General features: G+C 42.3%; 5 protein-coding genes and 9 non-coding genes across 19 annotated transcripts in view; 3 read left to right on the top strand and 11 right to left on the bottom strand.

Annotated features, from left to right (window-relative positions):
- Positions 1–435: 435 nt before the first annotated feature.
- On the bottom strand, positions 436–4778 carry LOC131130091 (dynein axonemal light chain 4). 2 transcript variants are annotated; one of them, XM_058074223.2, is made up of 5 exons: positions 4669–4778; positions 4185–4264; positions 3827–3910; positions 1565–1663; positions 436–1450 (listed from the first exon to the last, which is right to left on the bottom strand). In XM_058074223.2, the coding sequence occupies exons 2-5, from the start codon at positions 4254–4256 to the stop codon at positions 1355–1357; spliced, it is 351 nt and encodes a 116-aa protein (XP_057930206.2). In that variant the 5' UTR covers positions 4257–4264; positions 4669–4778; the 3' UTR covers positions 436–1354. The 2 variants fall into 2 exon arrangements, with proteins under 2 accessions (XP_057930206.2, XP_057930216.1); XM_058074233.2 differs by having other exon boundaries at positions 445–1663.
- Positions 4779–7869: 3091 nt separating this feature from the next.
- On the bottom strand, positions 7870–23194 carry cbx6a (chromobox homolog 6a). Its single transcript, XM_078793222.1, has 12 exons — positions 22958–23194; positions 21868–21911; positions 21670–21735; positions 21482–21548; positions 20065–21149; positions 16792–16842; positions 15479–15561; positions 14628–15412; positions 12641–13010; positions 12011–12252; positions 10734–10913; positions 7870–9623 (listed from the first exon to the last, which is right to left on the bottom strand). The coding sequence occupies exons 1-12, from the start codon at positions 23024–23026 to the stop codon at positions 9378–9380; spliced, it is 3288 nt and encodes a 1095-aa protein (XP_078649348.1). The 5' UTR covers positions 23027–23194; the 3' UTR covers positions 7870–9377.
- A 640-nt stretch (positions 23195–23834) lies between these two features.
- Positions 23835–33140, top strand: pla2g6 (phospholipase A2, group VI (cytosolic, calcium-independent)). Of its 5 annotated transcripts, none has more exons than XM_078793506.1 (18): positions 23835–23932; positions 24444–24664; positions 24894–25106; positions 25180–25360; positions 25895–26082; positions 26315–26411; positions 26493–26675; positions 27184–27292; positions 28617–28733; positions 28964–29048; positions 29212–29378; positions 29458–29608; positions 29862–29998; positions 30243–30397; positions 30469–30520; positions 30788–30903; positions 30989–31062; positions 31726–33139. In XM_078793506.1, the coding sequence occupies exons 2-18, from the start codon at positions 24450–24452 to the stop codon at positions 31871–31873; spliced, it is 2388 nt and encodes a 795-aa protein (XP_078649632.1). In that variant the 5' UTR covers positions 23835–23932; positions 24444–24449; the 3' UTR covers positions 31874–33139. The 5 variants fall into 5 exon arrangements, with proteins under 5 accessions (XP_078649632.1, XP_057901984.2, XP_078649634.1 ...); XM_058046001.2 differs by having other exon boundaries at positions 29215–29378; positions 31726–33138; XM_078793507.1 differs by lacking the exon at positions 23835–23932 and adding an exon at positions 23963–24317.
- Positions 33141–33377: 237 nt separating this feature from the next.
- On the bottom strand, positions 33378–33449 carry trnac-gca (transfer RNA cysteine (anticodon GCA)). The gene has a single exon. It is a non-coding gene; the product is annotated as a tRNA-Cys (tRNA).
- A 214-nt stretch (positions 33450–33663) lies between these two features.
- Positions 33664–33735, bottom strand: trnac-gca (transfer RNA cysteine (anticodon GCA)). The gene has a single exon. It is a non-coding gene; the product is annotated as a tRNA-Cys (tRNA).
- A 210-nt stretch (positions 33736–33945) lies between these two features.
- On the bottom strand, positions 33946–34017 carry trnac-gca (transfer RNA cysteine (anticodon GCA)). Its single transcript has one exon. It is a non-coding gene; the product is annotated as a tRNA-Cys (tRNA).
- A 120-nt stretch (positions 34018–34137) lies between these two features.
- Positions 34138–34209, bottom strand: trnac-gca (transfer RNA cysteine (anticodon GCA)). The gene has a single exon. It is a non-coding gene; the product is annotated as a tRNA-Cys (tRNA).
- Positions 34210–34440: 231 nt separating this feature from the next.
- On the bottom strand, positions 34441–34512 carry trnac-gca (transfer RNA cysteine (anticodon GCA)). The gene has a single exon. It is a non-coding gene; the product is annotated as a tRNA-Cys (tRNA).
- A 120-nt stretch (positions 34513–34632) lies between these two features.
- Positions 34633–34704, bottom strand: trnac-gca (transfer RNA cysteine (anticodon GCA)). The gene has a single exon. It is a non-coding gene; the product is annotated as a tRNA-Cys (tRNA).
- Positions 34705–35176: 472 nt separating this feature from the next.
- On the bottom strand, positions 35177–35248 carry trnac-gca (transfer RNA cysteine (anticodon GCA)). The gene has a single exon. It is a non-coding gene; the product is annotated as a tRNA-Cys (tRNA).
- Positions 35249–35425: 177 nt separating this feature from the next.
- Positions 35426–35497, bottom strand: trnac-gca (transfer RNA cysteine (anticodon GCA)). Its single transcript has one exon. It is a non-coding gene; the product is annotated as a tRNA-Cys (tRNA).
- Positions 35498–35709: 212 nt separating this feature from the next.
- Positions 35710–35781, bottom strand: trnac-gca (transfer RNA cysteine (anticodon GCA)). The gene has a single exon. It is a non-coding gene; the product is annotated as a tRNA-Cys (tRNA).
- A 6018-nt stretch (positions 35782–41799) lies between these two features.
- Positions 41800–49400, top strand: LOC131099071 (platelet-derived growth factor subunit A-like). The gene is made up of 6 exons (XM_058046012.2): positions 41800–42223; positions 42748–42844; positions 45534–45644; positions 48484–48677; positions 48740–48866; positions 48992–49400. Exons 1-6 carry the CDS (start codon positions 42161–42163, stop codon positions 49000–49002), a joined length of 603 nt encoding a protein of 200 aa, XP_057901995.2. The 5' UTR covers positions 41800–42160; the 3' UTR covers positions 49003–49400.
- Positions 49401–58463: 9063 nt separating this feature from the next.
- The window catches only part of LOC131099039 (dnaJ homolog subfamily A member 3, mitochondrial-like), a 7248-nt gene continuing 4763 nt past the window's right edge, over positions 58464–60948 (top strand). The window contains exons 1-6 of the mRNA XM_058046010.2: positions 58464–58685; positions 58980–59116; positions 59192–59275; positions 59353–59550; positions 60571–60723; positions 60807–60948. The exon at positions 60807–60948 is cut by the window's right edge and continues 6 nt beyond it. Of these exons, the coding sequence (XP_057901993.2) occupies positions 58484–58685; positions 58980–59116; positions 59192–59275; positions 59353–59550; positions 60571–60723; positions 60807–60948 (916 nt within the window). The 5' untranslated portion in view covers positions 58464–58483. The remainder of the gene's footprint in view (positions 58686–58979; positions 59117–59191; positions 59276–59352; positions 59551–60570; positions 60724–60806) is intronic.

Genomic DNA, 60948 nt, shown 5'->3' with positions numbered 1-60948 from the left:
TCCCTGAACGCAGAGGGTTCAATTATCCATGGGGGGGTCCCATTTTGTGCAAGGCGATGCATTTTCTATAAATGCGCAAAGGCGTGAGGCATAGAACACAAAGTCAATCCGAGGCAGGGGAGGAGGGAAAAAAAAAAAAAGAGTAATCCATCTCCGCTCATTGAAGCTATGACTGAAATATTACAGCTGATTCATGTTATGTCAGAAGTTTTGCAGGTAAAATTTTTGTTATTTTTCACTGAAAAGAATCATATTACTCCAAAACTTGCATCTAATTAAACTAGGATACCTGTTATAATAGTATAAAATAGGCTTTAATGGGTCAGTTAGGTAATAGAGAGGTGGTGACCCCACTTGGCAAGGCAGATCTGCGTATAATTGACTTGAATGGACACTGGACTCAACTAAAAATGTGTTTGGTGGTAAAATAATAATAATAATAATAATAATTGAATTAGTGGCAATATTGGGTTGTGAACTGAATGTGAACTTAAGCTGACAGCAAAGCCACTAATTATCACACAGTTACTGAACATTTCACAACTGTCAGGTACTTTGATCATTGTTGGGTTTCATCTCCTTGTTTGGTGTGCATAAGCCTTTGCTGGTTATTTCTGGCTGGTAAAGTATACATGCGCTTGTTAAATTTTCAAAATGCAGACACTAGATAACAAACATGCTCGATGCAATAACTAACGACCGTCATGGTTGTGTAACTTCTTTTTCATTTTCCCTCCCATGCACTTTCTCTATCATGATTCCCCTGCAGTGCTAGAGAAACTATTCATTTTTAATAGGAAAGTAAATAGAAGGATGTAAAAAATGCTGTTTTTAAGAGTTTATTATCCATCCTTGTGTTATTATATCAGTTATCTCTTTCTCTTATATACTTGCATTGCACTGACTCACATTGCAAGTGTCCTCCAGTGCAAGCACACATACATACAGCTTATAACAAACACCTTTATACAGCAAGAAAAAAAAAGGTAGATCAGGTCGTTTGTAAGAAGATGACACTTGTTAAAAGTTGCATCAAACTATGTACACCTTTAAAAAATATCAAAAAGTTGTATTAAAGGACAAGTGTACCAAAAGACATGACGTGGAGATTTTACTGTTGCACAAAAGGTGATGACGTTTGGTAAGATAAAAAGAAAAACAACAATGGTGTGCGTTTGTGTGTGTGTGACCAGCACACACACACAAAAGCCCAAAAACATGCACACCAGACGCTCCCTGCAGAGGAAAGAGGAGAAAGGAGTTTGGAGACCCTGGCCGGCTGGAAAAGTTGAAACCAAGGAAATAGCTGAAAGGAAGATAAGGCAGGAAGCTATTAAGATGTAACACTTCTTCTCTACGATTCCAACAGGGTGAGATGCTGTGTCATCCACCTCAGCAGCGTTGTCACCCACGACAGCCAGAGTCTAACTAGAAGCTGGTGTTCTTTCTCCTAAATTGGCGCCCAGAGACGTGTCAGTGAGTGTGTGTGTGTGTTGTGCTAGGAGCATTTCCAAACGCACACGGCCAAGCTACCGCCGAAGAACATGTAGAGCAGGTTCTTCACCTCGTGCGTCACCTCAAACCCGAAGCCTTCGCCGATCACCACGTGCCATGAGCTGCCAAATTTCTTGTCCATGGACTCCTTGATCATTTTGGCGGCGCTCTGGAGGTCGCCGGGCAAGAAGTAAAAAAAAAAAAAAAAACCCCAACAAAACATCAAAATTAATTTAGATTATATTGCAATTCTCCCATGCTGTTTACATCTGCACATAAGATTCATGCATAAGTGACTAATACAATAAAGAATCTAGAATTGAATTAAGTTTTCCTAAATTATACTCATGCAACTGCTGGGTTATCATCCTGTGTTCAGTTTCTTCCTTTAAGGGAGTTTTTCCTTCACTCCGCCGCCAAAAGTGCCTGCTATTATGGTGCTACTCCTGCTACTCTATCAGTAACGTTGTAGGGATAACGTCTACTAGAGATGCTATATGATGCTGGGACTGTGAAACAGATTTGCTTCCCTGCAAGTGTCCAAACAGCCTGTTGCATTGTATGAACTGGTAGAACCTCTACCAGTAGAACCTCTAGTGCTGTGATTCTCATGGGTCTTAATCTTGTGCTTTTATTCTGAAGGAGATTTTTTTGTCATCTCAATAACTCATTCACTCCCAAAGACGTATTTGGGTTGGTTTTTTTTCAAGCAGACTGCTTGAATGACGTTTTTTTTTTTTTTTTTTGCAAAAGAGGCACAAAGAGATGATTATGATGATGCAACTCTACGGTAGAAGCTGAAAAAACGACCACAAGGTGTCAGGAAGTGCATTTTATAAGAACTCTGCCTGCATCTGTCCCATTGAAATACACATGCGGAACAGCAACCAGGAAGTGGAAAGGCATCTGTGCAGCTGTGTTGCGTGAAGGGGATTATGCATTGAAGGTTGCAAATGTAAAAATTAAAAATAGTTAATTCGTTAAAAAAAAAAATTATTATTTCATGTACAACAACCATTTTTGTGTTTAGACATTTGGCTAAAAAAAAGGCTAAATTTCTGTCAAAGTGAAAGTTATGCTTGGATCTTTTCCCTGTTATTTGTTGTGGATTGATATTTTGTTGGAACTTAGCTATGTTCTACTACTCATAACTAAAGAATGGAAAAAAAACACATTTTTCTGATGGAAAATGAGAGTAACCTTTTTATGGGCATGGTATATACCATGTCTATATAGCCCAATGGCACAATAGTCAGTCAAAATGACCAAAAATAGCCAGTACCAAGAGGGGACGCTTTTGGGAAATGGCTGGGATTTAATTAAATATTCCTATAGGTGGAGCCAATGCCAAAATGTTAAGTGTGCGAGTCCTGTCTCTTGTTGAGCATGCAAAGTACATCCAAGTTGTCTATTTCATTATCATATTTGGAGGTATTCGAAATGTAATCATGCATGGCATGTAAAATCGCTAATGCAAATCACTAGTGTCGCTGAGATTTCCAATTTAAATCAGCATTGACCTTGTGGATTTATTCAAATCCATTTTAATTATGTTCTATCTTCTGAAATTCATAAATAACTTGCTTTACTTCGATATGTTCAGTTTTACAGGGCTTCAAAGTAAAGGCTCTGAAATGGAACTCAGCAGGTTATTTGAGAACCTAGTTATACATTTGCTAAGCTACCAAGTACAGAGCAAAGAAAGAAACAAAACAAAAGAACAGAAAACCTTTCGACCCTTTTTGTCAGAATAATTTAGTTTATGGATAAAACTGTATTGTTCAACTGTTCAATTGTGTTAGTTTCAAGGGTATTTGAGAATTTAAGAGTTTTTGAGAGTTGTTCGCAATGTGGGTTGCCGATTAGGATGGCATCGCACATGTCACTCGAGATATAAACGGGCACCAAAAGAGCTCAGTTTAACACATTTTGCTTGTTCTTTGGCTTTTGGTGGAATATCCCAAAAGCAGAACCCTCAAGAGGACTTAATACTTAAGTATTAAGTCACAGCATCACAATCAAAGTCAGCTGTGTAAAAACTTATTTTCAAACTTGGATGACAAGTACGCATATAAGTGAAGCTGTGAGTAATCTGTTAATGATCAGAATCAACTCATCATCATCAATCATTTTGAACATGGCCTGTCCATTATGCACATAACTGACCAGTATCCTGCAATGGGATGCCCTTAAACATAACATAATGCAGTAATATGCATCATGTTGCACCACACACACAGACGCACATTTAGACAGTTGAGTGTATTTTATTGTCTCTTGTATAACATAAAAAACAGGCTACTCTGTATAAAATACAGAAGAATACACATACCTCATTGTTGGTGGCAAACTTTTCGCAGGCTGTCACACACAGCTCCATAGTCTCCACTCTCATTTCCTCAGGCATGTCCGTGTGCTAAGGACAAATCAATATATTCTTATAATATTCTTATACTGGGGCCATTACAGACAGATCAACCTTGAGAGCAATTTTGATGACAATGTTTCTTTCCTGTGTAGTGAAGCCATAGAACTAAGCTACAGTACTTGACATGTACAATATATAGTGTAGCAAAAGATGCTATGTAGAAGGTCAAGCTGCATCACTAGCAGCGGTGTCTTTAGCTCACTTACTTTATTTAAAGAGACAGTGCAACATCCGTCCATTGACTATAAATTGTGTTTCCTACCCTGATGAGGGGGAAACTGTGAAGTCTCTTGTAGTCGGCTTCTTCTTTCTTTCCCTCGCCGGTTCCTGCCATCCCGTCTCCTGCAAATAAATGAAATAAACCTTCACAATATGCATTTGTTAGAAAAGCAGACGAAGCATCCAGATTCACGTAGTAACACTTAACAACACACGGAGCGAGTAAACTAACCTAGCTAGCTAGCTACAATAATAAGTCTACACTATCTGGAAAATAAATGACATTAATTACCACAAGAATAGCAAGTTTGTTTTACAAATATAACACATCTATCTTATAATCAGTTTGTAAACAAGAGGCGGTAACTAGCTAGACAAGACCAGTCTACAGGCTACTGAACTAGCCTAGCTTAGCCATAGCAAAATGATTGACGCTTTCTTTCGCTGTCACAAACGCTTGGTAGCAGCTCACGGTTTGATAATGTCGGGTAAAAACTGCTATGATGGGTGACACCGGCTCGACTTACTTAGGATCCGTTTGGACCGCTCAGGTTCCAGTTCCAGGTCGGTTGTTAGGGTGACATTTTAAACAGAGCAACACGTTCGGAGGAAGTCCCGCCCGCTAAGGCACGCCGCGTTGCTATTGGGTATTTTGTCTTGTCAATCAGCATCTCGGCATCTTTTTGTTGTATATTTTGTAGAAGTATATTAAGTGTAAATTTTAACACATGCAGCTTTGGAAAAAGCTATAAAAACACTTAAATCAAGATGCACGAAAGCTGTGATTACAAATTAAACATTAAAACATTAGTATTGGGTGTTTTTTTAATGAAAATGTAAAGGAAAAAGTTCATAATTATTTTTGTTGTGTTTGTTTTCTGCTAACAAATGCTATAAATTACCATTCTATTTGGAATTTATTTATTAGTTTATGAAAGTAATGCTGTCATTTTTCTTGTATAATTTGACGGTACGGTGTCAAATGTGTAACGTTGTAGCATTTACACAATGAGAATTTTGCTTCTTCCCAATGCTGTGCTAATGACCAATATTCTGTAGAAATGTTTTATTTTTGTTATTATATAATTCATAAAAAATAATGACATATTTTTATAAATTATGTATTGCATATTATATATGTCTATGTACATTTTATAAATGAGTTATTGTTTTTTTTATTTTTACATATTATCCATTGTACTTTAAAAAATAAATATTACTACAGTATAGCATCATTTCTGTGTCATAAAAATGCCATCAGTACAACACGTGTGTCTACCCTATTTCGACATCCCTGGTACTTACTAAATGTGACTGATCTGGATGGGATCCCCAGGTGGGTCTATTCTGACCCAGAATTCCAGTCTTACTAGTGCAGTCATTCAGCCTCACACACTCGTTGTGTATTCATTTTAATCTGAAACAAGTCCTCCCCTGCGTGGATTAGAGTGGATTATCAATCCCTGGACAGGCAGTCAAAGAGATCACATAATGATAATATTTCTTCATTTCATGACTGGGTTGCTTGTCTGTCAACAGGTCAAATAAAGTATACATAGTATGCAGTACGGCGTGATAATTGCACAGCATCAGCAGATGTCATAATGGGAGTTCAGTGAGGTAAATCCAAATGACCCAGTTTGGCTGCAGCACAAGAGAAAGAGAGCAAATTCTACACTATTTGCCATTGATTTAAAATGGGTCACAAAGGTCCCACAGTAGCTTATTGGAAGTGTGTTTAAAATGTAGCCTGAGTGCCTTATTTATTGTCTGTATAGTAGCTTTTATGGTAATGTTAGAAAGCTTTGTGAAGACTAGGCTAGTTTGGCAAGGGGCGATATCATGTTTTCCTTCCGGACTACTGCCAAGCCCCACTTTCTAATTTTGTCTGTATAGGAATTGATAATAAATGAACTACAGTAAAGTCTCGTTATATCGATATTGTCGGGAGTCGGAAAAAATATTGATATAACCGGACTGTTGATATATCCGATCCTGTGCCGAACTGCATTAAAAGTGGGCAATAATGCACTCGACATTGTTCTATACACACGAGAGAAACCACGAACGCCAGCATGTACATATGAAAAACAGTGATTATTGCAAGCGATAAAAAGATATCTGAATACAACACAATTAAATACATGTATTTGTACGCTTGTGTCTTCGTTGGAATAGATGTGTATGCTATGTCAGTTGGTTCTTCTGTTGCAGGCATGTGTTTGGCCAGCTATGTGGGGCGGGTTGAGCATGACCTGTGAACCAGGAAGTGCGGGAATCGGTGTGTGTGCTGTGCTCTGGTGGTGGAAGTGTGAAAAATAAAGTTGACTGGAAGCAGCCGTTCGCCGTGTTCTTTTTTGGTATTGAAATCCTTAAGCAAAGATTGATTTAAGCTGCTTTTGTATCGATATAAGCAGACCAAATTGGCTGGCGGGCGATGAAAAGGGCATCATATTAACCGGATTATCATAATAACCGGGTATCGTACTAACGGAACTAATTATATCATAAAAGACTAGAAATTTGCCGGGACATGAAAATAGTATCGTAATAAGCAGTACTTTGATATAACCGATATCAATATAACGAGACTTTACTGTATAATAAAACTACAGACATCAGTGAGCTTGTAATTTTGTATGCATGCAGGTAAGACGCAGGTATGTGCACACGGACACGGACAACCGCTTACTTAGTTAGATCACTGATAAATTCTTACTTACAGCTTGCTCTTCTGACCAAGCAACTCCAACCACTTCTGCCTGATGCTTGACTTGAATGAAACATTACCTGGCAGCCATAGCAAACACAGTAAACAGAGAAGCAGAGAACCTTGGTGGAGGGCATGTCCACACCGTATATGGGCATGCCCATACAAGGAAGTCCATATCACATTGATGTCACAAACTGAGTGTTCAGAGCCAACCTAAACTTCTCTTCAAAATGCGCAATCCTCATTATCTGAAACACAAGAAAGAATTCTAACACCATATTCATATGTCAGAAAAGTGGAAAAAGCATATAAGGTCCCCTTCAATTTCTTAGCATTACAAAATACCAAAGTCAATTTTGAGAGACGTTGCCTTGGAATGCTGCAGACTCGTGTGGGTTGAAGTGACGTACAGTAGGGATGTGTTGAATGCACCATTCAGTGTGTTTATTGGTGAATGCAGCAGCAGAGATGGAAAGGTCAAACAAAAGCTTGTGTAATGTTTGTCTGCTTTCAGGAGAGCCAATTAGTGAGCATCTATAATTCATGAGTGGCGGATGTACCCACCCCCCCAACAAACATGGAGGACAAACAATGTTATAATTCCCTTCTATTTTGTGTAAAGTTGATTTATCAGAAAATACATGTGTATCAACAAGAATATTCTTAATTTCTATGTGAGAATTCTACTTTTCATCGCCATTGCCTAGCATATTTTGTGGTGCTTTAATTAATGGAATAAGCACTGCGTGATTGCTCTGCATCTTTCTAAATGCTGATCATTATATCTGAGCTTGTGTTCTGCCTGTTTGTGTGTCTTTGACTCCATCTGTTAGACCTCATGCAAAAATCTAACTTTAAAAGTGTATTTTTGTTGTTTGCCATCCATCTGGTGTGTCAAGCCTGGTTATTAAATATATCTTCGGCGATAAGGAGGTCGAGTAAACAAGGAGAGAAAGATGGCAGGAAATGTAGCTTGGGGGTGGATCAGTGAATCATGCCCGTCTTCGCATCAACGACCACATAACACGACAATGTCATCATTATGCACTTTTATTAAGTTTTCATCCATCTAGTTTACAATATCAAATGCATTAAAAGGTGCAAAGAAAGACAACACTTGAAACAAACTAAAGTAGGACAATTAAAAGAAAACAATAGAAATATTTCAGACTCCCAATGTGGGCGTTTGAGACCCAAACAGGCACTTAACAGAACAAAAAGGAACCAACGAGTATTATAGGATACACTGAATGGAAAGGGTACCAAAATAAAAATTGTGTAATGTTAGAGAATAAAGTAGAAATATTACAAGTATGTCAGAGTAGAGCCGCTGCTCCTTCACATCGATGGTTTGGCATTATCTGAATGCCTCCCGAGTGAGGTGTTCTGGGCATGCCCAGCCGGGAGAAGACCCTGGGACAGACCTAGGACACGCTGGAGGGATTATGCCTCACAGCTGGCCTGGGAACACCTTGCTAGCTAGCTAGCTATGAATACACTACCTGGGATAGTGGGCTAATATACTGAGTAAAATGTGACAATTTTGCAGTTTTACAAGCAAAATGAAGATAAATTTCAATAAGGGTGCCTTGGTGCTAAAGCGGTTAGCGTAGCTGTAGCACCTGTAGCGGAACTGCAATTTTTAAACAAAAATAAATTATACCTTTAGCACAAAATGATAATGAATTACAAGCTATAATCTTACATTTTAGCTTTCTTTGGCAACATGGGTTGTTTATTAGATAGAAGTAGAACAGAGAAATTCACCATGCAACTGAATCATCGCAATTTCAACATATTTTTTTGGATTCACAGTATATTGAGAACGACTGGGTTGTATCTCTGAATTAATATATGAATATTAAAGTCCTCGTTGGTCGTCATCGTGTTAGATGTACATTGTACTTTGGCAAGTAGGGGGCACAAAAAGCACACTAATGCTGAAAACATACTTTACATGCAAATACAAACATTCTGGTTTATACAATTTCATTTTATGGAGCTTTTTTTTGGTTAGGTGTGCGTTTTGACATGAAGTGTTTATTTCGAGATTGGTTATTACTGTATGTGGCGCTTTTGCAGGTCTACAGATTGTGTTAGCAAGGCTACATGACACAATAATACACGTTTACTGTATTATAGCCAACAATAGGAGGAACTTTTACCATATAAAAGCTACACATACGCAGAGTTGAAAATGTCGTCTTTTCAGAGAAGACCGTCTCGGTTTCATCACAATCAACAGCAAATTAAAACTCTTCCTTAGCTATTTCCTAGCTAGACCTGCTAAGACCCCCGACTAGTTGGGTATGGTTTACTCGCTCGCCTCTGTTAAACCAATCAACGCGGTTGACTTTCGGTATGTTTTGCTGCTTCCACTAACTCACCTCATTCTTACTGCAGAACTAAATACACTGACATCAACACGAAAAACTCGAAAGAACCAATTAGCTCCATCCTGTTAGCGTTCTAACTCCAAACAAACACCCTACCTTGTTGCATGACTTAAACGTGACCACTATCTCACTGTTTAGGGCCAGAGGGGTTAGATCTCTGAGCGGCGTGGCACGGGTCTAAGGACTCCTTGGTGGCGCCGCCGTAGACGTCGACGTCCAGGTCGGTCCAGGGAGCAATGTTGCCCAGTACGGAGGAGCTGCACTCAGCCAGGGCGGCAACTTCGGCGGGCTTCAACACACGGTCCCACAGGTTGAACTGGGAGAGCTCCCCCACCAGGGCTTGGGAGGCATCAAAACGACCTCCCAGGGTGTCCTTTGGTCGGGGATGAGATGACAAACATGAGACTAATTACATCAGTTTAAGGGGGATGGTTTTCCATTCTGAAACTGAACCAATTGAAACTGCCAAAACCACAGAACACATTGAATGGAACAAGACAACCAGGAACAATAGAGGTGAGTTTTATCCAAAAGGAGACTGAGGGCAGCAAGAAAACGTACTGTAGCTGCCTGCCAGGAAGTTTGCCGAGAACTTCCCTTATAATGACTGAAATAGCACACCTTTCATTCGCTCTACAAATCCTGTAAATCTGCAAACACTGTTCTCTTGACAACGCCGACTCTGATGTGATCGGTTGGGTCAGTGGTCGGCTCCGGAAGAATTGGATCTAATTGGATAAATGTGGGCTGCACACCCTCGAGCATTTCTGTGCAGAGTTTGCATGTTCTCACCGTGCATGTGTGGGTTTTCTCCGGTGGGTACTCCGGTTTCCTCCCACATTCCAAAAACATGCTAGGTTAATTCGCGACTCCAAAATGTCCATAGGTATGAATGTGAGTGTGAATGGTTGTTTGTCTATATGTGCCCTGTGATTGGTCGGCGACCAATCCAGGGTGTACCCCGCCTCTCACCCGAAGACAGCTGGGATAGGCTCCAGCACCCCCGCGACTCAATGACTAAATGAATTGATAAATGTGGGAGGCGTAGAACTGTAGGTCTTTAGCTCCCCAGAAAATGAAAACTATTTCGTATTTTCATCCTGAGCTCTTCAGTCACATCACAATCTCTCAAAAGCGTCGGCTTTCCTCCCCGTCACATTCACGGTTTCCTTGCACAAAGATGTCCTTGCTATTAACAAGCACCCAGAAGAATGTGCAAAGTGTGAAAGTCTGTTTTCACTGATCGTCTTTCAGTGAACGTATTGGGGCCGCAAATGCACATGGCTTGAACAGAAGTGAAAACAAAAGGACAAAAAAAAGAAACTCTTGAAATGGTGGCTCTGATTCATGCAATAATAAATCATTCAGCAGAGATGATTAATGTATTCACTTGTTTACTGAGAATGGGCATCTCTCACACAGCTGTTCATGCCAATTCAATAAACTGTAAAAGACATCCATATCAGTCTAAGCCTTGTCTCACCTGTTCCTGGCCCAGGATGAGTACTCCTCCAGGTTTGATGGGGTGCCAGGCTGCTAGGCCTTCACCCCTCCCCTTCATCTTGCCACCCTGGTAGGCCTTCCACACGCCGTCCCTCAGGGTCCAGCTGACACAGATGTGCTGCCACTCATCTTGAGGCAGAGACAGGGGTAACTGTGCCACCTGCCAGCAAAGGATTGAAGCAGGTTAGTGGGACATCGCGGCGACGATACATTGCCAGGAGATGGCAGACATCTGTACCTTGAATCTAAGCATGTGCATGTTTTTGTATGCAAGTTTTAAGAGTTTATAAGACTTGGAATCCACCTGTGCGTGCAGCTAAATGCGGCAGTGAGTCTGCTCGACCTCGACATAACAGTCCATATGCAGCATATACACTTGAGCCGATGCTTTGCTGAACAGTGTTGGGGCGGCAGGGCGTGATAGGTTAAGATAAGATAAGATAAGCCTTTATTCGTCCCTCAGTGGGGAAATTTGCATTGCACAGCAGCAAGAGTACAGAATCAGTTAAGCAGTACAAAATAAACAATATAGAAAAATAAACAATATAAACAACCCAAGTATTAACAAAATCAACAGTTTTTCACAGAGTTATATACAATACAGTATGTAGATAATATGAAACGAGATGAGATAAGATGAGATGACCAGTCTATACACTGAGATCTTGTTAGAGAGTTAATATGAGGCATTATGGAAATACTTCACATAGAACTTAGTATATTGCATTTAGAGCCCTTAATATTGCACATGGAGGTTGATCAGATATTGCACAGTGAATGGGGTCTGGAGTAACTATACTGACTATAAAAGCAAGTATTACACAGATGTACATAGTGATGTAGAAGTCTATTGGGAGCGGTGCTGGTTGTACAGCCTGACAGCTGCAGGAAGAAAGGACCTGCGATATCGCTCCTTCACACACTTGGGGTGAAGCAGTCTATCGTTGTCAAAGCACCGCTAATGTTGAGGAGGGTAGCAGGAATGTTCAAAAATACGGAATAGCGGCAGGCAGATATGGTACAAGACTCCAAAAAAAAAATTGGGTATTACGACGCTCGGTACAAAACGCAGCACAAGAACAGATCGGGTGGTCACTTAAACACAACCATGAGGGGAATCGGAACGGTCACTGGACACTAGTTGGGGGGAAAACAGGGTGACTTGACAGACAGGACAAACGGACGGATAGTTGACACCAGGCTGGGCAGAAACGATCAGATATTTGACTCTAGGTGGCTCAAGTGAAAAAACGTTACCTTGTCATTGATGAGCAGCTCCACAGGGTTGTGGACACCCTGCAGCAGCACCAGCTCATTGGGCTGCCCGGGCACAGAGTAAGAGAAGGGGGTTCCTATGCCTCCTTCTTTAGCCTTCAGCCACACACAGGCAGTGAAAGCGTACATCTCTGTGATCTCCTTCCTCACCAACCCATACATGTAGTTAGTCCGCATTGGGAAGGACAGGACGAAGCCGTCTGGGAATGACGGCTCTGTGAGCGCTTATGAGGGGAAAAGGGGGACAAAGTGGGGAAAGGACTTTGAAAACTGCATTAAAAGCATCGATCATCAATCAAGTAGTGGGACTCAGGTAAGGAAAATCTGACTCCCCTTGCACTTGCAATTCAGCAATGGTAACCTTGCAAATTTGTGGTAAAAAGATGCATTTTAATAAATGTATTTGTATGAATTTTATACATTTTTAAACTGAACTTACCCCAATTACCACCTTATTGAAGCTAAACCATAATGGAGAACCAATGAACATTGAATGATGTCTAAATATGGAACAACCTCATTAATGAATTCTAATTTACAGCTAATTTCAACAGACGCAACCTATTTACACACTAAGTTATGCAGCTGCTATCTCTAAAAGGGGCCACTCACTGTGCTCCAGCTCGGTGACACGATGGTTGGCTGTGTCGATGCCCTGGTTGATCTTCTCATACTGGCCCTGCGTCTCCTTCCTCATAGCCTGCCGCTCCTTCTCCAGCATCTTTATCTTCCTTTCCAGCTCACCCTCAAGGTCCTCCACTCTCCAGGGGCCCCTGCTGCGGCCAGGAGACCCCTTGGTGGAGGGCTTGGAGGCGGGACGACGAGCCCCTGAGCCTGGTGGTGCTGCTGCTGCTGCTGCTGCTGCGGGTGCGGGGGAGATGCTGCCTCCAGTGGGTGGAGTGGGAGGCTTGGCCGCTGCCTGACTGCTGCTTGCTCCTGGTGATGTGTCAGTGAGGTTCAAGGCAGCTGGGCCTATCTCTGCCTGCAAGCAGAGAAAAATATGAGGAGAGGGCTTTGTATTAAACGTATTGGGACAACTTACAGGAAGTCAAAGTTAAGGTAAAATTAATAGCTATATGGAGGTCCCTCTTGCATCTTCTAAACTCATCTAGGAAGACTTTCGCATTTGTGTGGTTTGCTGTCAGATCAGGGTTCTCGTTCATCATAAAGGTGTTGGGTGGACTTACAACAAATATTAGTAAACATACAGTACAAAACTATGATTTTAGACAAAAATTGTCCCTATAATATTAGTCCTGCAGTACACGCTATATAACCTTTCATGCAGAATGTCTTGTTTTGATTCCCGGCAATTGACAAGGATAACCTTGGAAGAGTTTATTTCTAAGCCCATTCTTTGCCTCAACATTTCAGTCCACACACACACAACTGTAAGAAGTTGACCTCTCTCTTCTCCTCTCAACCTGGCCAGCTTCATCTTTTATTTATGCCCTTCTCTCCTGCAGAGAGAGCCAGGGAGGGAGAGATGATGCTGTCACAGTGGGGTGAAGGATGCGGGTGGCGGCCAATTTCTCTGTGACTTGTGTCATGAGTTGCTCACAGTGGAGGGTTTGTGACACAATGGACGGTAAACAGCGACTCAACTATTTGTTGAGTCAGTCACATTTTAAATGTAATGCCCTCAAAACCAATGGGCAGAGAGCATGCTAAAAAAAAAAGAATTAACATTGTTTTATGGCGGCACGGCAGTCGAGTGGTTAGCGCGCAGACCTCACAGCTAGAAGACCAGGGCTCAATTCCACCCTCGGCCATCTCTGTGTGCAGTTTGCATGTTCTCCCCGTGCATGCGTGGGTTTTCTCCGGGTACTCCGGTTTCCTCCCACATTCCAAAAACATGCTAGGTTAATTAGTGACTCCAAATTGTCCATAGGTATGAATGTGAGTGTGAATGGTTGTTTGTCTATATGTGCCCTGTGATTGGCTGGCCACCTGTCCAGGATGTACCCCGCCTATCACCCGAAGACAGCTGGGATAGGGATAGGCTCGAGCACCCCCCACGACCCTCGTGAGGAAAAAGCATTAGAAAATGAATGAATGAATGAATGAATGAATGAACATTGTTTTATGCATCACACAGACAGCCGTTCTGTTGGATATTTGCCATGATGGGGGTGTCAAAATACAAAAAAATATTGTTCAAAAATATATTCCTGGTGAATAAATCCTTTTTTGGGTGAACATTCATAGATTCACACAACCAGGATGATATGATTGATTTTGTTTTGTTATAAGGCCACAAAAGCCCCTTCATAATGTAATGTATAAGGCCACAAAAAAACCTTCATAATGTAATGTAACACTAACTCTATAACAGTAAAAAAAAAATAGATTCACATCTTTATATTTTTGCCTCTGTAAACGGCCTCTCAAAAGTAAAACCACCCATACAAAACACCTTAAGATGCACTTAAATACCACTACAATAATAAACACATTATTAAATAATACCTCTCTCAATTGAGCTACAATTATACACACATTGGTAAATACCTCTCTAAACTGGGTATTATAATCGTGTAGTATTTCGACAAGTGGGTGTACAGTAGTAGAACCAACAGGTCATGCCGAGGTGGCTTACCTCCAGCTTTTCAATTCGATCTTTCAGGTCCATGATGGCCCGGGCCAACTCCTCCACAGCGCGGGCCGTCTGGAGTTGAGAGGCCGACGAGGAGCTCACATCATCCCCGGCCATGACCCTCCGATTGCCGCTCCACACCCCGATGCTCCGCTCAGGGCCGGGCCTCTCATCCTCCAAGCCGCTCTCACACTCGCTCAGCTTCCCTGTGAGCTCCCGGATGGTCCTCTGGTCCATGAGAATCTGATCGTTCTGCTGCATGACCATCTGCCGGAGCTCCTCCGCCGTGGTGCGGAGAAACGTCCAGTCGTCATCCGCGAGAGGGTCGTCTGCCAGTGGCTGCTGCCTCTCGTCTTTACCCTTGCAATCGCCGAGAGGAACCGGTGTGCAGATCAAACGGCTATAGCTGAACGTCTTCCCCGAGCCTCTATCGGTCTCCTCCCCGAGGTTGAGCTCGTTCAGACTGGGGACTCCCAAGCCCATACCGCCGAGCCCGTTCCCTCCATCGTAGGAGTCGGCGCCGTGTAAAGCACCGAGCGGTCCCGCGTGCGCCACCGAGCTGGGCTCCAGGGGCTGGAGGATCGTCTCCGAGGTCAGGGTGCCGTTGTCGCCGAGAGAAGCGGCGCGTTTGCGGGGGTAAACGCTGGCGAAGATGCAGATGACGGCACCGAGAAAGGCCAGGGAGCCGGCACCCACCAGAACCACCATGAACTTCATAATGCTATGGAGATGGAGCCCAATGACTATATGAACGTAAGCAAATACAAACACTCTACAATAAACGGACACTTACTGAATAGTCTTTCAGGGATGTTGTGATATGGTACCGAACTGTCTGCACCAGAGATGTTCACTCGCTGGCGGTGTTGCTAAGCTGCTCTCTCCTCCGTGTGTTTCCATGGAGACCACTCGACGAAGAGGAGGAGCGAAGCCGTCCCTATGCGTCAGTCGCAGCAAGCGGGCTGGATGGGATGAACTTCCAGCAGCAGTGTGAATAAACAAGGCAGTGATGGATCAATGTGTGTGTGTGTGTAACAGGATATGGAGTGCAGAAAAGGTGAAGAGGATGAACATGGCAGAATTTTTTTTATTTGTGGAGACACTGATGCTTTTTTCGCCTAACGAAAAACATCCCTTGTAAAATTGCAAGCCAAACAAATGCATGGTAGATTTACTTCCAAGTTCAGCACTTTTTTTTTTTTTTTTTTACAAAAACTACCAAGCAAGGCAACATTAAACATTGATAAACCACAATTTCTGTTCACAAACATAATGAAACTGAATAAATCAATTGCACTCTACCTGCAGAAAAACAAGCTGTGGAGGAGTAAGCACAGAAGAAACAACAGAAAAATTAGACATTACCCTAACATGCTCGCGCTAGCATATATTTATGGCAGGCAATTGGACATGATAGATTGAAGCAGGGGCTTGGGCGTTTTGATTCTAAGAAAACTGGGGAGTCGGGGTGGGCCAGATTATATGATGGGGTTGTCATGGTGACATATCTGTTGCGAGCAATAAATGTATGAACACTTGACTTGAACACTTGAAACCAACAGTTTTGTCATAACCAAATTATATGAAAACTGAGTTGTTCAAAAGCTGAGGTTTGACTATATTGAAAAGTGGCATGGTAGAGGTTGAATATTATACCACCCTTGTTTCTTGGTTGACTACTAATGCATTGAAAGAAGTCTAAATTACTAAATTACCTTCACACTGCATGGAGTCAGCCATGGCATGCCCAACGTGAAGTGGAAAAGTTATCCTCCCATTCCGTGTGGAAGTGGTAGTTTTTTTGGCTTATTGCAATGTCCTCATTCCCCACTTCATTTGGAAACCATTAAGTTTACAATAAATATGAGGCTAAGTAGTTAGCTTGGTGCGGTTTAGATGTTTTTGGAGCCTTTGGAAACATTGACTATCGCACCAATAACATTTCAGAACAAAACTGGATCACACTGTTATGCTTAGTGGAAACATGGCTTAAGAGTGAAACTGTATGAAATTAAGTATTTCAATAAAAAGAGGTCCAAGCACTCATTATGGTGTGACCTGCAGCCTAGATTGCAGTTTAATCTCCAGAGGTGCCTGACATTGCATGCACACAGAAGTGGGCCACTGCGACTACGGCACCACAGGGACTACTGTAATTCCATCTGACCTTTGAACAGAGGGCATATGGTGCCTGGGAATGTGGTGCCTCTGGTGTAATCTGCATTGAATTCAGCACAGCAGAAATGTCAAATAGAAGAATACCTGGATGTTGATCCATGACTACACACCCGGGCTTCAAACGCATCACTGTAGCGTCATGTTCTGTTCCTTCTCAGCAGCTCAATAGCACCACTCTGTGAAATATTGTAAAACTGCAATGGTTAGCAGAGACAAGATCTGATCCTCAACCAACAAGTCATGCTTGAAGTTTAGTGTAAATAATACCCAGATTACCCATCTGTTATCTGTGGGGAAAAATGGTTCCAAAAGCAGAACAAACCACCTTCCTGAAACTGTTCTCCACTGATGTTGAATGAGAACGTCACTTGCTTCGGAACAGCTTTTTAATTTAAAGCCTTAAAGAAAACACAGACAAAAAGCAACAAAGAGACTAACAAGTAACACATGACAGTGAATATATAATCTGTACAATAAGGGTTTGTAAAACATGCTTCAGAAAGATACATTACAATGTCACCCTCCCTGGCACTAATACAATGTACATAATTCATACAAGCAATAAAAACTGCCTTCTAGTCATATTGAATTGCATCACATTAACATAATTATGCATATACCCAAAATATCATAGTACAATACATATAGAAGGAACAAAAAAAAAGGATTAAAAAGCACAACTTCCAATGCATCATTTCTATGGTGCTATATAGCACTGTAAATTTTTTTAATGCTTAAAAACAAAAAGGTAAATGTGGCAATAAAAAAAATCACAAGCCCTATTTGGTAAAAGATAGGCCACTAAGTTGAGTTGTGCTACCCCGTTATGCGCAAAAAAAACAAAAAACGACAATAGCAGCCTAACACCACTTCTACCCACAACTTAGCTGAGATACAGTCCATTGGAAGAGTCTATTCAAAAGATCATTTCACTTCAAACATGTGGTTTCTTCATGTGATATTTTGGGAATAAACTCCTTCAAGTGTAACCTGTGAGTATTGAAACAGTACTGACAACAAATAGGACCATCCAGTATGCAGAAGAGGAAACATTGTAACATTGTGTTCAAAACAGAAGGCATTCACATTTTTTTTACAGCTTGCTAAAGATGCAGTCTTCATATTCATGCTTAAGTTGTGGCAGGCTCATGGAAGTGTGTTTATTTGGGAGTGCGGCGATTAGGGGTCAACGGAGCAGCGCTAGGTAAGGCAACATATGCGGACGATTTGTAATTCAGTTGTGTCAAGAATCTGAGAAGGTCAAGACTTTGCAAAGTGTCACAAACTTGTATTTCCTCAAATTGCGGCCTCCGTTCTAGTAAACATCATGCCTCACTTAATTGCATGGGCCAATTACATGGCTTTGCTTGTGTAGACGCATGAGCTATGACTGAACATTTCTTCAAATTGCAGCCTCTGTTAGATGCTACGTCTCAATATCCGGGTACATTCTGCACTTGTATATGTATGTCTGAGCTTATCACTTCTATTTTAGTTGATGCCATGCCTCTGTTAAGGGCATTGCTTGGACAGCACAAGCTACTATATTTTCACGAATAAGGGCCTTGATTAGATGCCAAGCCTCAATTTCTGGGTGCATTCTGCACCAGAATAAATGCCTCAAATTGATTCAAAATTCATATTTTCTCAAATAATGGTCTCTACTCTAGTAGGCGCCATACCTCAATTACATGGTCCTCAAAGGGGTACAAACCATATTTCCTCAAATAAAAGGCCTCCGGTCTATTAGACACCATTTATTGTCTGCTTGATAAACGCCTGACCTAAAACCAAAACTACGTTTCCCAAAACAGTCGCCTCTATTCAGGTTGTTGCCATGCCTCAATTAATTGCACTGTCCACTTGAATGGCTCTGCTTGTATGGACACACTACTACCATATTTCCTCAAATAAGGGCCTCTATCAGAAGCTATGTCTCAATTTCCGGGTGCATTTGGCATTTGAATAAACGCCTCATATTGATCCAAAAACTAGTGCATTTCTTCAACTAGTGATCTCTGCTCTAGTAGACACCAGACCTATAGATCTTGATTGCTTTATGGTAAACATAAAGCCTCTAAAATACCTGGTACTTTAGGCAGTTGAGCGCAACCTGACACAATTTGAGGAAATACCTGCATAAAACCGCTTTGAAACATCATCAACCTTCCAAAACTTGACTCATGGGTAGTAACCCTGTGTTATTGTGGCATACAGTGTGTATATACACTGCACAAAAGAAAAAGATCAACGCCAGGCCCAGCTTAATAATAGTCTTGGCGGGACTTTGCAGATTCACAAAGTGTTGAAGTAAGATTGATCAGAGGCAAAAGGCGACAAGGATAACTTACAAAGTCTACCGCGGCTTACAATGCGTGCATATAAATACTAGCTTGTTGCGTGTCTACGTGTACATATGCGGTACGTGTTCAAGGGAATAAAAATAGAAAGGCATTGACGAACTATCTAGAATACTGTTTAGATGCAGTCAAGTGCATTGATTATTTACCTCGCTGTATATTGTTGCAATGTGAGAGTCCCAAGTGCAAGAAGATATAAAATCATATATCGCAACAATGTTAATTCAAAATTGCTGTGGCAGCAAAAGCGTGATCTAAAGGGTATTCTTCTTTTTCACAAATATTAGCTTGTCCGAGCGTGCCGGAAGGCATCAGTGCTGTGCAAGTGGACAAGAAGGACCTACTAGCTGCCCTGTTTAAATGTACACACTTAAAAATACACCCTTTGTTACGATTCAATGGCTGGGCGGAGGTGTTTTTATAGCTAGGTACACTCACTGGCCTCTGTATTAGGTACACCTACTAAAATGTTTGAGTAGATAATGCTCACTTTCGTCAACGAGGTAATAATTCAAGGTCATTCTTGTGATTGCAATACTACACTTTCAATGTTTCTGTTTTATATTATTCATTCATTCATTCATTTTCTACCGCTTTTCCTCACGAGGGTCGCGGGGGGTGCTGGAGCCTATCCCAGCTGTCTTCGGGCGAGAGGCGGGGTACACCCTGGACTGGTCGCCAGCCAATCACAGGGCTGTTTTATATTATATTAAACAAAATAGTAGAAAGAGCTCTCAGTGATGCAGTATCCACTATACTACATAAGATACTTTTTTTTTTTTTAACTGTACAGGTGTACCTATTGTGGCCAGTGCGTGCATTTTTTTCAGAAAAATGGTGGGGGGGCCTCAAGTGGCAAAAAGGGCACATTTCTTTAAACACCAGTGGCAATTTCCTATGGCTTAGGTATGGTAGGCTCCTCAGGAGTACCATTTTCTGCGCTGACGGAAGCCGGGGACGCAGGACCAGAGGCTGGAGAAGGGAACTCTTTGATTGTGACGGTGACCAGGTTGGTGGTGACATCGGTGACCACCACATCTTTGCAGCTCGGTCCCATCTCTGGGTGCCAGTCAGGGTCCCCCTCAACCGGCACCCTTGCGGGTTCAGGTTGGCCACCCGCATCTTGAGGCAAGGAAGGGTTTGGGGTCTCATCACCTTCCACGCAAGATGGTGAGGTTGCTGGGGTAGGTGAGACAGAAGGGGTGGCAGGCGGCGGAGTATTCTGCGGGTCAGCGGGACCTTTAAGGGCTTCTGGTGCCTCACTGGATTGGGAGGGTTCAGCTGCAGCAGCAGTGGGGAGAGATTTTCCTTCAGAGGCACTGGAGCTAGGAGGAGGAGCCTGATAGCGGGAGGGGGCTGGGCGGGGGTTCCTGGTGTTGCAGGACCCAGGTTGAGGTTGGAAGGCCAGAGGACTACCGCACTGCAGCCCAAATGGCTTCCCGTACATGGGGAAGCCAAGCATCTTCAGCGGGGGCTGGAAAGGTCTGTAGGGAGCCTCTCCTTTCTTCCCGATGATGCGATTACGGGAGGGGATGTTGTGGCGTCCCCCTGGAAAATTCCTGGCTCCACTGCTTGAGCCGCCGCGTCCCGGCTTGTCAATCACCTTCAAATTGAGGATGATACGACCCCTCTTCACCTCACGGGGCTTGACCCTGCGGTTGAGGATCCGGACGGTCTCTGAGAAGGGAGAGACGTGAGGGCGGGACGGGAAGCCGCCAGGGCTGGAGAAGGACATGGGGTCCGTGCGGGGCAGAGGGCGGCGGGACATGCGGTGGCAACGATGGATGTCCTTCTTCAGCTTGTGGGTGGCGGCCAGGGAGTTGAGCTTAGGGGAGGGGGCCAGACTTGAGGAAGAGGAGGATGGTGAAGGATGAGGCAAGGTAGAGGAGGAAGGGGTCGTTCGACTGGGAGCAGAGGAAGAGGAGCGCAATGTCGTCTGGCGGGACTTTGTGGATCGGCTGCTTGGTTCTCCTTTTGCTGCCCGTGCCTGGGGAAAAATTGTTCTTATTGCTTTGAGTGTACTCAATCATTTTTCTCATACAAGTATATGTCCATGTATATGTCCATTAGACTGTAGGAGACAATTTGAGAAAGTATGGTAAATCATAGCCCCTTGCACCAAACTGTAAACTGCTATATTTATGTATTTTTTTTTTTAATAGGAGGTGTCCATTTCAGTTGGAGCGATTGCATCTACAATATTTAGGTGACATGGTATTTAATTGGGACATGATGTCTATTAGAGCTGAAGCCACCATTTCATAAAAACAGCAAATAACACCCCCTTTCTCACTGAGGTTCAGTGGCTCATCTTCATACCTTTGCGGTCGGGTTTTTGGGTTTGGGCCCCCGTTTTTTCGGACCGCTACGCTCCCTATCTCGTTCCCTGGACAAAAACAGTAACATATTAGTTATATTTTTGAAAAATGCAACCACAATACAATCAGCTTTTTCAATGTCATTATTGTTGTGGCAAAACAGCACAGATGAACAGAAAATTAGCATACTTTTGCTCAAAGCCGAGGATGAGCCTGTCATCCAGAATATTCTCCTCTGGTTCCCAAGTGCTGTGCCTAAATGAGGATGGAAGAAAAAAAAAAGATGACACGTATTATTACTACATTACAAAAAGAAGGGGTTTCTATTTTAAGACATTAAAACAAGCTTCACAGTGCATGTGTGACCATCAAAAAGCCATCACTTACTTCATTGCCCATCCTTTCCATTTCACCAGGTATTCAAGTCTTCCCTGTAATCATAACACTGACTTTAGACTCGGAAAAATCACACCAAACCCATTGTAATGGACTATAAAAAAAAAAAAAAAAATATATATATATATATATATATATATATTGAGCAATCTTTCCCTAATGCAGTATTATTTAAAGGATCACATTTTTATTTTTCATATTTTTTGCAGCAGATTACTTAAAAACAGCCGTTACGTAAAGGATATTTGAGTGACAAGCATTTTTTTGTCCTTGTGACCGAGGATCTTTGACTTGTGTAGTGTTCTGTCATGAATAGAATCTTTGACTAGAGTTTTTGCAGCAGATTCAGTCGAGCACCTTTTATAAAATTAGGTTATTTGACTAACTTTATTCAAGAGCACCATTTATCTAGGTGTTTTTCTTTATTTTTATCAAGCTGTTGAGAAATTGCCTCCTGGTGGTCTCAATGTAGAAGTAGTCCGTTTTTAAGACATGAATGTAAAACGACTGAGTTGAGGTTATTCAGGGGTCACGGGAAGCATTTTGCAGGCGACTGTTAGGGGGGGGCTACTGGTTCACTGCATGGCCATGACACTTGACCTTTGCACCCTACCATTGTTTACAAGCTTTTGATTTATGCTAGTGACCTGATGGTAGCCCCAAAGTTTTAGAATATAATAGAAATCTACATAAAACGATATAAAAATTGTCTGTGTTTGGTACGTTTGAATCTAGTAAAGGGAAGCAAAAGCCGTTTCAAATGTGCGAGGCAATCTACAGTATATAGCCACAGTGCAACTGTGTAGCTTTGGCTAGCATTAGCCTCTGGATAAATAAGGCCTCAGCATTCGAACACTATCCTCCCCTCACTCTTAAGCACCCACACTCCTTTTGTGTCACTTTTACTGGCCTGAGAACGTCCCAAAGACCAGAAATTATGACTTACAGCGCCGCAGGTTATCAACGTAGCCTAGCATAAGGCCTCCACCTCTCAGCACGACAGAGCTCCACCGGAGCTTATGCACTTCCCGCGGCCAACATCTGTCAAAACACGCGGGGTCGAGCGGCGGAGGAAGCTCACCTTTCGGACGCGGCGCTTCAATATGGCTTCCGCGGCAAAGACGCGGTCACCCATGGCGGAAAGCTCCATCGTTCTTTTCTGTCTCAGTTCTTCTTCAGGCTCCCAGGCGAGTAGTTCGGCTCTGCTCGGTTCGACCGCGGCCGAACTGTCCAACAGAGAGAGAGTCTCACACACACACCTACTGGGTTCTGCAGCGCGGCAAAGACAGCCTGTTGTGTGTCACATGGTCAAGGCCAGCCCCCTTGGTCGTCATGGCAACCAGAAGACACTGTTGAGAATGCACACATGAAGAGAGCGCTCCTTTTTATGCTGACGCCATCTCGACCGAAAAAGCAGAAAAACTACATTTCAAGTTTTTAATATATTTATCCATGCCCACATTTTCTACAAATATTTTATATATTGATTTAGAATTTAGTTATGTTTTCATTACTACGATTTAGCAAAATAATCATTTGCATGATAAACCCATATTTTACTTACATACCTATTCATTTAATTTAACATTTTCTTACTTAAAAAAATACTTTTCTTCTGTTGTTCATTGTGTATTGCGCATTGCATTTTGTTTGACACGTGCTACAAGTACCATGAAGTGAAATGAATCCCAGAAACGCTCAAAAGTAATTCATTTGAATATGCATTGAAAAATGAATGGGCGTTATTTGAGTATATGCAAAAAGATGACTGATTTGTATATGAAAATATATGTAAAAATAAATGGTAATCATTTGCATTTATGTAAAAACTATCCTAAAATTAACTTTTGTAAAAATAATTATCCTGTGTGCGCCAATTTGTGTTTTAAATTGTGAATGAAATTGACATTTACGGCTTCCCATTCGCGTCTCACGTCCCGCCTACTTTGTGGCTATCGATTGCTGTGATTGGTGCATTCATGATTTCTACAAGCTTGGTTGCAGTGCGGCGGTTGTTGGTGTATCTGCTGTCAGAAGTCAAGCATCGCAGCTCGCTGTAAGTAGTTGCTAACCTCCTGCTTGTACGCCATTTAATGCAATTAGCTTGGCTTGACAAGCAACTATTTCTACTCAGTATACTCGTAGTTCATTTAGTCATTGTATAAGTGATATAAGCCGGTGTTAATAACATTTCACTGACTTGTTCGCACCGCCTATCTGGAATTACGTTGTTGCTGATATGTAATTGAAGCCGGGTGACTTGCCAGCAGAATGAATGGAGTCTCTTGTTTATCAATAATACTTCCATAATTACTCCACTGCTTTTTAATAGGAAGTGTCACTTATTATACGGAACAGCAACACAATTTTCATATGGAAAAACAAACGCTAACAGCTACATATCAGGAAAGCTACTTTAATCTGCTTTTATTACATCAAACGTATGTATAAAATGCACATATATCACTATAGTAGATTATAGGACCAGTTTCTTGCATTCACAATTGACTGTATTAAATATGAAATACCTAATTGAGAGCTGCCACTGTTTTTGTGATTCATGCCAGGTTGCAATGCAGTTCCTGGGGCGTCTTTTGGACACCGTCTCTTCTGTATCAACCCTATTCACCAACCCTTACCGGGTGAGAGATGTGCCGCTGTCCGACTATGGTGGGGGAGGAAAGGTCAAGCTGAAACAAGACGGACGTCTGGTTCTGTATAAGAATGGCCAATGCCAATCATGGGACTGTGTGCTTTTGTGCCCCGAAACGCCTACGACGGCCCTGAGGTCAGTGTGTTGCATTATTTGGCTCAGAAATGTTGATTTACTGTCCTTTTAAATTGATTCAGATTGATTTATTTACATTCAAGGTCCACTAGTAAACTGAATCATCAGCTCATCAGTTTGGCTTTGAATGCATTGATTGGGAGACTAATTTATCCAATTGATCCATGTGTCACAGTTTTACTTTGTATGAGCATATAGTATGTAAATATTGACGACTTTTTGTCACCAGGCTTTTTCAGGTGGCATCGGAGGAGGATGCCATGAACTGGTTCCCACAATACGCTCTCAAGCTCCCGCCCTTCTACGAAACACTCCCGCCAATGAAAGCAGAAACGGCACAGATGATCGTGGACTGCCTCCGCAACCACCCGGATTGGAGCGCCGCTCACATCGCGGTGGATACGGGGCTAAGGGAGTGCCTCAAGCATAACTATGTCCAAAGGTTATTGAGACAGGTTATTGCTGGTTTTGATTCACGTGGACTTTTAAATAAATGAAACAATTTGTGATTGCAGTCAGATCAACGCTCGGGACGTGCTGGGTCAGACACCGCTGCACCTGGCGTGCGAACGAAGCGACTCGGTGTGTGTGAAGGAGCTGCTGGACGAGAGCCAGGCTCGCACGGACATCAGAGACCACCAAGGAGACACGCCCATGCACTTTGCTGCCAAGCAGGACTCCCCTGTCATCGTCCAGGTTGTTTACTGTTTGTGTATCACTATTAAATGACATAAGGAAACAAAAGCACTTTTTTTGATAGGAACCAAAAATTTTAAAGAGCTAAATCCACCCTAATACATTTGGACAAAGAGAGTTCTCTTTAATGGATACCTCCTTATAGAACATGTCTTCACTGTCTTCAGATTTATGGTGTATTCTCAAGCTTCTTTAAACAACTAAACACAACCTACCTTGTTTAAATGAGAGGGAAAAAAACTGATTCCGATTTTTTTTCGTCAATTCGGAATGTAATTAATTTACTATCTACCAATATGTTTTGTAGGTATATTCTACCATATACTATACAACAAACCTTGCTGTTGTTTTTAACTTAAAATTGAGCCACTTTAAACACTACATTGTAAAATCCTTTACGTTTCCACTGCTTGTAAGACAAACCAACTACACAATATAACTCCAGCCCATCTACTTCCACATGAACTAAATGCTTCATGATGAAAAATCAATACATTAGTTAATGTTTCCCAACCCTTCTGTTCCTTCACTCAGGTCCTGTGCTCGCGGTTGTGCTCCGGGGTGGACGAACTCAATAACAACGGGGAGACACCACTCCACGTATCCTGCCGTCTGGGCAGGGTGGAGGCCGTCAAAGCTCTCCTGGGGGGCGGGGCTAAATGCAATGTCCTGGGCGGAGTCGGCTACCCAATCCACACCGCCATGAAGTATAGCGAGAAGGGGTGAGACAAGGACGAAAGATGCTTACGTCAAACACAACTACTACTTCCACGTTCTCATGCCATCATACAGCTTTTATTAACTCTACAAGCAGTTTTAACACTGATAGATATGTATTTGAATTATGAGATTTTTGTGTAATTTTAGAGGTATGTTTGGCAGAAATTACTCTGAATTTCTATTTATCACACATCTATCTAATCTGCATCTATCTTTGCCGTGTATCTCTGTCAGCTGTGCAGAAGAGGTCCTGAATGCGGATCCTGACCAGTTGCATGCTGAAGACTCGCTGTATGGAGGCACACCCCTCCACTGGGCAAAAACAGCCGAGGTGAGGAACATCGCACCGTCAGTATGATGGTTATCACCTTAAACAGCTTGACTTTCATGCACTTCATAAACTCTCTTACAGATGTGTCGCATGCTGCTGGAGAAGGACTGCGCCATCAACTACCTCAGCAAGACTGGCGAGACCGCCCTCCACGTTTTGACCAGGAAGGGTCGCTTTGAGGCGGCCATGATTCTACTCACCCACGGCGCCAACGCCAACCTGAAGGGGCAGGACGGCAACACGGCGTTGCATCTAGCCATGAAGGTGCAAAGCCAAATGTTTGTCTGCTTGTCTCTGAATCCTACAAAGGTACACTAACTAGAACAGGGGTCTGCAACCTGTGGTTCCTGCCTGCTTTGGAGCTGCATGCAGTTCTTCCCCATCCTTGTTGTCGCCAAGCTTGGTGATTTTTTTTCGTTTTACACCAAAGTCAAGGCAATGTGGATTTCTTTGCCGAAAACTGATATGTTCCGATGCCGATATCAGCCGATATCGATATGTGTAACATGACATATATCCCGTAGTGGAATGAACACATATATGTTGTATACAGCATTTTTGTAATATCGGTTTTCATAATCGGGAAAAAAAAATTGATACCGATATCACATTTTTATGCTGATATCAGGCCAATAATTATCAGACATCCCTAATTACAACCTTTAAAAGTTAATAAGCTGTGTAATGTTTTGCGGCTCCAGACTATTTTTCTTGAGGAAAGAATGTCTCTTTTGATAAAGACCCCTGAACTAGAATGTCCATGTTGAAATAGATGGATCACATGGAATTGATCAAAGCTCTGATTGTCTTCGGGGCCGATGTGGAGATCCACAATGACTTGGGAGAAACGCCGGGACTGATCGCTGCTCGCACTAGCAAAGGTACGAGTTATTAACAATGACATGTATATTCACATTCATAGTAACACGCATCCTGTGTACTAACAATACTAGCTAGTTTATAACCATGTTCAAAGCTTGTGACGCATCCTTTAGTTCAGATATACTACTAATCATTTAACGAGGCAACGGTAGCTTTTTCTTTTCTAGGCAGGAGCCTATCAAAAGTTATAAGGGAACTCACAACGATGTTGTCAACCCGTCGGTAATCGCAGGAGGTCATGACTCAACATAACAGTCTTACTCATGATGTCATCTTAGATGGAAGGCTAAAATCATCACATCAACACTCAAAAGGTAGCTAAATATACAATACAAGTACCAATATGAGTTTAAAGTAAAAAAAACAAAACAACTTTTTAAACTCCAGTGACTCATTCAGTTGCCCGTGTCCACCAGAGAGAGCCAACATACTGATCTGCAGGGAAGAAATGCACTATAGGAAGAAGTTAAACTAGTTGCTTTTTATTTTAAAGTTGTATTGATACTTGTGTTAAGTTGCTGTGTGATGATTTCAGCCTTCTATCTAAGATGGCACCGTCAGTCAATTTTTTGTGGGTTTTCACATGGCTCATGATCGCCTCCTGCCAAATAAAGAGCTCCCTGGTTTGTTTGTTTGGCATTTTATTTCAAGCAAAAAAAACAAAAAAAAAAACCAAATTAAATGCACTGTCGCAAACATACAACAAGATACACATAAATCAGCACAATCAAGACCACAAGAGTCTTGAGCAAGAATAAATAATATATAACACATTGAAAGCTTGAAATGGAGTAGGAAGAAGTAAAACTTATTAAATCCCACCCCAATATCTATAGGGTAATTCAATGGAAACCAAAAGTAGCTTTTTTTCCCTTTCTCCTTTCTTCCTAGTGATACCTCAGCATTTATTAATATTTATACATGTGAAGGGATTTCTAATACCAGCCGTAGTAATACAAATACTTAAATGGTAGACAACACATGATACACAGCTAATACCATCAATGACACCACAATATCCCAATTTATGACGTAAACATGTGTGGCTTATAGTCTGTAGCAGCTTAAATACAGTATGTACAAATCTGTTTTTTTCTCTAAATTTAGTGGGTGCGTCTTATACACCAGAAATTATGGTATGTTAATTATTTTTAATGGGTTTATGTCATTACTTGAAGGCTTTTAAAGTATGTGATACCGTTCCCATGTGCCGATGTATTTACTATGCACTGTTTCTGCAACATGCATGACATTTCTGTATTTCTGCTTCCTGTGGTGTGGTGGTGCATGTCTACCTAAAATTGCATGTTGCTTTAAAAAAAGGTCCCAATAGGAAGATACTGCTGGACATGCTGTGTAGTGTAGGTGTGCAACGCTGCCTGCCTCCCACCCCTGGCAGCCTCCCCCCGCTGTCCAACAAGGCTGTAGCGCTGGGCATAGGTAATACTGCCGTACTTGGTCTTCTACTACCCCTTCATGAAATTCTCATTTTATTGTATTTGGCTGTTGTGTATTTCCTGATGATGGCTTTCACAATGTTAAATGAATCAAAACAAGTAGAAACTATTTTGGTTAAATCAAAACGGGGATTGTGGTGTTACCCTCCCTTTTCCTATTTCCTGTCTTTGTGCTTTGGCGCCCCACTAAAGTCTGTTCCGATTGGCTAACAGGCTTTGAGGACCTTATGCACATGGGAGCTGCCATCACCGCAATAAACACAGGTACATCACAAGTGGACGGTACCAACAAACAGAGGTGCGTGTTAGATTTTTAATGAATAACCAACATGAATAAGTAAAGTGGAACCACTAATAATAAATATTACAGTATAGAGATTAAGAAGTAGAAAAAAGATTGTGGCTTGCCTTAAAAGGCATACCTTTTCCTAATGTAAATATGAGCTCTTTCCTCTCCTTAGCAGGATGGATAGACTGCTGTGTCTGGATGGAGGAGGCATCAAAGGCCTGGTTCTGATCCAGATGCTTATCGCCTTGGAGAAAGAAGCCGGCCGCCCCACAAGAGAACTCTTCGACTGGGTGGCTGGCACCAGCACCGGCGGAATCCTGGCCCTGGCTATAATCCACGGTTTGTGGTTTCACTTAGCACCTCATTTTCGCTCATAATTCAAGGCTAAGATAATGATAACTGTGCTCCAAACGTGCAGGAAAGTCCATGGAGTACCTCCGCTGCTTGTACTTCAGGATGAAGGAGCAGGTGTTCAAAGGGTCTCGCCCCTACGAGTCTGCCCCTCTGGAGGACTTCCTGAAGAAAGAATTTGGGGAGAACACCAAAATGACAGATGTCCAGTACCCCAGGTATTGTTGTGTCATACTGGTTGTTAGAGTTAGTAACACGTGTTGATTGTGGTTGACATTTGGGGCATATATCTATATTTTAAAAAAACCTTAAACTATATTAGGAAAGCAGGAAGTGAACAAATGTAACAGTTACTGATTGTAAAAGTGAACTGAACTTTGAACTGATTATGTGATGCACTCAATTGTAATCTGATGCATGTTGAAATGAAATAAAACCATTACCATATATTTACAAAAATGTCTTCCACAGGGTGATGGTAACCAGTGTTCTAGCAGACCGCCACCCAGGAGAGCTCCACATCTTCAGGAACTACGACCCACCCTCCGTCCAAAGAGAGCCCCCCTACGCCACTACAGCCACTTTCAAACCTCTCACCATCCCACAAGGTAGGAAACGCTCTCCCGTTCTGCTTGTGCTACCTGTGCCTTGCGTGGATGCGCGTATGTGTGTGCATTGTGTGCCAGCCATATTGTTGTTCCAGGATGGGAGGATGAGGATGTGTTGCTAGTAGGATACACAGTGGAGCCGGCCAATAAGCGTAGAAAGGTGACGGATGAAGGTGTGTGTATGCTTGACATCCAAGCACCTGACAGACTATTATTGTGTTTTTCTGTTTTCTTTTTAAATAAGAGCAACTTGTATGGCGAGCTGCCCGGTCCAGCGGTGCCGCCCCCACATACTTCCGCCCAATGGGACGCTTCCTGGACGGTGGGCTGTTGGCCAACAACCCCACGCTAGATGCCATGTCAGAGATCCATCAGTATTACAAAGTTATAAAAGCAGAGGTGATGCACCTTTTCTTTAAAAGCACATTTGAGTGTTAAATACGTACAATCTCACATCTCTTGCTTCTCAGGGCGACGGAGTTGAAATCAAGAAGCTTGGTCTTGTTGTTTCCCTTGGCACTGGTAAGACCCTCACTTCAGATCCAAAACAAGCGCTGCATAAAATTTCATGTATTTTACACAGATAACTAGACATGCATGGGTGGAGATAACCTCATCGTGATTCTCCAGACATTTTCTGGGTAAATTTAAAAAAAATATGTCCCAGGATCAAACTGTACCCATCATAAAACCTTGTTTAACCAAAGTATTTTAAAGCATTTTTACCAAAGCACAACAGGCAAGTTTATTTCGTACACTGTCTAATAATATTATCCCCTATCTTGATAGGGAAGCCTCCCCAAGTTGCGGTGAGTTCCGTAGACGTTTTCCGACCCTCGAACCCTCTGGAGCTGGCCAAAAGCATCGTGGGAGCAAAGGAGCTGGGCAAGATGCTGGTGGACTGTGTGGGTGTTAGGACTTAATCGCAAGTGTAAACACTTGATACAAGTCTGTATCATCAACCAACATCATCTCTATCTGCTTGGACAGTGTACCGACTCAGATGGCTGTGCAGTGGACAGAGCCAGAGCCTGGTGTGAAATGACAGACATTGTCTACCACAGGTATGCTACAAGACTACAGCCATTCAGTCACTTTCATCTACTGTTCTTCAAAATGTCACCAAATTGTGTAGTAGTGTCCTGGAAAAATGAGTGAATTCTAGGTTTATTGTAATAGTGAATCATAATATACCCTATGTTCTGTGTATTGTTTTTATATTGCATGGGGGCCCTAAAGTTTATATTGTCAAATTGTTGGCCACTACCTCTGCACGGTGATTGAGTTGTTAGCATGCAGGCCACACAGCTAGGAGACCCAAGTTCGATTCCTGCCATGTCTGTGTGGAGTTTGCATGTTCTCCCCGTGCATGCGTGGGTTTTCTCCGGGTACTCCGGTTTCCTCCCACATTCCAAAAACATGCTAGGTTAATTGGCCACTCCAAATTGTCCATAGGTATGAATGTGAGTGTGAATGGTTGTTTGTCTATATGTGCCCTGTGATTGGCTGGCGACTAGTCCAGAGTGTACCCCGCCTTTCGCCCGAAGACAGCTAGGATAGGCTCCAGGACCCCTGTGACCCTCGTGAGGATAAGTGGTGAATGAATGAATGTTTGCCAATGTCCTCCACTGCCTGCTATCAATGAATGCCAATGAATCCAATACAATACAGTAGTCACATCTGTATTTTTGTGAGTAACTGTGTGTCATTTGTCACCTCACCTGCAGACTGAGCCCACAGCTTTCTCAGGAGGTGATGCTGGATGAAGTCAGTGACGCCGTTCTGGTGGACATGCTGTGGGAAACTCAGTTGTACCTTTACGAGAAGAGGGACGTGCTGCAATCCCTTGCCAAAGCGCTACTCTTGGAGAACTAAAAAAAAAAAAGGACGCAGACATACTCATGAGGGATCATTGAGAGATCACAGGCATGTTTTGAAGGTCTTCACTCTGAAAGTTCAGCTTCTGCAGGTATGTGACTGGTGTACTGGTGTAGTATCAAACCTGCGAAAAATAAGCTTGCCTAACAACAGGTCGCACCTTCCATTCTTAATAGTTTTGTGCGTGCAATGTTTGATTTATCACATTAATATTCCTCTTATCCATTGTGATGTCATCTTGACAAAATATGATGCTGCTTGTGTGATGATGAGGAGGAGGAAGCAGCCTTTTTCCACTTGATCTCCACATGTTATTATTTACTGACTTCAGGTTCAAGTTGTCTTTATGACCCTTGTACCACTATGTACCTCATTTTACCTGATGTTATCTTTTATTGACTATATGTTTATTATTCTGGTCGGCGCTTGAACTACATCATACTGAGGGGTGTTTGAAACATTTTGGTGACCTGCAGCTAAAATGTTGAAACTAATTGTCGTTGTCTTTAGTTTACTTGAGTGTTAATACAATGTAAATCCAATCTGTAAAGACAGGGTGTTTTAATGAAGTTTTTGGGAATGAATTTCTTTAGATTGTATAGATGGACACAAAAGGATACTTCAGTTACCAACTTACTTGAAAGTCAAGCATAAGATCAACTGGACACAAGCTACTTTATTATTCCATTTTGTATACTTGGATATTTAAAAAGCACATATTCGGTATTATTGAATTTTAATGTTGAATATCCAATAAAAATACATTTATGTCAAATAGAAATGACAGAGTCTGGCATGACTTGAGCACATTTCATTTCATGTTCATGTTGTTTACTAAAGGAAAATACTAATTATGGCTATTTGGAATCAAACCATAGATAAATAAAGGTATATGTACTTAAACAATGTAAAATGTTTTTAATGTGGTACTAATTTTATCTATTATACTGCATTATTTGTTTCAAACTTCAACAATAAAATATGTCATAAAAACAGAAGGTCTGCTTTAAAATATGTACTTTAAACAAAGCGAATTTAGAGGTCACAGTAAAAAGTACATCAAAAATATTTGGGATACCATACTTGGAGTGTATAGTTTGTTGTGATGTTTTCTCCCCTGCAGATGGCACCAGTGATCAATATTCTCAGTCCTGTCCTGAGTGCAATAAAACCCCAATGGTGTGGATGTACTGTATGCTGCTGTGGATTTCTGTAGATTATTTGTCAAAAAAAGGCTTTGAGCATAACACTAACCCAGATGTGAACTGGGGACCTCTTTATCTGCAGTTAAATGCGTGTGTGGATTAACTGTGCATGAATTGTGTGGGGACTGGAACTTTCCTCAAGTGAATATTAGAATTTGGACTACCCCTCAAATGGGATTTCGGACAGAAGAGAATACATTTCTGCGATTTTAACTACAAAATTGTTAATCAGCAGTTAAAGAACTTCATAGTCACAGGTAGCCTTGTTTGAAGTAGACTATGGGAGAACGCTAAGAAGGGGGCACCCAGATCTAAACTGGGGACCTCTTGATCTGCAGTCAAATGCTCTGCCACTGAGCTACACCCCCCCGTGACTGATGTAGAAAAGATTGTGCAGGAATTGTGTGGGGAGTGGAACAGTCCTCAAGAGAATATTAGAAATTGGACGACCCCTCAAATGGGATTTTGGACAAAAGAGAAGAAATTTCTGCGATTTGAATTACAAAATTGTTGATCGGCAGTTAAAGGACTTCAAAAACACAGGTAGCCGTGTTTGAGGTGGACTACGGGAGAACACTTATAAGGGGGCACCCAGATTTGAACTGGGGACCTCTTGATCTGCAGTCAAATGCTCTTCCACTGAGCTACACCCCCCATGCTCTGTGTTTATTAATTGTGCATAAATGATGTGGAGACTGGAACATTCCTCAAGATAATTTTAGAATTTGGACGACCCCTCAAATGGGATTTCGGACAGAAGAGAAGAAATTTCTGTGATTAATTTGAACTACAGAATTCTTTATCGGCACTTGAAGGACTTGAAAGGCACAGGTGCTTGAGGTGGACTATGGGAGAATACTTAGAAGGGGGCACCCAGATTTGAACTGGGGACCTCTTGATCTGCAGTCAAATGCTCTTCCACTGAGCTACACCCCCCATGACTTGTGTTGAAAATTGTGCATGAATTGTGTGGGGACTGGAACATTCTTCAGAAAAATATACAGAAAACTGGACAGAAGAAAAACTTCTGAAGTGGACTATGGGAGAACACTGAGAAGGGGGCACCCAGATTTGAACTGGGGACCTCTTGATCTGCAGTCAAATGCTCTTCCACTGAGCTACACCCCCCATGACTTGTGTTGTCCACTGAGCTACACCCCCCATTTTGACTGCTATATTAATTGTGCATGAATTGTGTGGAGACTGGAACATTCCTCAAGAGAATATTAGAGAACACTAAGAAGGGGGTACCCAGGTTTGAACTGCAGACGTCTTGATCGGCAGTTCAAAGACTTCAAAGATGCAGGTAGCTTTGTTTGAACTGGACTATCCCTCAGTGGGTACGGGAGAACACTAAGAAGGGGGCACCCAGATTTGAACTGGGGACCTCTTGATCTGCAGTCAAATGCTCTTCCACTGAGCTACACCCCCCGTGACTTGTGTTGAAAATTGTGCATGAATTGTGTGGGGACTGGAACATTCCTCAGAAAAATATACAGAAAATTGGACAGAAGAAAAACTTCTAAAGTGGACTATGGGAGAACACTGAGAAGGGGGCACCCAGATTTGAACTGGGGACCTCTTGATCTGCAGTCAAATGCTCTTCCACTGAGCTACACCCCCCATTTTGACTGCTATATTAATTGTGCATGAATTGTGTGGAGACTGGAACATTCCTCAAGAGAATATTAGAGAACACTAAGAAGGGGGTACCCAGGTTTGAACTGCAGACGTCTTGATCGGCAGTTCAAAGACTTCAAAGATGCAGGTAGCTTTGTTTGAACTGGACTATCCCTCAGTGGGTACGGGAGAACACTAAGAAGGGGGCACCCAGATTTGAACTGGGGACCACTGGATCTGCATTGAAATGCTCTGCCACTGACTTACACTGCTATGGAAGAGTTTTGGTTGGATTCGAACATCCACCAAAAAGCGCTATCTGAAAGACACAGGACTGTCCCTTTCAGGGTATGGGAGTGCCCAGATTTGAATCGGAGACAATGAAATGCGATCATCTACCAAAAAGGTTTATCTGAAAGACAGATTGCTTTGTGGTGCTGGACTATCCCTTAAAGGGTATGGGAGAACACATGGAAGGGGGCACCCAGATTTGAACTGGGGACCTCTTGATCTGCAGTCAAATGCTCTTCCACTGAGCTACACCCCCCACGTTTTATTAATTGTGCATGAATTGTGTGGGGACTGGAACATTTCTCAAGCGAACATTAGAAATTGGACAAAAGAAATTTCTGCGATTTGAACTACAATATTGTTGATTGACAGTTGAAAGACTTCTAAGTCACAGGTAGCCTTGTTTGAGGTGGACTATGGGAGAACACTAAGAAGGGGGCACCCAGATTTGAACTGGGGACCTCTTGATCTGCAGTCAAATGCTCTTCCACTGAGCTACACCCCCCACGTCTGTGGTGGATTAATTGTGCATGAATTGTGTGGGGATTGGAACATTCCGTAAGACAATATTAGAAATTGGACCGTCCCTCAAATGGAATTTCGGACAGAAGAGAAGAAATTTCTGCGATTTGAACGACAGAACTGTTGATTGGCAGTTAAAGGACTTCAAAGGCACAGGTAGCCTTGTTTCAGGTGGACTATGGGAGAACTATAAGAAGGGGGCACCCAGATTTGAACTGGGGACCCTTTGATCTGCAGTCAAATGCTCTTCCACTGAGCTACACCCCCCCATGTTTTGTGTAGAAAACATTTTGCATGAATTGTGTTGGGACTGGAACATTCCTCAAGAGAATATTTGAAATTGGACGACCCCTCAAATGAGATTTCGGACAGAAGAGAAGACATTTCTGCGATTTGAACTACAGAATTGTTGATTGGCAGTTAAAGGCCTGCATCAGATTACAATTGAATGCATCACATAATCAGTTCACAGTTCCATATGTCCAAAAGGAGTAGGAAGAAGCAAAGCTTATTAAATCCTACCCCTCCATCTGGTACTTTTACAATCAGTAACTGTTACATTTGTTCACTTCCTGCTTTCCTAATATAATTTAAGTTTTTTTATTTATTTCATTAATTTATATTTTTATTTATTTTGTATTTATTTATTTATTTATTTTTTATAACGTACAGAAGCCTTATGCATTATTTTAGCTGTTTGAAGATGAACTATATCAGCAAGTTTAAGTAAGTTTAAGATTTTAGAAATAAGGAGTTAGTATGTTCGCTGTAGGCGGCATTATGAATTATCCTAACTGACTGATTTGTGTGGATTAATTTTGTGACTTTAACATTCCTCCAGAATATTTGATTATCACTCAGAAAATGGTATGGGACCACAGAGAAGGGAGTTTCGGAGACTTCTCCATCTGCAGGGAAATGCTCTGCCCCTGATTTACACCCCCCTCCCCACTATAAATATTTAAGACGAGGGTGTCCTTGTTTGAGCTGGACTATCCTGAAACCGAAACAAGAAGGGGTCACCCGGATTTGAACTGGGAACCTGAGCTCCACAGCTTTGTATGGTCCTTCCTTGTATGGTCCTTGATGTGTATCAAAGTGAGAGTATGGCGCTAAACGGAAGCTTCCTCCTTCATCTGGAAAAAAAAGTGTGGTCATCAACTCATTGAGTGAGCGAGTGTGTGTGAAAACACTGCCCCCCCCCTCCATTATCCTCCTTTTACAGACAGCATTGCATTGTTCCAGAGCCAAAAGCACCACATCGGCCCTCCCAACAACGCCCCAGTACATCCTCTTCTCCCGGCACTGCCACAATGAGGCAGAAATCCTCCCTTTTTTTCCCAGCGTGCTAATAATTGGCCTGAGAGCTTTACTAATTGGTCTCTTTTGAGCAGTGGACAATGCGGATATAAGCGAAGACAGTTCTCAGTTTGTTCTACTTGTTAAATGGATACTTTGTTGATGTACAGTACAAGAGAAATTCACTGGTATTACGTTGAAGGTATTGTTGCAGAATAATTAATGAGTAAACAAATCTAATGTATGCTAGCAGGCCACTTCCTTCCTCATTTATGGTAGATCGTGTAAGACAGGGGTCTCAAACTCAATTTACCTGGGGGGACACTGAAGCTAGAGTCTGCGCAAGGCTGGGCCGCATCAGGTTTTCCAAAAAAAAAACAAAAAAACGCATGTATTAAAAACAGAAAAATATACAAACTTTTTCAGTGCTTTGGTTCCGATTTTCTACAATAAAAGCTCTGATAAAACATTCCACTGTTCTCAAATATCTTCATTTTAATTTTTCTGCACAAAATAACATGAAAAATAAATAAACAAATCAAGAATAAAGAAAATCAATCAATCAGTAATAAATAAATATAATAATAATAATAAAACGGCAAATAATAAAAACTTAAGAAACCACATATAGTTGGTGGGTAGACAAATATTTTTTTTCTGATTAAAATGAACAAAGCATTATTAGAGCCCTGTAGACATGACAAAACACGACTATAGTCACATTTATACTCTTTTTATTTACAACATATTGCGCAACTGCAGGGTCTTGAGACACATGCTAACTCGCAAACTAGAGAGCTAGCGACCTAAACGGTAGCCTTCAAGTTATTTCCTTTAAACTTTAGCCAAAAACTTACCACTTCCACACGGATAGGGAGGATAACTATTAACAGTTATTTAACCTTTAACATGAACATTAATCAAACGTAATAATTTTTTCTGGGTACATGATACCATACAGCATCCATATCAAACTTGCGCGGGCTGCACTAACATTAAACTTTCATATCAAGGCGGGGGCCTCAAACTAGTGTCCTACGGGCCATATTTGGCACGCTTTGTCCTCCATTGTTTGTTAGCACAAATTGTTTCAAGTAATGCAATGTTTATTTTGCAGTTTGAATTCATCCTATAAATGACAAAATGAGAACAATTCTTGTTTATATAAATGTGAATGTGGGCTGCACGGCGGACGAGTGGTTAGCATGCAGGGTGGGCATCAATTCCACCCTCAGCCATCTCTATGTGGAATTTGCATGTTCTCCCTGTGCGTGCGTGGGTTTTCTCCGGGTACTCCGGTTTCCTCCCACATTCCAAAAACATGCTAGGTTAATTAGCGACTCCAAATTGTCCATAGGTATGAATGTGAGTGTGAATGGTTGTTTGTCTATATGTGCCCTGTGATTGGCTGGCCACCAGTCCAGGGTGTACCCCGCCTCTCACCTGAAGACAGCTGGGATAGGCTCCAGCATGACCCTCGTGAGGATAAATGGTAGAAAATGAATGAATGTGAGGCACAGTGTTGCCTCTTAACAAGACCAAATAAAGTCTTGTGATGCTAGTGGCCTCTAGCCCGTGTGTGTGTGTGTGTGGGGGGGGGGGGGCTAACTTATCAGTAAATAACAATGACAAATTCACACTTGGCCACTCACCAAACATTCATGAATCACACCATAGCTTCTGAGTGGTGTCAAATCTTATTTATGTTCTTTTTGTGAGGCAATTCCACCCCCGCACCCTGATCGTAAATGTTTTTTTATCCAGTCTTATTGTCATTGAATTAAATTTTACTGCTTTTACTTTGATACACCCTCACTTTTTTTTCATTCTGTGGCGACTCCTAAAAATATTCCTGTACTCTTAACCTATGGGTGCCAAACCCCCCACCATTACTGTATGCTGATCTGACTCATACCCCACGCCTCAATAAAGTTAGGTTGTTTTTTTGTGATCCTTTTAGTATCTGAGAACATTTTTTACATTATCTTTAGATATATATTAATTTACTTATAACAGTGTTTTAATAGTTATGAGTGTAACATTGTACATACATACAGTGTGTATCATAAGAATTACTGAACAAAACCATCAAGTGCTAATAATGTTAATAATGTTTTTTTTAGTGTGCTTCATTTTCATGTTTCTGGTTTAGGCTGTGCTCCTGTCAACTCTCCCTGTCCTTTCTCTGCTGTGTCGGGCAGCGCCAAGATAGTGATTGTCATCGGAATATACCGCATTTTTAATTGAGTATACAAATGATTGTGATTGTTTTATATAATGTATAACAACCATTAAAAGTCTTGAGGCTCAGCAGCTTGAGAAAATAAAGAAAAATATTAATTTAAGTCAGAATGAATTGATGTTTACTTTTTATAGCGAGAGAGATGACAGGTGAGCAGAAAACACACACAAAATATCCAGATTGTTTCATATAATGAATCACAGTCATTAAAAGTCTTAACACCTCAGGCGAGGCTTGAAGGTCAGCAGCTTGGGAAAATAAAGAAAAATATTAATTTAAGTCAGAATGAAAATGAATTAATGTTTACTTTTTATAGCGAGAGAGATGACAGGTGAGCAGAAAACACACACAAAATATCCAGTTTTGGAGTAGGAGAGGACCCAGTTGTCTTTTCTGAAAAAGCCCTAATTAGGCATTTTGTTGTCGAGAAGAGAAAATACTGGAGTTTATTCAACTGATGCTTCACATAAAAACACAAGAATTACTGAACAAAACCATCAAGTGCTAATAATATTAGTCTTTTAAATGACACTGAGTCTGGATTTATTAACATACTAGCTAGTATGATCCAAATAAAATGATGAACAATGAACAAAGTGAGCCAAAGACACATAAACAATGTACAGTATGTTGAGTCTTCTCTCTCTCCTTGTGGTGTCACGCTTGATCCTCCTCCTGACAGCAGGAAGGTGATGGTCCAGAGAAGGACACAAGAACGATTGGGGTGCATCATACAAACAAAGTGTGAAGACGCAGGAAGTGACAGCGCTGGTCAGCGCTGCCATTCAAGGTCTGAATTGCTTGTGACCCACTTCCCCTTCACTACTTTTTCACTCCTCGTCCTTCCCTTTCTATCACAACATCACGTCGGATTAACTGTGTGTGTGTGTGTGTGGATGACAAATAGAAGGAGACAAAGAGAGCCTAAATGTGTACGTGCGTGTTTCAATGCTTGAGGCTGGATTTCCAGATTCCAGCACTGCTTTCTTAAGCTTTCGCCCTTTAAAGTCTGATTTAACAGTCCATCAACTGTTTTCTTCAATGCAAACTACTGCTTCTTCGCCTGCTTTTTGATATTATAATACATTTTTTTGGACAATTATGATGCTTTGGTGTACAGTAAATTATAAAATGGGTCCCTGAAGTCTGTTTATGAGCACCAAACATGAGAACAATATATTATCTCCCTTACTTGTTGCTATACGCCCACTACTTCACAGAGGACAGTTTTGTCAAGAAAAAAGGAGAGGCTTCACTACACGTCTTAAAATAAAGTTCAGCTACTGACATGGGAACTATAAGTTTGAACATTTTGTTTTTCTTTAGTGAATAGGTAAACCTTGTTATGGTTATTGTGTGTAGCTGCTCTATAGGAGTCCACAACAAAATATAAAGGGCTGAAAAATTTGCATAATAGGTCACCTTTAAATATTTGATTGTTTTGCTCATGTTGCACTAGACCAGGGGTCCCCAAACTACGGCCCGCGGGCCGGATCCGGCCCGCCTCCACCTTTGGTCCGGCCCCCTGAGCAACACCAGATAAATACCCCTCCCCCCTCCCAGAAAAAAAATCCTTGACTCACCCCGTCAAAAAGAGCGGAACAATGGCGAAAAGATTAGGTAAGAGAAAAATTGATTCAGAATGCAGGGTATTTAACCTGCAGTGGACAAACGATAATTTTTTTGTTCAATGCAAAGAAAAAGCGGTTTGTCTCATCTGTCAAGAGACGGTGGCCGTATTTAAAAAATACAATCTGCGCCAACACTATGAATCCCGTCACAAAGACAGGTATGATAGCTATTTATAGTATGATATTTATTTCATAATTGTGTTGTTAAATATTTCCTGACTTTGTTTTTTCTTTGAAGTCCCCAGAGAGAGTATTTGGTTATTATTTATTTCACAAATAGTATTATTTATCTTATTAATAGTGTTATTATTTATTTCCGACTTGTTTTTTCCGTGAAGATCCCGGAAAGGGTTATTAATATTTGGTTTTGTGTGGCTTTCTGGAAAACAATAAATGTTTATGTTTAGACACCCATGCAATCGTTACATTTTCTGCTACAAACTGACCCCGGCCCCCCATCAGAGAAGGGAAAAGTTATGTGGCCCTCACAGGAAAAAGTTTGGGGACCCCTGCACTAGACAGTCACTACCGTACTTTGGTACATGACAAAAAAAATTTAAATATATATTTTTTTAAAATTAAAAAAACTTAAACTATATTAGGAAAGCAGGAAGTGAACAAATGTAACAGTTACTGATTGTAAAAGTACCAGATGGAGGGGTAGGATTTAATAAGCTTTGCTTCTTCCTACTCCTTTTGGACATGTGGAACTGTGAACTGATTATGGGATGCATTCAATTGTAATCTGATGCATGTTCAAATGAAATAAAACCATTACTATTACAGTGACATGCTTTCCTATATGACATTTAGATCCATTTCTGGTTCTATGGTTATTATCACACTTGTTATGCTTGCTATCAATTTTGCACTTTGTGGCACCAATGAAACAAAATCTGATGGTAATTTTGACATTTCCATTATCGCATATTATATCACTAACTTTCTTTTTTTTTGTTTAAATGATATAATGTTGCATGTGTTGTGTTTAGTGACATGCATGCAGCCCACTTTAATCAGAGGGCGCGCTCCCGTCTATTTATGGCCACCAGGGCGCGCGCAGACAGTCACATCCTGGGACAGAGGCATCCTGATTCATTAAGCCTGGAAGACTGGACAGCAGGAAGGTATCACTGAGAGCTGCCATTCGGCTTCTTTTTGGTTTATGTAGCTCCAGCTACACTGGTAAACTTCATATGAAGGAATATTATGGATTTTATGGGAAAGTCACGATGGATGCTGCAGGATTTATCAGTGTCATAAACCTCCATCAAACTGGACAATTTCTTTAAATTAACTTCACAACATTTGGATATTTATATTTCATTGTGGGAATATTGATTCTGGCGATTTCTACCTGGGTGGTTCTCCTTGGAGAGGTGACCTGTTGTCCCGAGGGAGGTATGGTTCCACCCCGGCTCCGTCAGTGCACCCTCGCCCCGTCCTGGAGCTTCCTCAGCGGACCTCAGAGGAGATGAGACCCGCGCTCTACCAGCTCCTCGCCGGCTGGCTCTGCCTCGTACGCGCCGTTGCTGAGGTAAACACAGCAAGCCGGTTATTAAAAAATGTACAAATTATTTTTATTATATATTTTGAACTAGAAAAGTTTGCTACACACATGGAAATATTTTTTTCGTTGATTTGTGAACGATGAATGTGCTGATGAGAAACGTATGCGCGATAAGCTATAACTCCTCGATCGATAAACGACCGGGTTCTAACCACAGAACTACATTACGTAGAAAACGCATGAGCCGTACGTTTTTGTCGCCGCGAGTCCGCCATCTTGTGTAGCACAACCTTGTTCGTTTGCGACTTCCTACGTTTTTACTGATGGTTTCTGAAATTCTGGACGCGATACGGCATTGATATGCCCGACTGTGCGGCTGTAAACTACCTATATATGCCTATACACTGCTGCCAAGTTGTGCTACACAAGATGGTGGCGTGTGCATTGAAGCACTGCGCGGCGGCGACACCGCGCTCCGTGTGTTGTGTCCGGGTGTGAGCTTTCTACGTCTTTCTATTTGTGTGGTTCTAACTCGCTACTTTCCCCGTCAGGAGTCTCCTCTCCCCCGGGAGCTTTTGGAGCGACTCTCCCGCAGTGAGATCCGCAGCATCAGCGACCTCCAGCGGCTACTCGAGATAGACACCGTAGGTAAAAAAAATCATTCGTCAATGCTGGATAATAATTGGAAAAACATTGAAAAAAAATCATAACATAGTTATAGTTGTAGTTGATTATTTACATTCGTAGCTGCTTATGCCCCCCAAATACTTATTATATATTTTAACTTCCCCCAAGAGCGAGCAGTGATTTAACTTTGTCCTATTATTGTCATACTACTACTATAAGTATTTTTTTAGTGTGCTTCATTTGCATGTTTCTGGTTTAGGCTATGCTCCTGTCAACTCTCCCTGTCCTTTCTCTGCTGTGTCGGGCAGCGCCAAGATAGTGATTGTCAGTGGAATATACCATATTTTTTATTGGGTATACAAATGATTGTGATTGTTTTATATAATGAATCATATCACAGCCATTAAAAGTCTTAACACTAGAGGCAACGCTTGAGGCTCAGCAGCTTGAGAAAATAAAGAAAAATATTCATTTAAGTCCGAATCAAAATGAATTGATGTTTACTTTTTATAGCGAGAGAGATACCAGGTGAGCAGAAAACACACACAAAATATCCAAAAAGTATTTTTTGTTTTGGAGTAGGAGAGGACCCAGTTGTCTTTTCTGAGGGAGGCTCACTGTGCCACACTTTAAAAAGCCCTGATTAGGCATTTTGTTGTCGAGAAGAGAACATACTGGCGTTTATCCAATTGATGTTTCACATAAAATGTCTAAAAAGGGGACCCAGTGGTTACATCAAAGTCTTGTTATGAAACTTTTACATGTTTGAGTTGCAAGTTGAAAGTCTGAAAGCCGCCCCTCCCAGTCAGTGGTGTCATGAGAGTCAGACAAATTGAAGTATTAATCTGGTTCTGGTTGGGTTCGCAGAGGAAGGACAGCGGATGCTGTCCTCTCATCTCATTAGCACAAATGTTGCTAAGAGACCCAGTGGCCTCGTCTTGCTCTTTACACTCTCGGTGAACTCTTCAGACTTGTGAGCCGCTGCCAAACCAGACAAGAGATTTTGGGAAACAAAATTGTTTCTTAGAAAGGGACACAAGTTACGATGAAGGAGCTATGTCATATCTAACAGAATTGCACATTAAAAAAGTGAATGCCAAAGCAACAGGTGGTGTAATAAGCCTTAACCCTGAGGCTACTTCTAACCAATCAGAAGCTTGAAGAAAGTTATTTCAGGAAAAGGCACATTAACAATAGCAGCTACATTACATAGAGCAATCATGTATGCGAGTTGAGCCTGTGTTTTGACAGAAAACCATTCATTCATTTTCTAATGCTTATCCTCACAACGGTCACAGGGGTGCTGGAGCCTATCGCAGCTGTCTTCGGGCAAGAGGCGGGTACCAATCACAGGGCACATATAGACAAACAACCATTCACACTCACATTCATACCTATGGACAATTTGGAGTCAATTAACCTAGCATGTTTTTGGAATGTGGGAGGAAACCGAAGTACCCGGAGATGCAAACGGAAACGCAAACGCCACACAGAGATGGCCGAGGGATTGAACTCAGGACTCCAAGCTGTGAGGCCTGTGTGCTCACCACTCACACGCCGTGCAGCCCAACAGAAAACCAATGAGAAAATATTCATAATAAATGTATATGTGAAGCAATAACCATTTTCCAAAAAGTAGTGAATGCATGGAAAAACAAGGCCAGACTTCACAGGAAAACCACATGGTTTTAAAAATGCATGTCTTCCAGTATATGGACTAAACCATTTGGACCCCGTTCCTAATCAATGAATTAATAACTCAGGGGTCAGACTAGATGTCGGAACATAATTCGTCATCTTATGTAGACAGCTTGGATGCGTCTGACTGTGTGGGAACATTTTGGGGAAGAGTCGTTTCTGTTCGCAGTGCACAAAAGTCTTTAAGGGAATGTTTGCGCTGAACGACTCTCAAATCCTGTAGAGTGGAAGGTGTTTTAGCTGCACTGGAATTACCTTAGTTCATCTCAACATGAGGTAATTAAGATGAGGTAATTATGGTGCATTATGAGAAATGTAGAAACAACAAGATGATTCATTGTATAATAGTTAGGATTTCTCAGCTGTTCACCTTCATTGATGTAAGTTATCGCCAAAATAAATGCAACCTATGATGATAACGACCATACTAAAGAATCTCTATTGCCACAACATAAACGACTCAGTCGATTCATTTTTCACATGCGGTGCCACCATTAATCTTGGCATCATTGACATGCAAATGCAGAGTGTGACGGCTCCCCGGGCTTGGCGGGGGTCAAGTGGCTCACTTCATTATGCTGTTGTCACGCCGGCCCATTATTTGCTCTGAGAGCAGGACCGGCTGGCTGGAAGGCTGCTTACGTTGCTATGTATAATTCATGCCCAAATTCCTGACTGGCAGGGGTTAGACAGACACAAGTGTGTGTGTGTGTGTGTGTGTGTGAGTGTAGGAGGAAGAAGGGAGATTTTATGCCGGCATAAGTGATGTAAAGTATGAGAAACAGGTGGCATGTAAACATTCATTGCTTCTCTGCTTTGGCTATGGTGAGGCTGTGGAAATCATTTCACAGGTGATAAACCAGCCAGGCTATGGACGTCTGCTAGAAGCAGCAACTCCTTTAGCCTTCAAACAAAGTGTGTGTGTGTGTGTTTATGTTGTTGACACAAGGCAATGGAAAGTGTGAGATTGTGTGACATCCCGATATGCATGTGTTGATTTGTCTCTGTTCAGAAAACGAGGCTATCGAGGAGGCCAAACACGATTACAACAAGCAAGTCTTTTCTCACGGCTTCCCCGACTTGAAGCAAGTGCACACACATGGGCGCTACAAGCGGAGCACAGGTGAGACACTCACAAACACACACATACACATTACAATACCGGTTAAACATCGCAGAAAATACACAGAATGGTACAGGCAAAGGAATACTGCATCGGTGAGACACATGGGGATGGATATGAGGTGCGATAATTATGACGCAGGTGTAGGTTCTATGCAGGTGTAGTGCTGGTGAGACAGGTATGGAGTAGTACTGTTGCGATGCAGGTGTAGTGCTTGTGAGACAGGTATGGAGTAGTACTGTTGCGATGCAAGTGTAGTGCTGGTGAGACAGGTATGGAGTAGTGCTAGTGAGACAGGTATGGAGTAGTACTGTTGCGATGCAAGTGTAGTGCTGGTGAGACAGGTATGGAGTAGTACTGTTGCAACGCAGGTGTATTGCTGGTCAGACAGGTACGGAGTAGTACTGTTGCGATGCAGGTATAGTGCTTGTAGACAGGTATGGAGTAGTACTGTTTCAGTGCAAGTGTAGTGCTTGTGAGATAGGTATGGAGTTGTACTGTTGCGATACAGGTGTAGTGCTTGTGAGACAGGTATGGAGTAGTACTGTTGCGATGCAGGTGTAGTGCTTGTGAGACAGGTATGGAGTAGTACTGTTGCGATGCAGGTGTCGTACTTGTGAGACAGGTATGGAGTAGTACTGTTGCGATGCAGGCGTAGTGCTTGTGAGACAGGTATGGAGTAGTACTGTTGCGATGCAGGCGTATTGCTTGTGATACAGGTATGGGGTAGTACTGTTGCGATGCAGGTGTAGTGCTGGTGATACAGGTATGGAGTAGTACTGTTGCGATGCAGGTGTAGTGCTTGTGAGACAGGTATGGAGTAGTACTGTTGCGATGCAGGTGTAGTGCTGGTGAGACAGGTATGGAGTAGTACTGTTGCGATGCAGGTGTAGTGCTTGTGAGACAGGTATGGAGTAGTACTGTTGCGATGCAGGTGTAGTGCTTGTGAGACAGGTATGGAGTAGTACTGTTGCGATGCAGGTGTAGTGCTGGTGAGACAGGTATGGAGTAGTACTGTTGCGATGCAGGTGTAGTGCTTGTGAGACAGGTATGGAGTAGTACTGTTGCGATGCAGGTGTAGTGCTTGTGAGACAGGTATGGAGTAGTACTGTTGCGATGCAGGTGTAGTGCTGGTGAGACAGGTATGGAGTAGTACTGTTGCGATGCAAGTGTAGTGCTGGTGAGACAGGTATGGAGTAGTGCTAGTGAGACAGGTATGGAGTAGTACTGTTGCGATGTAAGTGTAGTGCTGGTGAGACAGGTATGGAGTAGTACTGTTGCAACGCAGGTGTATTGCTGGTCAGACAGGTACGGAGTAGTACTGTTGCGATGCAGGTATAGTGCTTGTAGACAGGTATGGAGTAGTACTGTTTCAGTGCAAGTGTAGTGCTTGTGAGATAGGTATGGAGTAGTACTGTTGCGATACAGGTGTAGTGCTTGTGAGACAGGTATGGAGTAGTACTGTTGCGATGCAGGTGTCGTACTTGTGAGACAGGTATGGAGTAGTACTGTTGCGATGCAGGCGTAGTGCTTGTGAGACAGGTATGGAGTAGTACTGTTGCGATGCAGGCGTATTGCTTGTGATACAGGTATGGGGTAGTACTGTTGCGATGCAGGTGTAGTGCTGGTGATACAGGTATGGAGTAGTACTGTTGCGATGCAGGTGTAGTGCCTGTGAGACAGGTATGGAGTAGTACTGTTGCGATGCAGGTGTAGTGCTGGTGAGACAGGTATGGAGTAGTACTGTTGCGATGCAGGTGTAGTGCTTGTGAGACAGGTATGGAGTAGTACTGTTGCGATGCAGGTGTAGTGCTTGTGAGACAGGTATGGAGTAGTACTGTTGCGATGCAGGTGTAGTGCTGGTGAGACAGGTATGGAGTAGTACTGTTGCGATGCAGGTGTAGTGCTTGTGAGACAGGTATGGAGTAGTACTGTTGCGATGCAGGTGTAGTGCTTGTGAGACAGGTATGGAGTAGTACTGTTGCGATGCAGGTGTAGTGCTGGTGAGACAGGTATGGAGTAGTACTGTTGCGATGCAAGTGTAGTGCTGGTGAGACAGGTATGGAGTAGTGCTAGTGAGACAGGTATGGAGTAGTACTGTTGCGATGTAAGTGTAGTGCTGGTGAGACAGGTATGGAGTAGTACTGTTGCAACGCAGGTGTATTGCTGGTCAGACAAGTACGGAGTAGTACTGTTGCGATGCAGGTATAGTGCTTGTAGACAGGTATGGAGTAGTACTGTTTCAGTGCAAGTGTAGTGCTTGTGAGATAGGTATGGAGTAGTACTGTTGCGATACAGGTGTAGTGCTTGTGAGACAGGTATGGAGTAGTACTGTTGCGATGCAGGTGTCGTACTTGTGAGACAGGTATGGAGTAGTACTGTTGCGATGCAGGCGTAGTGCTTGTGAGACAGGTATGGAGTAGTACTGTTGCGATGCAGGCGTATTGCTTGTGATACAAGTATGGAGTAGTACTGTTGCGATGCAGGTGTAGTGCTTGTGATACAGGTATGGAGTAGTACTGTTGTGATGCAGATGTAGTGCTTGTGAGACAGGTATGGAGTAGTACTGTTGCGATGCAGGTGTAGTGCTGGTGAGATGCATACAATACAGATTGTTGAGACACATACATGATACTGATGTAGCACTGGCTGGATACATGACCTGTGTAGCCGTAGTGAGGGAAATGTTACAGATGTAGCACGAAGGAGGAACACATGATAAAGGTGCAGAGATGATGGTGAAACACCCACAGACACGGGCGTACCATGGATACAAGATGATGGAGCTAGCATACCGCACCAACCAGCCGGGATAAAAAGTGTCTCTTCTGCACTGCAGTGGTGGAGGAGGCGTTACCTGCAGGTTGCAAGGTGCGTACCACCATCTACGAGATCCCTCGCAGTCAGGTGGACCCCACCGCCGCCAACTTCATCATCTGGCCGGCGTGCGTGGAGGTGAAGCGTTGCACGGGCTGCTGCAACACTAGCAACATGAGGTGTCATGCAACCCGCAAGCACCACCGCACCGTCAGGGTAAATACGCAAAACGAGGCTAAAGTTAGCCTGCTTGTCATTGGCTGTTTTGTCACCCGAAGGTGGCAAAGGTAGAGTATGTGCGGCGGCGGCCCAAGTTGAAGAAGGTGCAGATCAGACTGGAGGACCACCTGGAGTGCGCCTGTACCAATAAACGCCAGAGCGGCCCAAACTCTGACATAGATAACGGTGAGAGGATTCAAACATACAAAGCGAGGATCCTTTATTAACTGCACAGGCAATGTTGTAACATTTTAACATCCTCAATGCCTTATTTCCTATCTTTAACCTCCATTTAACTTCAATCCCAACAGGCATCAGGTGAACACTGATGGAATGGATCAGAACAAGGCAAGCGCATACGCACTTTCGGCTTTTTCTAGCATCCTGCCTGTGGACCCCCCTTCATTTTTTTAACACAAAGACAGACCAACATGCTGCGAGCATGCTAACTGTTAGCACTCGGCCATTCCTCAATGGAGAAACCATAAGATGGCATGTTGGGGCTCCTCCCTGGTACTATAAACCTCTCAGCATCTTGGATTATAATCCATGGATCAGTCCTCTCTAAAGACTTGGATTAGGATTTTTTTTAAATACAATTACAACATTTATCTTGCACAGCATACTCTTCTTTGTACAGTATAAATTGTCATTATCTCCAATGGGTGTTACAACATCCTTCTGACTTGTAGCCATTACTAATAAACTATTTATACTGTATATGCTAGTACAGAATATTTGTAACACAAAAGGCACCATGTGTGTGTTATGTCTATGTGTGGAAAAGGAGATTATGTGCAAAATCATTACTCTTAGGATAAAACCTCTTGTGAGAACAGCATGCATCTAAAAGACCGCAGAAGAACATCACGCCTCCCGCCAGTTATTAATGATAACAGAAATAAATGGAATGGAAAGACTTCAAGTAATCCACAAAGTCAAAGCCCGCAGCATGGTAAGAGATATCGGCCACCATGCACAAAAAATAAATCAAAATAAACATAAAGCCTCAAAATAATCCACCAAGTTCACTCATGTGTGGGAATATCTGCGTTGTAGATGTGTCATATGATTAATGTACTTGCTCCTGCAAGTGGTTATTGTTGATAAACACTATCTTACACAATAGAAATAAATGCAAAGATTCAAATAATCCACAAAGTCAAAGCTCATGCACCAAGTATCAGTGACATAATGAATGTAGTTACTCTCCCTGACAGTTATTAACCAAAACCACCGCCTTGCATGATATAAATAAACAGAAAGACTAAAAATAATCCTCTAAGTCAAAAACACGTATGTTTTCTTCCACTCGGGGCATTACTACTTTCAAATAATTAATGCAATCATTCTTCCCGCCAGTTATTAGCGATAACCGCCACCTTGCACCACATCCCAGCCGCTGGTGTTTCCGCGTACGTCTTTATATCGCTGACAAGAGGACTCCTTGTACATGAGAAGACATCATGTGCATGTTGCAAAGAGATGAGACAGATGGGGATAAGAGTGTGTAAGTGAAAGGTGAGAGGGAGGAAATGAAAGCAGAACAACGTGTGTGTCTGTGTGTAGAAAAACCTCCATCTCTGTAAAGCTCAGATAAGCAGATTAGCAACATGCTCATGGCTAAAATGCAAACCCGAAACAAGCTGATTTGACCACACATCTCATCAGCACTTCACCTCATCCTCAATTGTGTGGTGATTAAGAGTGTGGAAGTATCACCGCTAACCTTCATCGTCTTATTTAACAAGAACAAACGTCCCCTTATGTCTCTCAAGAACAGTTCAGTCTTTTAAAGGGAATGTTGGGGCAAGAGCACTAATAAACAACAGTATTTATTTCATAGTGAGGAGGATTCATGGTTATCCAATAGGAGACTGAGGCACACTGCAGTAAAATGGAGACTGCAGAGTACAATATTGCAGCATCCAGGGGCTAAGACACAACACCAGGGGTTAGCATGCATCTTTATTATAAAGACAACAAGTAATGGTGGCATCGGATTTTGGCAAAGGAAAAGCTCATACAATAATTTATTCATTCATTCATTTTCTACTGAGGGTCGCCAAGGGTGCTGGAGAGAGCCTATGCCAGCTGTCTTTGGACAAGAGGCGGGGTACACCCTGGACTGGTCGGCAGCCAATCACAGGGCACAAATAGACAAACAACCATTCACACTCACATTCATACCTATGGACAATATGGAGTCGCCAATTAACCTAGCATGTTTTTGGAATGTGGGAGGAAACCGGAGTACCCGGAGAAAACCCACGCATGCATGGGGAGAACATGCAAACTTCACCCAGAGATGTCCGAGGGTGGAATTGAACTCGGGTCTTCTAGCTGTGAGGCCTGCGCACTGTGGAAATCCTTCCTATGAGGACTCTAAGTGGGTTTCGTATAGAGCCTATGGAGCCTATCCCAGCTGTCTTCGGGCGAGAGGCAGCATACACCCTGGACTGGTGGCCAGCCAATCACAGGGCACGTATAGACAAACAACCATTCACACTCACATTCATACCTCTGGACAATTTGGAGTCCCCAATTAACCTAGCATGGGGAGAACATGCAAACTCCACACAGAGATGGCCGAGAGTGGAATTGAACTCGGGTATCCTAGCTGTGTGGCCTAACCACTCGGTTGTCGTGCAGCCCTACAATAATTTATTTTGATTAACATTGAATATTTTTGTAATTAAAACACTTCTAAATACGGCTTCTTACCATTAGAGCTCTGTGGACATTAAATAACACCCCTATAGTCACCTGTACACTCCTATTACCAAGTAATAATAGACATAATATAGACACACAGTTCCCTGTTATTTTTACAGCACTTCCTGGGGTGCGGTGTAACATTACCAACACTTCCTATATATCATCATATCTTTCAATACATCTTTTGAATGTTTTCTATATTAATTTTGCTCATTTTTATGCCTAATAAAATTCAATCACAAACCAAGTTGCCAGGGATTAGGTGGGGTTGTGTACCATGCAGTAATAAAACAGGTATAAAGAACACAGCTCCAAGATGGTGGCCCAAAACATATATACCCATTTTAATATAGCATTTGTACCCCTTATTTTCCCATTTGGACACAACACAGACAAAAGGTTCCTCTCTGGTGTCAGTCCACAAAAAAAAGAAGACCCACCCCACCCCACCCCCTGCCCCCCCAAGCATCAGCCGTCTCCATCCCCTGCAGTTTGCCCTTTTGTTTTTCCATCAAAAGCATGCAGACACACAAAAAGCTGCAGTGTAAAAAAAAAAAAACAGTCCACTCCATCTTGAGAGCCATGATGAGTTAAACACTTTTTAATGGACTCTAAAGGCTTGTTAAAAGTATATGTTCATTCATGTGCTGATCGAGGGCCATCACAGTAAACTACACGAACGTCACATGACTCCCTCGTACAACAATCGTCGTGAGCCGTAAGCTATTTTATAGCGGGGCGAGATTAAAAAAGCCTTGCAGCTGTGAGTAAAGTCTGCCGATGGTTTTGATGTCATTCTAGCATGTTCCTCCCCGGGTTTAATCCCTTGTGCTGGCATTTACCACAAAGCCATTAAAAGCCATTGACGGCAAAGAGTAGGAGTCCATACACTCTTAAAACCCTTTTTTTTCCTTTATATGTGCATGATTAACAAGATTAACATTCATTTTATTGAATTTTAATGATTAATTTTTTACTTTTATTACAGGAAAAGGTGCTTAAATTACACGCTTTCCTAATCTAAACACATCAGGGAGTTTAACATTTAATCCCTTGTGTAAAGTGAAGTCGTGTTCATTTCAAACTGTATGAAAATGGTTGGTTCAAAAATTCATACTTGGCTCATGAAATCTGTGTAAGAAGGGGATTAGCTGCAGTTTGCATGCGGGGGGGAAAGAGGTCACTTTATGAACCTGGTGAGGCTCAAGAGATTATGATCCGGGGAATTACAGGCGACGCTGGAAGATGCAAAGTTGACAGGAAGTTTTGAAAAAAAGAGAGTGAGAAAACAAAAGCTGTGGGCTCATGACAGCCATCCATAATTTAAAAGGGGTCTTAAAGGGCCAGTGGACTTTTTATTGTAGCAGGATTTAAACAGCAGACACTTAAATGAAAAGTTTCCACAAGGAAGACACCCTGCTACTGCTGCGACTGCTGAGGATGATTTGCACAGCGCTAACCAGCCAAGGTAATCATTAATCCCCTCGCCATCAGTAAAGTTTAGGCGGGAGTCTGTGACGTTAATGGACTCTCAACAGGAAGTGAGGAAGCGTTGCATCCTGCTTGCAGCCTACATCATTCATGAGGTTGCCTGTTCCCACGTTCATTTAACAGGATTAGCGAATGATTAACCAAACTATTTTTAACCATACAGTAAGCTCAATAATTCTTAATGCCTGACCTCTAAGGAACAAACCTAGAAGAAACAGAGCTACACATAGACATGGCGTGCAAGGACACCGCATCATCAATCAACCAAACTAAAGAAGAAAAAACATCTGCTGGTCTATAAACAATAAGAGGTGTTTTTTTTTTCGGGCTCCTTCCATGACCTTTGGTTCAAAACCCCTTGACCTAGGCTTTGTCCAGCCATCAGGTGCCGGCTCGCTTTCCATGGCCACCAAGATTCCTTCAAGATACTCTCACACGAAGGGGGTGAGGGGGTTCCTCCTATTGTTCGTATGGCACAAAGGAAGGAAGACCACCAAATGGCAACACTGAGTCATGTTGTGGTTTTGTATTTGTGCTGACAGCTGATTTCAGTATTGTTGCTGGTGTGCTGGAGCCTATCCCGGCTGTCTTCCCGCCAGCCAATCACGGGGCACATATAGACAAACAACCATTCACACTTACATTCATACATATGGATAATTAATTCGTAGTCGCCAATTAACCCGGGGCAAGAGGCAGGGTACACCCTGGACTAGTGGCCAGCCAATCACAGGGCACATATAGACAAACAACCATTCACACTCACATTCATACCTATGGACAATTTGGAGTCGGCAATTAACCTAGCATGTTTTTGGAATGTGGGAGGAAACCGGAGTACCCGGAGAAAACGCACTTCAAAAACAAACTTCACTAAGAGATGTCCGAGGGTGGAATTGAACTCGGGTCTCCTAGCTGTGAGGCCTGCACACTGTAGAAATCCTCCCCCTGAGGACTCTAAGTGGGTTTCTAATAGAGGATAAAGGAAACTTAAAGAACCAAAACATAGAATGAGAACCAGATTGTTTATTCCTGACAACAATACCTAATACAGACGTCCGGGCTTATCTGCAGTCCCTGTATGCCTACAAGTAAACGTGTCTTATTACAGCGCAGCTGCAAAAAAAACACCCTCCCTGTCTGGCCTTTTATACACTCAAGATTGTGTAAGAGGCTGGAGTCCTGGACCAATCAGCTTTCGTCACTGCCCTTGCTTGAACCGCTTCTTTCATAGTGTTTCTGCTTTCATTTGTTTGCAGGTCATCAAGGCTTCTGGAACATTCTGCTTTTCCTTTATTGCAAAGCAAGCTGTCATATGCGTACCCGATGTTTCCACCTTAACTGTCAGTTGCCACTTTAGTCCTTTTTTGCGTGGGTGCATGTATAAGTATCTTATGTGTTTGTTTTAGCTTTTATCTTTAGCTAGCAAAATTGAGCAAATACCTTCAGCACTAACCGCTCCGGCCCCTCTCACAATTCAATAACCTCTTTATTCTGTTTTCTCAAGAGAGAGCCTATCCCAGCTGTCTTTGGGCGTGAGGCGGGGTACACCCTGGACTGATCGCCAGCCAATCACAGGGCACATATAGACAAACAACCATTCACACTCACATTCAATTAACCTAGCGTGTTTTTGGAATGTGGGAGGAAAACCGGAGTACCCGGAGAAAACCCACGCATGCACGGGGAGAACATGCAAACTCCACACAGAGATGGCCGAGGGTGGAATTGAACCCTGGTCTCCTAGCTGTGAGGCCTGTGCGCTAACCACTACACCGCTGTGCCGCCCAACAGCTTGTATAGCTGTTTCATCTCCACATGTCCGAATTTAAAGTGAAAGTGACCATTGTTATCTACCAATGGCTTAATCCTCTTGGGCATGGCATTGTACAAGTTACTGGAATCCACTTTGACTCTCTGTGAACCACAGCACCCCAGTGCCGTCAGCACTCATGCAACCCCGAGACCATGATGTTACTGCCACTCTGATGTTAGTCATTTGTGTTGCCAGATTAGACAGTTATGGGATTTTCAGTGGATTGCACACGCTGTTGTTGTGATCATGTGGGCTAAATAATAAAGACGTGGTCCTGCGTCCGTCAACTGTCATGGCTTCTAGGGATGTCCAAACAATAATCAGACAGATCTGATGGGGGATTTATTACATGGCTATCCCTCTCTACTCCATCTTGTCTTTGTAATATTGCCAGTCTGTGAGATCAAAGTTCTCCATCTTATTTGAATCTCTACCAAGCTTCCAAGCACGAACGACTTTGATTTTACTGTCCTTTTCATTTCCTATCCTTGCTTCCTGTCTGTTATTGTGTCCTATAAAAATGGCATCAAAACTTAAATCCAGGAATCTGAGTCTGGTCATCCCAAAACTGATAAAGATAGCTATTTTTGGAAAAAGGTATGGTAGTTCTTCTTTTCATATCAAGACATTGTTATTTTGATGCCCGCAGTCTGGTTAACCTTTAACCTCCTGCCAGCAAGAGTGAGATTGCATATGAGGGATCAGACAAGAAGGAAGATGGAAGTAAAGTAATAGGATACAGACTTCATTGTTTCAAAAGCCGTGTTTTTAAAAATCCACCCAAGTGGGGTCAGTCCTTGCCTGTCACTGACACACATGGTCAAACATCAGGAATTACAACTGGAACTGAGAATGAGCTCGAGTGAAAATCACTCACAAGTGTTGACACATCAAACCCTTTCATCTACAGGAAAACATTGACGAGAGCAAGTACGCGGCGGCACCTTCAGCTGTTGACTAAACATCTCAGCCAAAGTCACACCTCACCAGGTTCTGCGCCCTTCTTTGCTGCCAAAATGGCAAGAAACGCCATTTTCCAACGGGTCCATTTTTGGGACTTTTTCAGGTTCACTGTCGCAAAATTGCACTTTTGCTCCCTGTTGAAACTATACTTTTCTTGCCCAGGAGATGGGGGGAATCTACCCAACAGTCACAGGGGGTTCCGACAGGATTTAAAGATGGCAACAAAAAAAAAAAAATTTCAACGGGTCAATTTTCAACCGTTTTTTCAGGTCCATGGTTCATTAATTCATTCATTTTCTACTGCTTTTCCTTAGAAGGGTCACAGGGGTGCTGGAGAGGGGGTACACCCTGGCGGGGTACACCCGCATTCATTCATTTTCTACCACTTTTCCTCACGAGGGAGCCTATCCCTGGATTGGTCGCCAACCAATCACAGGGCACATATAGACAAACAACCATTCACACTCACATTCATACCTATGGACAATTTGGAGTCGCCAATTAACCTAGCATGTTTTTGGAATGTGGGAGGAAACCGGAGTACCCGGAAAAAACCCACGCATGCTCAGGGAGAACATGCAAACTCCACGCAGAGATGGCCGAGAGTGGAATTGAACTCGGGTCTCCTAGCAGTGAGGCCTGTGTGCTAACCACTTGAACACCGTGCAGCCCAAGTCCATAGTTGTTGTAGAAATTATACTTTTCTGTCCTGGGAGGTGGGGGCCAGAATACAAGACAACACATTATTTGGGGTGTTGGCAAGCTGATATTTGTGTATACAGTAACTACTCTTGCTACCTTCTGCATGGTCTAATTATCTTGAATGTTTGTTTGGGGCATCAGGCAAGACATGACCACATGACCTGGTTCAGATCGCCTCAAAAAAAATTTTGGTGCGTTGACTCAGATTGCACCGCCTTAACTGCATGAATATATTTATGAACCGCTGCACAAAGAAGGGTGAAAATGTACCAAAACGTAAATACTATACTAGACTTGAAATTTCTCCCACAATTCAAGTGCTCTCCAAAACACACACTTTGCCCAATGATTTGCCCACTGATTATAAATCTTGGAGGATATCTGTAATACATGCATGTTACCATGTCTTTGAAAGCATTTTGACCACAACCCACAGGGGGCGCCAAAAATGTCACAAAATAGTATGACATCAGAGCAGCAGCACAACCAATGAATTGAATGTTTCAGGATAAATAGTGGGATTTACAATGGAAAGTACCAAAAATAGCCTTATAGTCGGAGATACTATAAAGAAATGCATTTGTAAATATAAAACGTGGGTTGTGGATACCAGCATTTTGTGAATGTTCTGGTAAAACCAGCACATTTGGTTGAAATAAGCTATGAAAAGAAATATTGAGTAGCTCTTTTTATTTTAATTTTGTACAAACTTTGAGAAAATGAAGTCACTTGGCGTCACATGACAAACCAGCAAGAAGCTGAGTTGAAAAGGATTGCAAACATGACTCAACAAGGAAGTCTTTGTGTGTACTCGCTAATTTGCTCCCCCGTGATGTTTATGTGTGACGTTAAAAGGTCACTATGGTATCTCCGGCGGGCAAACCCATGATAGCTTCCGCTTTGAACAAAGTACAAAAACAGCATTGGTCAGCAATATTTTCATCTTTAAAGGGGAACTGTATTAAAAACGAACACATATTATATCCCTTTTCTGTGCATTATAACAGGAGAAAATGACTTAGTATGAGCTAGCTAACAATGCACTTCATTGGGATGTACCTATTTCCACAATGATGCCCTCTAACACAGTTTTATCGTTTGATATACATACTGTAATCATCCATTAACAATCCATCCAACAACATTGATGATAGCATGTAATCTTGCTGTATATTTATGATTTTAAAAATTCCAAAACTTCTTTCCTAGGCACATTGATTGATAAATAAATACAGCGACAACACTTACAATGTCTCTTTTAGATGGCTGTGTCTTCCAGCACAAGACGTTTGCTTCAATCTGACAGCAAACAAGCATGTTGTTGAGTCTTCATAGTGAAATTGAGAGCAAGGTATCCACCATCTGTGAATAATGCAGAGACAAGCAGTTAGCGAGGTTAGCGGGTAGCGCCAAATGAATATAGTTTTTTTGTGTTAGCTGCTACAATAACAATATCGCTGTAGCTTGGTTAATATACAAGTCAGTTATGTAAATGGAACACTGTTTTGTGAGGGCTTTTGCATCAAAATAGATATTTCTCGTGGTATCCATTGTTAGCTAGCTCATATTAACTCATTTTCTCACGCGAGAAGGCACAGAAAAGAGAAATAAATATGTGTAGAAAAATGAAGTTCACCCTTTAATAACAGAAACTTTTCTGACCTATTATTATATGGAGTAAGATCGGTCACATGTCAACCTCCTCTGGTAATAAACATTCCACATTTATAGCTGGGAGGTTGGCTTGGAGATTGCTTGGAATGAGAACTTCAACTTTGCCTGAATAATGGTGTTAAAATTAGACTCCCTGTTAGCAAAAATAACAATATAAACGAGTACATACAAGAAATTGCTCAAAGTCGTTTTATGTGGTCAATCACAGATTGGGGGCGCCATCTGTTGTTTAGAGAAGGGATAGCAATAGTGGTAGTCATTAAACACGTTTAAACCATATTAGCGTTCATGTTACGCCACAACAATATTCATCATAGCATATATATTGTAGTTATTTATTTTTTGCATGATGTTAAATCAAAAACAATGATCATCATAAACAAACGCTTCTCTTGCACATGCGCGGAGCGGTTCTTTCCCGGAAGTGACGATTTTTAAAATGGCGTCCTCCACTAGCCGGCTAGCTACATGCTGTCTGACACCATTTGTTATTTCTCAAATAAACTATGGTCGTATACAGGCGGTGTCCGTCCGACGTGTGGCGCTTTGGGTGTCGGTTTCGCCCGCATATCGAGGAAGGTTGGCTGCTAATTTGAGTTTGTGGAGACACAAAAAAACGGTGACATTGAACAGACTGACAGGTGAGTGAGCTTGTTAGCGTCACCAAAACATTCTTTACACCAAAGACAATCATGTTAAAATGTCGTCTCAGTTAGGTGTTGTATATGAAAGGTGACAAAATAAACCTGACACGAAAATGACGTAATTAATGGCTGTTTGATGACGTCAGTGTTTTACACTGACCTTGCTGTTGCAGTTGTACGTATCTGTAGAATGTAATAATGTAGAATGACAGTAAGTAGGTAAATGGTGTGTGATAGGATGTTTGGAATGTGACAAGTGATGCTGACATATATGTGTTGTCCTGTCTGCAGTGTCCAAGCGTCCCCATGTCATCGCTGACCGATGTTTCCACTCCAGCAGAAGATGTTCAGACAAGCAAGACTTCTACGAGGTGCTGGGACTTACCCGCACAGCCTCACAAAAGGAAATCAAGAAGGCATATTATCAGGTGACTAGCTACCAATTTGGCTACTTCTTTCTACCCTGAAAACATGTCTTCACGTCTAATCTTCTTTGTTTATAGTTGGCGAAGAAGTATCACCCAGACACCAACCCAGATGACCCCGAGGCCAAAGAAAAGTTTGCCAAGCTGGCTGAAGCCTACGATGTACAACAAAACGCTCTCTCACCAGTTTATACTACACTTCTGCTGAGAGCTGTTTCTAATATTTTGGTCTCCTGTAGGTGCTGAGTGATGAGCTGAAGAGGAAGCAGTATGATACATACGGCTCGGCGGGCTTTGACCCAGGCCGTACAAGCCAGCAGCAGCAGTACAGAGCTGGCAGCGCCACTTTAGACCCAGAGGAGCTGTTCAGGAAGATCTTTGGGGATTTCACAAGCGGCTTCAGAGACGTCAACAGCATGTTTGAACAAAGGCCTGAGGTAAAAAAAAAAAAACATGACCTACCACATTGAGCAAATACTAAGTAACTAGATACTGAGACTTCAGAATATGATATCCGCTCCCACTTCACTCGTCCATGTCACTACTTCCTGAAGCTGCACTGTAAGAATCATGGGAAATGTATGTTAGCCATGATGTTTAAAGCATGAAAGTAGTAGCGGCTTATGGGAGCCACACACGGGAGCCCACAAACAACTGCAATTGGCGAAATCTGCAACGCGTAGTAACCCATGCACAAGCAACACTAGTGAGCGACGTGTTCACAATCAGAGCAAACTGCCCGAGTTTCCCACGGTTTTGATTGCCTGTCAGATGTAGAGGCAGAAAGAGGAGAAAAAGCAGGCGGCATTGACTGAGTATTTTTATTAGTCAATACAGTAGTTGTTGTAAATTCCCTCATTGTTAATGTAATGTTTAGTACAGGCACTGTTCAGGGCAAACTTAGGTTTGTACTAGGCAACTTGCGGGGCAACTAAGGGGTCCTCAGTAGGACCACAGCTTGCCATTCGGTACGTCAGAAGGCTTGCTCTCGTCCTGTATATGTCTGTCTGCGTTTGTGATAAAGGTAAGTTAATGGGCTGTTAACGATTTGTTCGTGACCATTATTTATATGCAAATTAGGTGGCGAATATCGCCCATTGTTTTGTGTATTAGAGAGTAGAGTATTATACTGACAGTTCAAGTGCTAGCTAACCTGTTGCCGCCCCTTTCCAAATACAGTATATATGTATGTGTAAATATGTATATGTATGTGTTCTAAGCTTGTGACTTGCATTTATGCTAATGTTCGTTCATTACAGACACCAGAACCATTATGACATACTACTCACAAATTAATCTGGTGGATGGAAATTGGGCTGTTAAGTAATAAAGTTCATACAGTTCTGCTACTGTGTCTGGACTCACTCTCTGACCGGAGTCCGATCTCCCCCACAGTAGTTGTGTTGTGTGCTAGCGCTCACACACTGATGTGTTTCTCCTGCCTTCCTGTCTAATAGTTTATGATGGAGCTGACGTTTGCTGAAGCAGCCAAAGGTGTCAACAAGCAGCTGTCTGTGAACATGGAAGACGACTGCCCGAGGTGCGACGGAAAGGGCAACGAACCCGGAACCAAAGTGTCTCACTGCCACTACTGTAACGGCACCGGCACGGTGGGTCATGCTCGCTCAACGTAGAAGCCTTGTGTTTATTTATAAATCATATTTTATGAACAACGTTCGCTTCCCCTTCATAGGAGTCGCTGCACACAGGCCCTTTCATGATGCGCAGCACGTGTCGGCGCTGCAGTGGCAAGGGCACCATCGTAATCACACCCTGCGTTCTGTGCCGGGGCTCGGGTCAGGCCAAGAAGAGGCAAACTGTTACGGTGCCAGTTC

The sequence above is a fragment of the Doryrhamphus excisus genome, linkage group LG9 (genome assembly GCF_037039965.1).
Source record: "Doryrhamphus excisus strain RoL-2023G ecotype Guam linkage group LG9, RoL_Dexc_Guam_v1.1, whole genome shotgun sequence".
Classification (NCBI taxonomy): domain Eukaryota; kingdom Metazoa; phylum Chordata; class Actinopteri; order Syngnathiformes; family Syngnathidae; genus Doryrhamphus; species Doryrhamphus excisus.
This window is presented reverse-complemented; position numbering and strand designations above follow the sequence as displayed.

What these genes read in the sequence shown, in the direction of transcription:
- LOC131130091 (XM_058074223.2), bottom strand. Translation starts at nt 4,256, where the DNA reads ATGGCAGGAACCGGCGAGGGAAAGAAAGAAGAAGCCGACTACAAGAGA. An exon ending in ACAGTTTCCCCCTCATCAGG is followed by an intron (nt 3,911 to 4,184) that starts GTAGGAAACACA and finishes ATTTGTCCTTAG; the next exon opens with CACACGGACATGCCTGAGGA. An exon ending in AGTTTGCCACCAACAATGAG is followed by an intron (nt 1,664 to 3,826) that starts GTATGTGTATTC and finishes GGCGACCTCCAG; the next exon opens with AGCGCCGCCAAAATGATCAA.
- cbx6a (XM_078793222.1), bottom strand. Translation starts at nt 23,026, where the DNA reads ATGGAGCTTTCCGCCATGGGTGACCGCGTCTTTGCCGCGGAAGCCATA. An exon ending in TGGAAAGGATGGGCAATGAA is followed by an intron (nt 21,736 to 21,867) that starts GTAAGTGATGGC and finishes ATCCTCATTTAG; the next exon opens with GCACAGCACTTGGGAACCAG. An exon ending in TCATCCTGGGCCAGGAACAG is followed by an intron (nt 9,624 to 10,733) that starts GTGAGACAAGGC and finishes CCCCGACCAAAG; the next exon opens with GACACCCTGGGAGGTCGTTT.
- pla2g6 (XM_078793506.1), top strand. Translation starts at nt 24,450, where the DNA reads ATGCAGTTCCTGGGGCGTCTTTTGGACACCGTCTCTTCTGTATCAACC. An exon ending in GACGGTACCAACAAACAGAG is followed by an intron (nt 29,049 to 29,211) that starts GTGCGTGTTAGA and finishes TCCTCTCCTTAG; the next exon opens with CAGGATGGATAGACTGCTGT. An exon ending in ACAGACATTGTCTACCACAG is followed by an intron (nt 31,063 to 31,725) that starts GTATGCTACAAG and finishes CCTCACCTGCAG; the next exon opens with ACTGAGCCCACAGCTTTCTC.
- LOC131099071 (XM_058046012.2), top strand. Translation starts at nt 42,161, where the DNA reads ATGAGACCCGCGCTCTACCAGCTCCTCGCCGGCTGGCTCTGCCTCGTA. An exon ending in TCGTACGCGCCGTTGCTGAG is followed by an intron (nt 42,224 to 42,747) that starts GTAAACACAGCA and finishes TTTCCCCGTCAG; the next exon opens with GAGTCTCCTCTCCCCCGGGA. An exon ending in AGCACCACCGCACCGTCAGG is followed by an intron (nt 48,678 to 48,739) that starts GTAAATACGCAA and finishes TGTCACCCGAAG; the next exon opens with GTGGCAAAGGTAGAGTATGT.